A 72089-nucleotide genomic window follows, 5' to 3' on the forward strand; every position below is an offset into this window, starting at 1 on the left:
ATACTCCCTACTAAACTGCCCGTACTCCGCAGGAGTAACACCATAAAGATAAAAAACAGGACTCTCATCACCAAGTGTAGTGTAATAGCTCGGAGTAGTACCAGTATACTGACCTCCCCCAGAAATAGTAGTGGCCTCCATCTGCTCCCATAACCGCCTCTTAGTCAAAGCGGTGTTAATACCTTGGTGAATCCTCACTTCCCTCTCAATAGCTGGATCAAAATGGTAACCATAGTGGGAAGTAGAAGCAACAGAAGGGGCCGAAGGCTGAGGCTAGTAAGAACCAAGCAAGTGGGTGGGAGGTCTACACGGCTGTCTACGGCGCCCTCCAGTAGTAGCTGTAGTGCTAGAGCCATGTAAAGTAACCAAGAGCTCATCAGGAATTAGATAAGTGACGGGTGCAGATCTCCGCCTAGACTCATTCTCCTCTATAGGTGCGATTTCTTGCAATTTAGAGTTAGGCAATAACATGTAATAGTGATCCCTCACCTTCTAATAATGGTCTTTACCACCAAGAATGTCAATATAGGAGATGCCATAACGTAGATAATCATCATCTACCAAAGGCTCAGGGTCCTCTATAGGCTCATAAGGAGCATCTCCCTCAAAATCACATAAAACCCTAACAATCCGAGTAATAATGGCCCCGCAATCTAAATCCGCATACTTCCTAGTCATGCGGTCTAAGGGATGGCAAACAAGGGATGGTGGAGAGAATGACAGGATTCGCCATAGACTAATCGGTAAGGTGATGCTCCAATCAGCATCTTCTATGCAGTACGGTAAGCCCATAAAGTGTCATCAAGCTTCTGACTCCAATCTTTTCTATTCTTGCTCACTACCTTCTCCAAGATTTGTTTAAATTCTCTGTTAGAAACCTCCATTTTTCCACTAGTTTGAGGATGATATGCCAATCCTCTATGGTGTGTAATGCCATATTTTTTCGATAAAGAATTAAGATGACGTTCATTAAAATGCTTTCCTCCATCACTAATCATTGCGCGAGGCACTCCAAATCGTGGAAAGATGATTTTATGAAACAACTTAACAACAGATTTAGCATCACAAGTGGGGGTGGCAATTGTCTCCACCTATTTAGAAACATAATCCACAGCTACTAAAATATATTGATTTCCATGAGAAGTAGGGAGTGGCCCTTGGTAGTCAATACCCCAAACATCAAAAATCTCCACCTCTGAGATTCGAGTTTGAGGCATCTCGTACCTTTGCGAAATATTACATGTTCTTTGACATGCATCACAATAACGGACAAAAGTAGTAGAATTTTTCAAGATAGTTGGCCAAAAAAAATATGATTGCATTACCTTAGCAAAAGTCCTGATGGACCATGATGACCACCATAAGAAGAAGAGTGATAATGAGAGAGAATGGCATGTACCTCACCCTCTGGAATACATCGTCTAAATACCGTCTTCACACTCGCGGAACAAGTATGGATCATCCCAGAAATACCGCGTCACATCATGCGTAAATCTCTTCTTCTGTCGATAAGACAAGTCAAGAGGAAGAATGCCTCCAACCAAGTAATTAGCATAATCTGCAAACCATGGAGTGCTCGCAGCAATAGCTAGAAGATGGTCATCTGGAAAAGAGTCATCAATAGGCAAAATCTCTCTTCCTGCAAATCTCAATCGAGACACATGATCTACAACAACATTCTCAGCACCAGACTTATCACGAATTTCTAAATCAAATTGTTGCAATAATAAAATCCATCTAATAAGTCGTGGTTTAGCTTCTTGTTTAGTTAAAAGATATTTTAATGCTGTATGGTAAGTATGAACAATAACTTTAGAACCAACAAGATAGGCTCTAAATTTGTCTAAAGCATAGACAACTGCAAGAAGCTCCTTCTCTGTAGTAACAAAGTGGATATGCGCATCATCAAGAGTCTTACTTGCATAATAAATAGCATGCAGTACCTTATCTTTTCTTTGCCCCAAAACAACTCCAACTGCGTAGTCACTGGCATCACACATAATCTCAAAACGAAGACTCCAATCCGAAGATCGAATTATAGGAGCTGAGATAAGAGCTTGTTTAATCCTGTCAAAGGACTTAACACACTCATCAATAAACACAAAAGGTGTATCTTTATGAAGCAGCTGTGTTAGAGGTTAAGCAATTTTTGAAAAATCCTTAATAAAGCAGCGATAGAACCCTACATGACCAAGAAAAATTCGCACACTCTTAACATTAACCGGGTACGAGAGTTTCTCAATTACCTCAACCTTATCTTTGTCTATGAGTTTGGTTTGATGGGTGGAGTGAACTTCGGTGATGAAGTTCCTTTTTAGGTGGGTAGATAACATCGCGGTAAAAGTCCTAACAAATTGACAGAGTTCTTCTATATTTCACCTTTGTTTTACTTTCAAGCCCTAAGTTGTCACAAACTTATGTAACATGTACCTTTGAGGTTGTCATCCCATAACTTATTTGGGTTACGATATCAACTTTGCTATTTAATAGACTTGGTGGTTGCGTACAGTAGTAGTATAGTGATTATATGGTTAACAAACCTATGTCAAGAGATGTTTACAACTTAGTGTCATACGCGTCATAGACTTATTTGATGTTCGTCGTCGTGTGAGTGGTAGGTCTTTCCTTAGCTGCCTTGTCTTGTCGATTAGGGAAGTGTGGGATAAAATTCGGGGATGAAGGTCCTTTTAAGAGGGAAGACTATAATACCCGCCCTGTTTAAGGACCCGTCGACTGACCGTTTGACCAAAGGAGACCCGTAGCAAGGGATATGGGAGAGGTTAGGAGACCTATGTTACGGTTTGCTCGACCTAGTTAAGGTCACTCTGCCGAGTAGTGTGAATACTCGGTCGAGCACTACTCGATCGAGTAGGGGTTACTCGGCCGAGTATGACTATACTCGGCGGAGTATCACGTCTGTTAACGCGTTATTATAAAACGCGAGATCGTAAAACTTATTTTATTTTTCGACGGTTCATTTCTCTTTCTAACCCTAATATCTCTCTCCCCCATTTACCTCCCATCACCCTACACTTTCACATAGCCTTGACACTAACCCACGGAGGAGGATGGTTCATGCTTGTAGTCGTCAAGTCGGGTTGTCGCAACTTTCGGCATCGGTCTGTGTCTCACAGTGAGTATATATTTCGTCGTCAGCTTTCATTAGGTTTTGAATAGTCTGGTAATAGGATGTGGTTACTACTTGTAGGATTAATCTCGGAGTCTTGCTTGGCTAATTGTTTGATGCACTTTCATGGAATAGCAAAAAGGTACGGTTTCACTACTCAGTTGATTACGTAATTAATTTAAGATTGATGATTGCGATTATTGCGATTAAATGATAATATTGTTGTTGATTGTATTCTGGACTATTGGAGTTGAGATGGATGGACGATGATTGCGAGGTGTGTCCTCGGCTGAGTGGAGTCACTTGCGGGAGTGGCTTCACGCCCTTGATTTGCCCTTGTGGAACCCACCACAAGAGGGGATGTGCACATTAAGGAATATGGGTTGTGGATCGTTGTGATGAGAGGGGCTTAGGTGGGCAAGGCTGCGATCCCCCACTGGCGGTGTGGATTATCTGTTGCAGCAGTAATCTAGTAGGACTACACACTTAAGTGTGTAGTCAGTTACGCGATGTGTTTAAAAGTTGGGGAGTGCTTGTGGAACAGTTTCTTTTGTCATTGTTGTATTTTTCTTATCTTTATTATTCAGTGAACTGACCCCGTGTGGTGTTTGCAAAACTGTGGTGATCCATTCGGGGATGGTGAGCACTTGGTTTAGCAGGTATAGCTAGCCTTGATGCTTGCAGGACATGGAAGGGAACTGTAATACCCGTCCTTTTAGGGACCCATTGACCGACGTTAACTTACCTTAGACATTGATCTTGACCTTGGGAAACTTTACGAGTGATGACTTGTGACTTAGTGAGTTTTGGTTTGTGTGTTACTCGATCTAACTGAGGCTACTCGATCGAGTAACTTGGGAGCTCGATCTAGTAGAGGTCACTCGATCGAGTAAGTTAATCACTCGATCGAGTAACGGGTTGCTGCGGGGAATTATAAATCGACAATCATGAAACCCCAAATCATTTTCCCACCTTCTTCCTAAACCTAAATGTCGTCACCTCCTTTCTCCTTCACCTTAATCCTTCCCTTGAGGTCTTTGAGGATGCTTATACCATGGGTATGAGGTACTTGAGTCGGGTAGCGGTCTTGAAGCCGGACTTCTATGTATAGGTATGTTATCGTCATTATCATCGCCATCATTGTTTTCAGTTAGGTTGATAGTTATAGTGATAGATGGTTGTACTGTTGGTATAAGTGATTTGCTTGGTTGATTGGTATATTTTGGTAGGACGCGGGATCGATGCGGTTCGCTAAAGGTAGGTTCGCCTACTCAGTACTTTGATTGTCTAGAGAGTTTGTTGATCTTGGTTAGTTGGTTTAGTGTGAGTATTCATGATTGGTTGTGGTAGTTGGTTGGACTTGTGTTGTTTTGGTAATCGTTATTGTGGTACATCTGATTGTGATTATTTGTCAGTGGTCCTCGAGGTACGTCCTCGGCTGAGTGGAGTCACTTGCGGGAGTGGTTTCATGCCCGTAGTTCGCCCTCCGTGGAACCCGCCACGGGAGGGGATGTGCCTATTAATGGACATGGGTTTATCGCTCGGATAGATGAGCGGGGCTTAGGTAGGTACGACTGCGGTCCCCCAATGGCAGGGCTGGTTCAGTGGACAGTCAGCGATGGTGGTTGGTTGGAGGAGATGTGGTGTGTGTTGTTATGCTTGTGTTGTGTCTGTTTTATATGTTTACTCCCTCAGTTGCTGACCTTGTGTGGTTTGTCTAGTTGTTTGTTTCTGTTGTGTCTGCCGTGATCCACTATAGTGAGCAGTCAGTCTTATCAGGTTGTTGTTTGGATGATAGTTGGGTGCTTGGAGGGACGAGTCTATCACGAGTCACGGCAGAAGTAGTTCACGTAGCCGATAGTGGTCTTGAGTTGTGTCTTTTATATCGTTAGTTTTGTTAAATCGCTTGTAATGTAACTTAGACGTTCTTTTATCGACATTTGATTATTACTGTCCTCGGGCAACCGAGATGGTAACGCCCTTATATTCCGAGGAAGGTCTGGTTACGGCTCCTTTGTATATGGGGGTGGAACAAGGTAGTATTAGAGCGACGATTTTGGAACCTGTAACAAATAAACCTAATAATTGTGGAGAGTCTAATAAAATGAACCTGGTGTATGTATGTTGGGAGCCCCAACTGATGCTTGATTTTGAGTGAGTAGGCGCCCTCATTTCAAAATCATGGCCCAATTATGCTTAAGCCAGTCACCGGTTAGGGGGATATCGGGTCGGGAATTATGTGCCTAGTGTGTATAATGGTTATGTTAGGAATGACTGTGATAGTGTCTCTATGAATGTTAGTATGTGTAACTGTGATGAGGAACTGTGTAAGTCCGTGGTTGAGTAGAAGTGTGTATGGAAGTAGTGGAAGCGTGAAGTGTTTATAGTACGTGACAGTGTTGTGTGATGTGGCGATAGTAATGTTTTCTAAATCTTTCTATCCGTGCTAGTTTATAAAGGGATTGCGAGTTTTGAATGTGTGATACTAAGGAGTTGTGAATCTTGGTATGCGTGTAATTACATCATGGGATGGTAAGTTTTGTATTGGATGGTAGAGCTTGTCAAGTGATACTTAGAATTGCAAAAGACGAATTGTTGAGTACTTTTACAGTATGGCATATATAGGTTGGGTAATTTAGTTGATATTTTGTTGTGACATGACCGAATTGTTAGCAAACTCGGATGATAAGGATAGTTTAATGTTAAATGAATGCTTAGATTAATATGAGTATAAGCTATAGTATTGATGTTGCAAACGCATGATTAGAAATGAAATAATGTGTTGAATGTATACATGAATAAGCTAATAGTGTGGTCAATTGTTTTGTGTAATGTCCGTTATAGAATAAAGTAATATGTATCTTGGTTGAATGAAACCGTTGTGTTACGTTTGAGTAGTAATAGTGCGTTGTGAATGGATATAATAATATGTGACGATTTCCAAGTTCATTTTAGAATCGACGCGAGTTGTTGTTTTTGCAAGAACCGTTACTTAAACTCGTAAATTTTAACCTTGTTCTTAATCTTGCTCGATCGAGTAGGAGTTCTTACTCCATCGAGTAGACCTTATTCAATCTAGTTAGGAAGCTATAACATCGAAAAAGTTGGATCTGCTAGCGGAAACTCGGCCGAGTAGCTCTAACTCGATCGAGTAGAGGCCACTCAATTGAGTAAGCCACTTACTCGATTGAGTAAGTGAAAAGTACCGTGGATTTGTGGGATTCTTATACCCTTTCCCATCTTCTTTTCTTCTTATTTCCTATTTCATCCAAACCCTAAATCCTCCATATCTCTCTCTTTTGCTTTCATCCTTGTGTTTGGTTCTTGAATCTTGTATTTTCCTTGCTTAATTCATCCTCTTTCCTTGCTAAACATTCAAGGTAAGAATGTTCATCCTGTTTCTATGTTTTTAATTGATTAGAAGCATGTAGGTTGTTGGTGTTTGTTGAAAATTTGATTTATATGTGTAGAATCTTGCTTATAATTGTTCACATGATTTACTTGCTTTGATTTATTGAGTATTGATGCTAGATAGACAAAAATCGAATCAAATTGGGGGTTTGTATGGACCGAATTTTCTAGGGTTTGGGATTTTACATTGATTTTTGATTGTCTTTTGCATATGAAAATGGGAAAATTGAGTAATATATGTTATGGGTATCATGTTTAGTGTTGATTTTGATGAATTTTGCTCAAAATTTTTCCTTAAAACTCCGTCTTAAAAGTGCCCCAAACGGAAATACGTCCATATTCTTTGTGAAACATGTCTAATTGTGGAACTATTTTTGAAGTTTAATCATTAAAATTTGAAGTTGGGTTGTTAATTGATGTTGTACTTGGCCATAATGTTGTAGCTATGAGACCGTCTAACAATCATTTAAGAGTTTATAATTGCTAATTTATGGACTGTTTAGTGAAAGTGTATACATAGTAATTCTTTTCCATGGCTATACATGAAAGTTCATATGTTTGCAAGTACATGTTGTTTGTGTATCTAAGATGTGTGTTAATAAACAGATGCCGAGACCAACTGTCAGAACCCGTTAAAGTAAGGGGGGGGGGGGCTTCTGAGCCCGAGGTAGGTGAGGGGAGTGGGGGACTTACGGTCCTAGCGGTGCCTGAGTACCCTTTTGTTGTCTTTGCGGACTTTACGCAAAGAGATACTTTTGTTGCTTTGCTGAGACGTCGCATAAGACCCACCCATTGCATCGATACCACCCTCTTGACTGACCTGGGGATCGAGACTGATGAAGGCACATCTTTGAGACAACACTCTTATGCCTTTCTGACTCTAGAGTTCACGAGTTCCTTCAAGTATGATGCGGTGGAACATACCGCCGAGTTATGCCTCATAAACACCAGTTTCTTTTTTACCATGGACATGTTTTCCACCCACCTCGGCCTTGCTAGACCTGTGAAGGGAGCTCTTAGGAACATCCCAACTGAGTGTGGAGCTAGTAGCCTTATGCCTTGCTTTAGCGGTAAACCAGCCCCTACCTCTAGCAACATGTTGATTAATGATGTTCAACATGTCACCCTAAAGATCTTTCTTCGTGCTTTGACATGTTTGTTTTATGAGCGGAGAGATGAGAGTAAGCTTAACTCACACGAGGTGATGTTGCTTGCGGTGTACCTTAACCTCACCCGATCTCAGAGAGTCACCTTCAGTGCCCCGGACATAGTGTGTGCTATCTTGGCCTTGATGGCCTCTTTTGACACCCGTTTCCTAAGCTGTGGTGCTATTGAAACTTGGTTGGCGGAGAGGCTGACTACCTTTCAGACCTCCTCGGCCTATACACCCTTGACCCCGACGGTGCCTACCTTGGACCGAGAGTACTTTCTTGACACCAAGTGGTTGAGGACTTTGGAGGATGGTGGGTTAGCATGGAGAGTTTGGGGAATGAGTTGGATGAGGATACCTGCTCCCGAGCACCTTCCCGTGACCGAGCCTTTACCGACGGCAGTAGTGGCTGCCGATTATGATAATGAGGATGAAGAGGTTCCTGAGAGGCAGCTTTACCTCATTGACCCGGATATCTTGGAGGTGATACCTGAGCCGACGAAGGGGGATTAGTCTAGACCCGAGGATAGGCAGCCTAGGGTGGGGAGAGGACTACGACGGGTGAGGGAGAGGGTGGTTAAGACCCATCCAGAGCAGCATGTGCCTCCACAGTACCAGTTTCCCGGTTACCCTCCCTTCTTCAGCCCTGAGATGAGAGTGAGCGAGCTCACGAAGAGAGTGTCTACTACCTTGACACTCCGGAACCTCCATGAGATAGCGTATGTGCAGGGCATCAGGACCGAGGCAGCTCAGCCGGTGTGGTTGAGAGGCGTTGGGGATGACAGCGGAGTTTTCCATTCCTTTGGCGTGGAGCGGTCTACTTGGGGAGCGCCCCAGAGTTACCCCTACGGTTGCTTAGCCTCATGGCATGCGGGACCGGATTCTGGTGTTGGTGGTGTCGTAGGTGGGGATGCAGCTGGACCAGGCCAAAGTGTGATATTTGATTTGTTAGTCTTGTTTTATATACCCTTTTTCTCTTGGATTTGTCATGTTTCGTACTCGGTTGATGATTTGTGGTTATTGGCACTTGGTTGGTGGTACTTTTCTTTAGACCTTAGTTTGTATTGTGGCCATAAGGCCGTATTTTGTATGTTTTTCAGACTTTGGTGTAGGATTTTGTTGTCAGAAACACGTTTCCAACTCGTGTATTTGTTGCTTTAGACCTTGCAAGTGACGAATTGGGGAGGATATGACCTGTGGCTACTCAATCGAGTTCCCCTCACTCGATCGAGTAACTGCAAGGGTGACATATGGAGAGTATTCTAATCTCAGCCAACTCGATCGAGTAAATGACGAACTCGATCGAGTAAGTCCAGCTCGATCGAGTGCCTTACGAACTCGATCGAGTAACACTGTTACAACTTTATTTCGTTTAAACATTCGTTTGCATTACCATTTCTGTGGTTGTTGTTACAATATTTCTTGTTGTGAGTATATTATGTCGTAGTATTATCTCAACGACGGTTATACAGTGTGCATATTTGTATGATTTATACAATTTTCGATGATATTATGTAAGTTCATATGCTAAATCAAATTTCTTCAGATAACGTAGTGTACAATGATTATAATTCTTATCGTATATTTGGTATGGTCATATAAGGAGATAATTCATGCTATGTCTGATAGTTGATGAGGAAATGTTCAGTTGTGTTATTCACTTTGCTAATAGTTTCATACATATATGTCATATGAGTCATGTTTACGTAATGTCAAGGAAGTGTCGTGGTTGACGTGAGTTAAAATGTGCTTTGTGATTTGTTAAGTAATGTTAGTATGGAATAATGTTCAATCGTCTTGGCCTTTTGTAAAATTGTGTTATGGGTGAACTTCGGGGACGAAGTTCCTTTTAAGAGGGGAAGAGTAATGTCGCGTAGAAAATGACAATTTTATAGCAATTTTATGTTATTTATATGACATTTGGTAGTCTTTTAAATGGTTGTTTGGATAATTTTTGTAGTGGTTATTGTGTAATTGAGTAGCAGTTTATAATTATTGAATAGAGTAGCATGTTGTTATATCTTATTTTCAATTACTTGTTCATTATGTTGTCATGAGAGTTGGATGTTAGTAGCAGTAGTGGAGTTGTTATTAGTGGAATTATGTTGTGTGTTTATTGTAATAAGAGTGGAATGAATAATGTGTTGTTAATAGGACCGTTGTTTTGAGTGGAATTGTTTTGTGTGGTTATAGTAATAAGAGTGGAATTGTTAATAGTTGTTGGGAAGTAATTGTTGAACACATACTCTGATAGTTGTGTTTGTTTACATTTGAGCAGTATCATGTAATGAGTGCAAGTGATAGTCGAGCTAGTTATTCTTGTGGACAATTTGTGTTTGGTGATTCACAAAGGAAGTTAGAGATTCGCTGGGAGTCGTGTTGTGTATTATGTGCTAAGGTAGATGATGACGATGGTTGATCAACATACACGGTGGGATGGTGTTCTTAAACGATAGGGTTGACCTGTGTCGGATAGACGGTGTTGTTTACCTTGGTTCCTTTGTCTTTGGGTTGCGGGAGAGGATGAGTCAAACTTCGGGGACGAAGTTCATTTTAAGGGGGGAAGACTGTAATACCTGTCCATTTAGGGACCCGTTGACCGACGTTGACTGACCTTAGACATTGATCTTAACCTTGGGAAACTTTACGAGTGATTATTTGTGACGTGGTGAGTTTTTGTTTTTGTGGTACTCTAAGGCTACACGATCGAGTAACTTGGGAGCTCGATCGAGTAGAGGTCACTCGATCGAGTAACGGGTTGTAGCGGGGACTTATAAATCGATAATCGTGAAACCCCAAATTATTTCCGCACCTTCTTCCTAAACCTAAATGTCGTCGCCTCCTTTCTCCTTCACCATAATCCTTCCCTTGAGGTCCTTGAGGATGCTTACACCATGGGGATGTACTTGAGTCGGATAGCGGTCTTGGCGTCGGACTTCTATGTATAGGTATGCTATCGTCATCATCATCGTCATCGATGTTTTCAGTTAGGTTGGTAGTAATAGTGATAGATGGTTTTACTGTTGGTATAGGTGATTTGCTTGGTTGATTGGTATCTTTTGGTTGCATGCGGGGTCGCTGCGGTTCGCTAAAGGTAGGTTTGCCTACTTAGTACTGTTGATTGTCTAAAGAGTCTGTTGATGTTGTTTGGTTGGTTTAGTGTCAGTATTCATGATTGGTTGTGGTATTTGGTTGGACTTGTGTTGTTTTGGTAATCGTTGTTGTGGTACAGCTGATTGTGATTGTTTGTCTATGGTTCTCGAGGTGCGCCATCAGCTGAGTAGAGTCACTTGCGGGAGTGGCTTCACGCCCGTAGTTCGCCCTCCGTGGAACCCGCCACGGGATGGGATGTGCACATTAATGGAAATGGGTTTATCGCTCGGATAGATGAGCGGGGCTTAGGTGGGAACGGTTGCGGCCCCCCACTGGCAGGGCCGGTCCAGTGGATAGACAGTGATAGTGGTTGGTTGGAGGAGATGTGGTGTGTGTGTTGTTATGCTTTAGTTATGTCTGTTTTATATGTTTACTCCCTCAGTTGTTGACCTTGTGTTGTTTGTCTTGTTGTTTGTTTCTTTTGTGTCTGCTGTGATCCTCTATGGTGAGCAGTCAGTCTTGGCAGGTTGTTGTTTGGATGATAGCTGGTTGCTTGGAGGGACTAGTTTATCAAGGGTGACGACAGAAGTAGTTCACGTAGCCGATAGTGGTCTTGAGTTGTGTCTTTTATATAGTTAGTTTTCTTAAATCGCTTGTAAAGTAACTTAAATTTTCTTTTATCAACATTTGATTATTACCGTCCTCGGGCAACTAAGATGGTAGCGCCCTTATATACCGGGGAAGGTCTTGTTAAGGATCCTTGGTATACGGGGGTGCTACAAAGTGGTATCAGAGCGACGATTTTGGAACCTGTAACAAATGAACCTAATGAACTTAAAGAGTCTAATAAAATGAACCTGGTGTATGTATGTTGGGAGCCCCAGCTGATGCTTGATTTTGGGTGAGTAGGCGCCGTCATTTCAAAATCACGGCCCCATTATGCTTAAGCCAGTCACCGGTTAGGGGGATATCGGGTCGGGAATTATGTGCCTATTGTGTATAATGGTTATGTTAGGAATGACTGTGATAGAGTCTCTATGAATGTTAGTATGTGTAACTGTGATGAGGAACTGTGTAAGTCTGTGGTTGAGTAGAAGTGTGTATGGATGTAGTGGAAGCGTGAAGTGTTTATAGTACGTGACAGTGTTGTGTGATGTGGCGATAGTAATGTTTTCTAAATCTTTCTAATCGTGCTAGTTTATAAAGGGATTGCGAGTCTTGAAGGTGTGATACTAAGCAGTTGTGAATCTTGGTATGCGTGTAATTACGTCATGGGATGGTAAGTTTTGTATTGGATGGTAGAGCTTATCAAGTGTCAATTATAATTGCAAAAGATGAATTGTTGAGTACTTTTATAGTATGGCATATATAGGTTGGGTAATTTAGTTTATAATTTGTTGTGACATGACCGAATTGTTAGCAAACTCGGATGATAAACGATAGTTTAATGTTAAATGAATGCTTAGAGTAATATGAGTATAAGTTCTAGTATTGAGGTTGCAAACGCATGATTAGAAATGAAATAATGTGTTGAATGTATGCATGAATAAGCTAATAGTGTGGTCAATTGTTTTGCGTAATGTCCGTTATAGAATGAAGTAATATGTATCTTGGTTGAATGAAACCGTTGTGTTACGTTTGAGTAGTAATAGTGCGTTGTTAATGGATGTAATAATCTGTGACGATTTCCAAGTTCATTTTGGAATCGACGCGAGTTGTTGTTTTTTTTTTTTTTTGCAGGAACCGTTACTTAAACTCGTAAATTTTGACCTTGTTCTTAATCTGGCTCGACCGAGTAGGAGTGCTTACTCTATTGAATATACCTTATTTGATCTAGTTAGGAAGCTATAACATCGAAAAAATTCGATTTGCCAGCGGAAACTCGACCGAGTAACTCCAACTCGATCGAGTAGAGGCCACTCGATCGAGTAACCCACTTACTCGATCGAGTAAGTGAACAGTACAGGGGATTTGCTGGATTCTTGTACCCTTTCCCATCTTCTTTTCTTCTTATTTCCTATTTCATCCAAACCCTAAATCCTCCATATCTCTCTCTTTTGCTTTCATCCTTGTGTTTGGTTCTTGAATCTTGTATTTTTCTTGCTTAATTCATCCTCTTTCCTTGCTAAACATTCAAGGTAAGAATGTTCATCCTGTTTCTATGTTTTTAATTGATTAGAAGCATGTAGGTTGTTGGTGTTTGCTGAAAATTCGATTTATATGTGTAGAATCTTGCTTATAGTTGTTGTCACATGATTTACTTACTTTGATTTGTTGAGTATTGATGCTAGATATACAAAAATCTAATCAAATTGGGGGTTTGTATGGACCGAATTATCTAGGGTTTGGGATTTTACATTGATTTTTGATTGTCTTTTGCATATGAAAATGGGAAAATTGAGTAATATATGTTATGGGTATCATGTTTAGTGTTGATTTTGATGAATTTTGCTCAAAAGTTTTCCTTAAAACTCCGTCTTAAAAGTGCCCCAAACGGAAATTCGTCCATATTCTTTGTGAAACATGTCTAATTGTGGAACTATTTTGGAAGTTTAATCATTAAAATTTGTAGTTGGGTTGTTAATTGATGTTGTACTTGGCCATAATGTTGTAGCTATGAGACCGTCTGACAATCATTTAAGAATTTATAATTGCAAATTTCTGGACTGTTTGGTGAAAGTGTTTACATAACAATTCTTTTCCATGGCTATACATGAAAGTTCATATGTTTGCAAGTACATGTTGTTTGTGTATCTAAAATGTGTGTTACAAAACAGATGCCGAGACCAACTGTCGGAACCCATTAAAGTAAGAGGGGGAGGGATTCTGAGCCCAAGGTAGGTGATGGGAGTGGGGAAACTACGGTCCCAGCGGTGCCTGAGTACCCTTTTGTTGTCTTTGCGGATTTACGCAAAGAGATGATTTTGTTGCTTTGCAGAGACGTCGCATGAGACCCACCCATTGCATCGATACCACCCTCTTGACTGACCTGGGGATTAAGACTGATGTGAGGCACATCTTTGAGACCTTAGGTATGACCGGGTTATACCGTCTTCGGAAACACTTTTATGCCTTTCTAACTCTAAAGTTCATGAGTTCTTTTAAGTATGATGCGGTGGAACAGACCGTCGAGTTTCGCCTCATGAACACCAGTTTCTTTCTGACTATGGACATGTTTGCCACCCACCTCGGCCTTGCTAGACCTGTGAAGGGAGCTCTTAGGAAAATCCCGATTGAGTGTGGAGCTAGTATCCTTATGCCTTGCTTTACCGGCAAACCCGCCCCCACCTCTAGCAACATGTTGATTAATGATGTTCAACATGTCACGCTAAAGATCTTTCTTCGTCCTTTGACATGTTTGGTTTATGAGTGGAGAGATGTGAGTAAGCTTAACTCACACGATGTGATGTTGCTTGCGGCGTACCTTAACCCCACCCGATCTCAAAGAGTCAGCATCAGTGCCCCGGACATAGTGTGTGCTAGCGTGGCCTTGATGGCTTCTTCTGACACCCGTTTCCTAAGCTGTGGTGCTATTTCCACTTGGTTAGCGGAGAGGCTGACCACCGTTCAGGCCTCCTCGGCTTATACACCCTTGACCCCGACGGTGCCTACCTTGGACCGAGAGTACGTTCTTGACACCATGTGGTTGAGGACTTTGAAGGATGGTGGGTTAGCATGGAGAGTTTGGGGAATGAGTTGGATGAGGATACCTGCTCCCGAGCACCTTCCCGTGACCGAGCCTTTATCTACGGCAGTAGTGGCTGCCGATTCTGTTGATGAGGATAAGGAGGTTCCTGAGAGGCAGCTTTACCTCATTGACCCAGATATCTTAGAGGTGATGCCTGAGCCGACAAAGGGGGATTAGTCTAGACCCGAGGATTGGCAGCCTAAAGTGGGGAGAGGACCACAACTGGTGAGGGAATGGGTGGCTGAGACCCATCCAGAGCAGCCTGTGCCTCCACAGTACCAGTTTCCCGGTTACTAATACCGTCGTTTAGTATCAAAAATAAAATTTATAAACCTAATTACAACTAACAGAAGTTAGCGGTAAGCAGGGTCGAACCACAGGGAGGCAAATGAGATTCATCTGTTTAATTTAGTCTATAGATTAAGGGGGGTTGAATTGAATTAAAACTAATCTAAATGCAAATAAAATAAATCTAAACTAAATGCAAATAATTTAAAGCAGATAATTTTAAAGAGATGTAAACAATGATAAAAAGAATGCTAAGACGGTCGGTTCACTGCAGCTACAATGATGGGTTCCTAAGTAAGTCTGAATAATCACGATAGGTGGGAAAATAAGAAGTCCTCTCGGTTCATTCTTAACTAGTAGCGCCTCTGAGCCTATGCTACTGGTCTCTAGGTCTCACTAATACGAGCTCTCTCCCTGAAAAGTGATTCCTAATGCCTAAAATTTACCTATCTTTCGATCTTAGTAAAATTTAGTCGTTTCAATTTAGTCAATTTCCCTTCCCTATCTCTCGATTTGTGGGTTGGTCAATTCCTAAGTATTTTACAAGTCTCCTCTCGTTATAAGTATTTTACGTATATTAATTGTAACTACGACTAATAAAGCGATAAAAACGAATAGCGAAGGCATAACTAAACTACTTGAATTATAAACTTGCAACAATTGAATTAAAGGTTTGGGATCTAAACTAACAATCTAACTACTGAATGAGTTGAAATAATACTGAAATAAAAAGCAGAAATACCGAATAAAAGAAAGGCAGGAAGAATCCGATTGCAAAAGGAAGCTTTTATTGAAAACTCTAAACTAATTATAATTGAATCTAAAACGATAAAGTCAAATCAGTAGACGGGATTAACCCCTACTGAATGCGTTCCCAAACTGATGTTCGAGGTCTTATTTATAGAGATGTCACGCAAAAACCTACAAACTAATTACAATTGGGCTTTCTAATTCTCGTTCTTAATTTGCGTCAGAGTCGAGGGGTGGTCGATCGACCACTGTGACCAGTCGATCGACCATCGGCCATGCTGTCGATGAATGCATTCGACGATTCTGCGGCAGCGCACCGATCTTAAAACAGCTGCCATTTCTTCGTTACTTGGTCAAATCAGGCGTTCTACGCGGCGTTGGAAAGCTAAGAAGATAAGCTTTCACCTCCAAGTAGAATCAGTCGATTATATTCTTTATAACTCGAGATATAGCCATCTGAGTAAGGCTGCAATGTTGAGAAGCACTTCTTCCCATGTTTAAGCTTTGCAACTTGTACGCAACCATGCTTTTGCTATCTTTTAGGCCTTGAAACGCGCACCAAGTTCATCTCTCGAGTCACTACTTCATGTCAGGTCCTATGATAAATACTCGGAGACGGATTCGGCTCATTTTCCGCTGAATTCTTCACATTTCTGCAATAATACACAAAAACACGAAAGTAGACGGAAATGGGGAAAATAGTAGCATAAACTACATAACTGAGCTCTGAAATGCGTGTGAAATAGGGTGTAAAACATCATACTTAGGACACGCATAAAACTTCCCCAAACCAAACCCTTGCTTGTCCCCAAGCAAGAACTAGGCTCGATCTTAAAACCTAATTGGAACGAGTTCAATCTTAGAGCGAAATGCAAACTGCAAAGCCTAAACCAGTTTAATGCAACAACTAACAATCAATTAGCAATATGAATCATGCAAACGAGTTATGTAGTCGTAAAAAAACTGCTGAACCGTCAACTATATAGACTTATCATTATGGACTCTCACGGGTCGCTCAAATCACACAATGAATACGGGTGAGTATATGTAAAGATAGAAAGAAGTAATTTTGTAATGACACTCACCTAACTCCGACCGATAAAACGTGCCTGCAATCTAATATGAAAATGATCTCTACAACCGTACATATGCATTCCAACCATTAAAGACCATTGACACATGCCGAGGTAAATTTGGATATGTGAGGCTATGGGTAAGAAGGGGCTAAAATGAATTTGGATAAAGGAGTTAAAGCCAAGCTAGTAACTATTGAAAACTAAACTATAAAATATTCCAACTTCATACTCAAGATTTCAATCGAAACGGTGCTAACAGTAAACACAAATCTCACATTCTCCACAATACATCAATTTCCCAGATGATATTAATCGCAACATGGGAACAAAATCACCATCTAATGAAGATTCAATCATGTGATTTTTCGAATTTTCTTCCGCTATTGCAGCAAGCAGTCGATCGACTGATCCTCTTTTTTCTTTCGAATTCCTTTTTTTTCCTTCAACATTTCACTAACATATTCTCAACACGAGACATAAAAACCAAAATGCAATAAAATATTCCCGAACGACTACCAATACTAGCTCAGCAAGGGTAGGCTAAATATGGAATGTAGCTTATGGGACAAAAAAGGCAAATTTGGCTTTTGTGGGGCTTATTTGTAAAATGAATAAAGGGGAACCTCTACCACATGTGTCAACAAACCACAAACCAAATGCATACATGTATTGAGCAGATTAATTTCATATTTATGCATATTGATATAACATGTCTCATAAGGAGTAACTACTCACAATCCTAGATAAACTGGTCATAGATGTCACCAGTTATAAAACTCTAAAACTCAGAATATAATGTAGTTTGCCAAAAATCTAAGTCAAGTCTCAAGATTCAGCGAATAAATTAACGAAAACACGTAGGTATTGATATGTGATTCTACTAATAACATGTTAATAAGCACGGATTAGGCATAAACAGATGAAAATGCAACGTCATCATTGAACTACTACCGTTCCGACTCGACCTACATGCTAAAATAAACGTGCATTTTTTTGAATTTGTTTTGAAATTTTTTTTTAAATTTTTGGATTTTTGTATATATAAGGGAAAATAAATAACAATGCAAGACATAAAATGCAGTAAACGTGTAACTGAAATGCAATAAAAACAATGCAAATGCGACGTAAGAGCCTTCCCCAAACCAAATCACACAATGTCCCCATTGTGCAAAATCATGTAAAAGAAACAAAAGGGAAATGAGATTTTTGCGATAAATCACTAAATAAGACATGAAAAGGAACTCGGAAACTCACAAGATTTTAAGCGCAAAAGGAAACCTCCCCAAACCAGCGTGAGCTAGGAGGTTTCAGTAGCCAGCAGTGCTACCATAAGGTACCTGAAACGAAACAAAAGTACCGCGCGTAATTCCGAGAAAACAAAGTTGAAGCGGTAAAATTATGTGCAAAGTAAGAAAACAGAAGAAAACATAAATGAATCGGAGAATAAAGTGGAGAAAAGACTCCCTCAACTCCGCAAATCGACCAAACACAGCAGGGGAAAGGTCGTGAACAGGTACAGCAGCAAAGGCGGTCGACCGACCATACCAGCAAGTCGATCGACCAGGATGACAGGAACAGAAACCCCTGGAGTCGCGGCAAAGTCGATCGACTACACAAGAAAGTCGATCGACTGAAATACCTGCTGTAAGTTTCTGATTTCTTCAAATTAGCTTAATAAATGGAGCTAATAGGGTCTATAAACCTGCAAATACACATAATAACGCGCCCAAAATTGTGCAAAACCCAAAGTAACAGTCTAAAGACGGAAAAAAAAACTAAACTAAACAAGAAACACATTCCGGGTTGCCTCCCGGCTAGCGCTGGTTTCAGTCACGTCCCACTCGACCTCTTTTTCAGCCAACTACTCTAATTGAACCCAATCAAAGCAGCTCAAAGCTCGCAGCAACCTGTCAAATAGCTGTGCATGTGCTACACAAAACTGTATGTAGCACCATAATATAGTAATAGCATAGGAAATTGAAATGCAAAATCGTTTAAGCCTAACGAATTTCCTATGACAGCTACCAAAATCATTCACAAAATAATTCTGCCCTCCAGCTATGGGCGGAATATAAAAGCTCAAAGTATCAGCAGGTGGAGAACAAGAGAGCTCAATAGCATTCAACCCAAAAACAATGCGAGTAGAATTTAAATGCTTAGACGGGTAAGAGCTGTGAAGTGAAGGAGTCTGGTCAGCTAAAGGTGAAGGTGGATAATCATCCCAAATGCATGGGGATTTAAAGTCAAATGGGTCAATGGGGTCTCCTAAAATAGGCTCATCATCTATATCATCACAAGTATCCCATTTGACCTCAAGACTGTCTAAATCTACCTCCTCACTCTCTGCATCGCTAGACTCATCAAGATGGAGATTCTCAAAGAGAGCCTCCAAATCATCCTCACTATCTGTGTAAGAATCATAAAGGGGTTGTTGACTATCCTTGTGACACCCTCATTTTTAGCAATAAATAAACACGTAAATTCTACAGAAAAACTGACAGGATATGTTTGTAATTGGTTCAACTAAATAAAACCTGTAATTTTAAAAACTTTTCTAAACCATTCACAAACATTTCCAAATGAATAGTGCCAAAACCTGCAAATACTAACAAACTAATTTACATAACCATGCTAAAGTCGCGAGAGTAAAGTGATACAAACCAAAGTAAAAGAGGGAGACATATGTCCCTCCAAAATATAAACACAACCATATGTTTAAAGGTTTACTACAAAATATAACCAAACTAAGTCCAAGGTTCTTTTGCTCACTAGCTCGTCCGTGTACCCCATTTAATCATCATCAACCTGTCAATCGCATTTTATATAAACACGAAAGCCACAATTCAGTGGGGAGTAACTTCGAGTCCTCCCAGCCACGAAATGTCATATTTAATGTAACATGTAATGTAACATGTAAACAACATCATAAATAAATTAATTATCGAGTATTCTAACATATGAGCACTAAACTGACCAAATTAAACTATCATGTGAAACATATAACAAGCAGTAATCCAAACTTTATCAATTCTAACCGGCTTGCATCTCACCCATTACAATTCATAAAATCACCATACAAGAAAGGGCAATATATCAAAGACAGGCATAAGTTCTTAGCACCGTCAATAGTCACTCTGTAACTCGAGTCTATACCACGAGGCAGGGAAGGTAATCGAACCGGTATCTTGGCTCAGAGGTTCTATCAAAACACGACCAAGACACAACACAACCCTAGTCCTAAAATCTGCGCAGACCTAGACATGCGGATACACACCACCGCACCCAAGACCCACAATTTTTTTAAAAACAAAGTGAGTACCCCAAGGAGTCCACCAAAGGGTTGGCTAGTACTTAAGCTGACCACTTACCCTCAAAATAAGTAACGAGGTCATGCCCCAACTTGGATATAAACCCACCAAGTCAGGAACACAAAGGCTATTAAGCAGTGAACATATACTCGTCAAAGACTATAAAGACCTATCTATGACAAACACAACAACCTGCAAGAAGTATTCAATACCAATTCCATTTCAAGCAATATTAACAATATTAAAGGTTTCAGGGAATCTAAGGCCGTTTCTACAATATAAGAAACCATTCAATTCAACCAACATCACATGTGAACTAAAAACATAATAAATGGCCTAAAACAAGAATAAGGCCAATTATCCATTTTTCACAATAATTTTCATCCAACCGAATTTTTACTCGCAACCCCAGTCCTGCGACAGGTACAGGTTCAATCGCGGCTGACCAATCACACAATTGACTGACATCGATTCAGTCAAAGGGACTAAGGCTCAGTTTTCGGCATAATTATCCAAACATTACAATTATCGCTATAAAATTCATTTTAAGCCTATTCATTACAATTTCATATTATAACCTATCCTAACATGTGCCAACTACCAATATAAACATAACTTTACCATCATCATTATATTTACTACTAACATTATTCATTTCATAAGACTACCCATATGTTACTTATACTAAATATAACATTATTACGCCCGAAACGACGAACAACGCATGAAAAACCGCGAAACAAGCAACGGCCCCACCCGGGCCAACCTGTGGCTGCCGTGGCCTGCCCGGCCTGCCGGCCTCGCTTGGGCCTCATCGCCGCCACCCCCACACCTTCGTTTCTCCGTTTTTGTTCATTTTAACATCGTTTTAAGCATCAATTAATCATTCCCATTTCATTTCCATACTAATATGTGAACTTAAACTTACAAAAGACATGAATTTAACCCATATTATCATGTGAAATAAACCACTCAGATAACATTCACAAAATCATACAAAAAGCAAAGAATGTGACATTTATTCGTCGAGTAACTCGAAATATGTTACCTTTAGCTAAGAAATGAGTATTTAGCACCTTGAACACCAAACCCTAATATACATGCTAGCCACTATCTTAAACTATATACGAGTCTCCAAACTCGTCTTCTAAATCTTCACCTAAATAAACAATAAAAACACAATTATACACACTATAATCAAAACCCTAAAAATGGTGGATAAAATAAATTTAGGGCAAATGAATTTAAAACATACTAGGATGTTGGAAATGAAGAGAGGATTCCAAATATGTAATCCTTATGAAATTTGGAGTAGAAATGAGTAAATTATGGTGAAAATTAACTTAGAAAGCTCAAGTTTTGGTATGAAAATGGTGTTTTAAGTTTAGAAGGCTTTAGAATGTTCAAGGAGAATGAAGTAGGAAGAGAAAAAAAACAAAGGGAAGGAGAAGGAAGGGGTGTGGCGTTCAAAAGGGGAAGAGACGGGATTTTTGGCGGAATTTTATTAGTCGGTTTTGGCCCGTTTCGACGATAATTAGAACCGTTTGTCAAACGCAAATTCCGACAATGCCAAAGTTCTTAAACACGATATTACAAGAAGATTGAGTACTCATATGACCCATTTCCAAAATCGTTTGCCCAATTTTCACAAGAATCGCCATTTTTCCCGATATGCCCTTATTTCGAAATAAAAGATTTTTACATGGTTTAAACTATTTTTAAACATTTCGAAACCATCAAAATAAATACTTTACTTCAAAATATAATAGAATTATATTTCATTGAATTATTATTACTTCAAATACATTAATATTAAATTCAACTTGATTAATAAATTACTTCCGCAATATAATAACGGTCCGAAATTACGGGGTGTTACAATCATCCCTCCTTTTAAGAAGTTTCGTCCTCGAAACTTGCAAGTAGAAAATTAAAATACAATAAGGACGAACTCAATTTTCCAAGGGCGAAAATCAAAACATTCAAAACAAATTGGAATTTCAAAAGATGATCCTTCAAAAGGGGTTAAGAAAACTTTCAAAAGCACAATGTCCATATCAAGGGAATGAGAGAACTCTTGATGCATGCAAGCGCGCTATCATTCCGAATCAAGGACAAATCAAAATACGAAATCATTCGCCGATAAGTGCAGAACTAGTTATCAGACGTCTCCAATAACGAATCCTGACAACGAATCAACGCCAAAACAAAATGAAAGCGAAAGGTCAAATGAAATTGTTATAGAAAAATGGTAAATCATTTTTCAAACTTTACCAGAAGTCAAGTTTTCCAAACATAATACAAATTTTAACAATGAATTGAAAAGTTAACTCACATTGGTCCGAAATTACACAAAACGAGAAATAGCTTAGGTATGAAATCGAACACTAAGGTTGAAAGAAAGTGAGAAATCATTTTCAAATGTTATAGAAAGAGGTCAATTTGTAGATTTAACTCCAAATTTAAAATAATGAACCAAAAGTTTACTCAAACTAGATAGAATCTATACAAGATGGAAAACAACTCGGGAACGAGAAGTACAACTCGCGATAGGGAACTCACACCCAACAGACAAGAAGGAATTAAACTCTTAAAGGTGGAATTTTTGGATGAAATCAATAAAGATGTCAACGAACAAGACGCTTTACTCAAAAGGTCAAATGAGTTCCAAATAGGCGAACTCAACGGAACAAGCCAAAATAGCAAGAATGACAATTGTCGGAGATCGGGAGTAAGAAGATCGGTACATCGAGAAAGGTTCACTCAATTTTCCAACCACAGATTCATCCTACTAGGTCCTCCGAACATCAACAGGGCAACAACCAGAGGCCACACTAATCCAAAGAGCCATCTGAACCACTCATCGACAAGTCTACCTATAAGCTAATCCTTGAGACAGTCATATCCTCTACAATTATAACTTAACAATTTCCCAATCAAAATGTTTTCACCAATATCCTCCACCGAACAAAATCAAAGTCCAAAGTCGAAACCAGTAACAATATTATACCCTTACCAAGATTCAATATTCCCAAACGCATTCATGCTTGAAACCAACCCACAAGCAACAAGTTGCACTATCCAATCCATAATTAGGACTAACTATACGATAAATGGGTTCATCACACAAATCATCTGATCGGTTTACTCAAAATTCACTATCCTACTTCCCAACAATATTCCAATTCCAATAGAAAGATTCCTCAAAGGATTAAATATAAGGTCCAAACTTACAATAACATTCCACAAACTTAGCTATCAATCCCCAATACCGTAACGTAAGGCTCAAATGACAAACGAACAATCCCCGAACGAACAGTGCCCAAAACAAATCCAAAATAACCATAGAAATACTCCACCAAGGTAAACTAATCCCATTAGTCTCATCATCAAATCGAAACCAAAGTGAGTCTTATACCACCAAATCACGCGAACCTCAAATCGCAAGGAGACTACAACATTGCCATCATAAGAATTCCATAAAAAATCTAGCTCTCATATTACATGGTCAAATACAAACACAAACTCCTACACCAATTCCCGACAAAAATCAAAATACAAAAATCCTCAAATCACAACCCACTAACTCTGTAAACATGGTCAACAAGGTACCAACTATACTAAGTAGATAAGGAGTGATAACGGAATAGAGAAGCGGTAAAATATTTTCGAAGAGTGCATGAGCATGACAAGTTAGGAAACTAAGGAGTCGGACCGTAAAGATAACGGTTGACAGAAATAAGAGGTACTCGAGTAAGAAGATATCTCGGGCAAGAAGAAGATACGTAAACTTCGGCATAAAAACAGGGTTCAACGAACGCTAAAGAGAAGGAGAGGAGAACAAAAGCGACATAATGAAAGGGTTACCGCTAAACCAAACACTCCTCAAAGCTTATGATCGCTATGATAAGGTTACATCACTAAGGTGCTCAACAAAGACTCAAAAGTCTACCAAATCATAAGACTAACAAGGACTCCACAATGGTAGGTCTTCCTCAACTCAATCGGTTCCAAGAGCCAAAATCAATTCACCACACAAATTCATTTGTTACCATCCAAGTCCCAAAGTATCTCCTTTACAATTCTCGTCATCGAACTTCACTTGCTATGTCATCCCCAAGTACCATGGCTTGTTTACACTATCATCTCACCACTTCGTACTTCTAGTCTCCGATACCATAAATTAGAATCGCATCTTTGAACTCACGAACTACATCGAACAACTTCCAACCAAAATTCCCAAATTCAGATATGATTAATAAGGTCAACCACGTGTTCTCAAATTTCAAAAGGTCAACAAGGGCTACTCTATACTAGATTTGGTCAACTCAAAAGGTTTAACAAACAAACTAATTCCAAAGTACGATACCAATCCATTAAGCAACGTCAATGTCCTATTGTATTCCTTTCAAGGCCTACAAAGATTGGGGCTAACTATCATTCCTTTAATTCTCCACAAGAAACATCGAGACTCTCAAATGAAGTAGCTTAGGTTCATTCCAACTTATGTGCTAAGGTAGTACCCATGCTCAATCACCTATAACAAACAAGCTCTCAATAGACATAAATCCCAAGGTGTTTCTCAACTCACTAGGCTCTCACGTCAAGCACAACTAACAAGACTAACCAAAGGATCCCAAGTTATCTTCTCATATACAATTCAAACCTTAAACAATCAGTTTCTCAACTCGTTCACGCCCTCCAATGATACATTCACACACCCCAAGGTACGAGGCTCAGACAAAAACATTCTCTCAAAACCGAGTTCTCTTGAACAAGGGGACTATCCCACGGAATAAAAGGAAGGTATCCACAAGGACTCTTATTATAAGAAGAAAACGAACCAAGGATGAATCGGGAGAAAGAATAGAAGAGTAGTTACCAAGGCGAGAGAAGAGGAATTAGAAAGACGAATAGACAACGAGATTGAAAGATTAAGGTAAGGTACACTGAATACGAAAAGAAATATCGAGAAAGTGGAAGCATCCTCCATTTGGCATAACCAATCTTCAACATTCGGCAACGGCCACTCAATCTTGGTCACCAACGAGTAAGATCACGGTCATAGCTTCAACGGCACGAAAATTAATAACTCACAATTAAAAAACCTAGCTTGTAGGATTGCATTATCTACGTTTCTTGGAGGGGCCATCTTGCAAAAGAGAACATTGGTTAGAACCTAACAAATAGCAATCACAAAGAGACTACAACATAAGGTCCTAAGTCTACCCATCCTACCCATCTCTCGATTTTATTATTTGAAGGTCAAGTTATTTATATTGGGGTGCACAAACGTGCGTCGGGAGCAAATATGCTCTGATACCAACTGTGACACCCTCATTTTTAGCAATAAATAAACACGTAAATTCTACAGAAAAACTGACAGGATATGTTTGTAATTGGTTCAACTAAATAAAACCTGTAATTTTAAAAACTTTTCTAAACTATTCACAAACATTTCCAAATGAAGAGTGCCAAAACCTGCAAATACTAACAAACTAATTTACATAACCATGCTAAAGTCGCGAGAGTAAAGTGATACAAACCAAAGTAAAAGAGGGAGACATATGTCCCTCCAAAATATAAACACAACCATATGTTTAATGGTTTACTACAAAATATAACCAAACTAAGTCCAAGGTTCTTTTGCTCACTAGCTCGTCCGTGTACCCCATTTAATCATCATCAACCTGTCAATCGCATTTTATATAAACACGAAAGCCACAATTCAGTGGGGAGTAACTTCGAGTCCTCCCAGCCACGAAATGTCATATTTAATGTAACATGTAATGTAACATGTAAACAACATCACAAATAAATTAATTATCGAGTATTCTAACATATGAGCACTAAACTGACCAAATTAAACTATCATGTGAAACATATAACAAGCAGTAATCCAAACTTTATCAATTGTAACCGGCTTGCATCTCACCCATTACAATTCATAAAATCACCATACAAGAAAGGGCAATATATCAAAGACAGGCATAAGTTCTTAGCACCGTCAATAGTCACTCTGTAACTCGAGTCTATACCACGAGGTAGGGAAGGTAATCGAACCGGTATCTTGGCTCAGAGGTTCTATCAAAACATGGCCAAGACACAACACAACCCTAGTCCTAAAATCTGCGCAGACCTAGACATGCGGATACACACCACCGCACCCAAGACCCACAATTTTTTAAAAAACAAAGTGAGTACCCCAAGGAGTCCACCAAAGGGTTGGCTAGTACTTAAGCTGACCACTTACCCTCAAAATAAGTAACGAGGTCATGCCCCAACTTGTATATAAACCCACCAAGTCAAGAACACAAAGGCTATTAAGCAGTGAACATATACTCGTCAAAGACTATAAAGACCTATCTATGACAAACACAACAACCTGCAAGAAGTATTCAATACCAATTCCATTTCAAGCAATATTAACAATATTAAAGGTTTCAGGGAATCTAAGGCCGTTTCTACAACATAAGAAACCATTCAATTCAACCAACATCATATGTGAACTAAAAACATAATAAATGGCCTAAAACAAGAATAAGGCCAATTATCCATTTTTCACAATAATTTTCATCCAACCGAATTTTTACCCGCAACCCTAGTCCTGCGACAGGTACAGGTTCAATCGCGGTTGACCAATCACACAATTGACAGACATCGATTCAGTCAAAGGGACTAAGGCTCAGTTTTCGGCATAATCATCCAAACATTACAATTATCGCTATAAAATTCATTTTAAGCCTATTCATAACAATTTCATATTATAACCTATCCTAACATGTGCCAACTACCAATATAAACATAACTTTACCATCATCATTATATTTACTACTAACATTATTCATTTCATAAGATTACCCATATGTTACTGTAATACTCCGTATTTATAGTCTTGGGGGTACTCTATCGAGTAGCCCTTACTCTGTCGAGTAAGGGTAAGTTGCGGAATAAAATAGTTTCTGACCTGTTGGGCACTCGATCGAGTAGCTGGGGCACTCGATCGAGTACCTTAGGTACTCGATCGAGTACCTTGGGTACTCGATCGAGTGTCCGGTTTTACGGGGGAGCTTTCTCGGGTTTTGTTAATTACGCGATTAAGGTATTTAAACATATTCGTCATTGTTCTAAATCACTTTTTACAAAACCTAAAACCAGTTTAAGAGAGAAAGCAACTTGTCTTCTTCCTAATCGCGTTCTTGACAATTCCCGGAGTTCAGACGGTCAGTTCGTATCGTAGTTCGTGTCGTTGGATTCCTTGCGTCGAGGGTAAGCTTTTAACATAATTTATATAATGTTTTGTTAAGATTGGTGAAACCCTAATTTAGTAATTGGGGGTTTTTATGAGTAGTATTTGAATAGTAGCATCTATGTGTTGTATGATAGGAGGAGAATTCGTAGAGGAGCCGTTTTGATACAGCTGTAGATACCGTCTGCGTGTTGTGCTTTCCGGTAGGATTTCCTACTCGTATTAGTCCCATAATGGGATATTGGTGATGTCTTTGTAGTTAGTTGTTTGATATGATGATTGTGATTGTGATTGTGATTGTGATTGGTTTCTATGGCTCTCGAGATGCGTTCTCGGCTGAGTGGGGTCACTTGCGGGAGTGATCTCACGCCCTAGTTTCGCCCTTCGTGGAACCCGCCACGAAAGGGGATGTGCACATTAATGGACAGGGTTATCGCTCGTACGATGAGCGGGGCTTAGGTGGGAACGGCTGCGTCCCCCATCGGCAGGGTCGGGTCCAAAGGGACAGTCGGTATTGAGATGATGGGAGTTGGTGGTGTGTGTGTGTGTGTGTGACGGTTCACTTGTCTGTTTGTCTTATTATTGTTATTTATATTGATTGTGTGATTAGTACCGACCCGGTGTTGTTTTGTAAAACCTGCGGTGATCCATTCGGGGATGGTGAGCAGATATTGGACAGGTATAGAGATGAGTACTGGGATAGCTGGGACGGCCCACGACATGACGATAGAGTCTTCCTACTGTAGTTTAGTATTTATTTACATTTCGGTTGAGAACAGATAGTTTGAATAATGTATCGTACTTTTAGTTGGTTTCATGGATTGTAACTATTCGTTAAACTATTTATAATAAATGTTGTTTCTGTTTTGTCTATTTGATTATCATACCTCGGGCGACCGAGATGGTGATGTCTTCATACCTGAGTGGTCCTGGTAAGGCACTTGGAGTATGGGGGTGTTACAAATGGTATCGAGCCGTGTTCCTGAAACCTCGTAACCAATGAACTTAATGAACATAGGGAGTCAATTAAAATGAACCCGGGTAAAAGTTGTAGGAGCTAGTGCAAAGGCTTGGGAGACGTCCTAAAGTCGCGGGGGTCGCCCTACAACTTTGAACCGGTCACATGGGGGAAATGTGTGTTGAGTCATGTGTGTGCTTAGTAACTTGCGTAACAATGTGATGGAATGTGTTGATGGTTGGATGTTCGAATTGGAAGTTGATGAGATGAAAGAAAAGTGATGTTATATATATAGACATTGTTGATGAAATGATAGCATGACGGAATGTTTTACAACGTGGCAATTAATAGCATGAATGTTATGATATAATGTGATTTATAAAGTTAGCATGTTAGTATATGACGTAATATGCAGGTAGCTCTTACGTATTGGTGGTACTTGATCGAGTGAGGCTGACTCGATCGGGTAGGTTTTTGGCGATTTTGAGTCCAGAATCGCGTTTTGGGGCACTCGATCGAGTAACAAGGGGCACTCGATCGAGTAGGGGGTCACTCGATCGAGTAGCCTAGATACTCGATCGAGTGGGTTAGAGATCAGAAGGTCTGTTTGGTTCTGGAGTTTGGGTACTCGATCGAGTACATGGGGGCACTCGATCGAGTAGCCCGTTACTCGATCGAGTGGGTTTGGATACTCGATCGAGTAGGTTCTTCGGGCGCGTTTTCGTGTTTTGAGGTTTAGTACGTGTGTTCATGTTTACCCTTTCTTATATAGCTTCAAGATGCCGCCCAAGAGAAATGCTTTGTATGCGAGAGCTGAGCTTATGACTGCGGACGACATCGTCAAGATGTTAGAGCACCAGGATGCTCTTACTGAGACCTTAAAGAAAGTGAATGAGGACAAGAATAAGGAAAAGGAGAAGGAGGTTGACCATGCTAAAGTCAGCCTCTATATTGCGAGGTTTAACCCGAAGGAGTACAAGGGAGTTGAGGAGCCTAACCTCCTTGATAGTTGGCTGAGGGAGATGGAGAACATACTAGATTTAGTGCACTGTCCTGATGAGATGAGAGTGGATCAGGCTGCGTTCTATCTGAGGGAGGCAGCTGGCAAGTGGTGGGATTCAGTGAAAGTGAGTGCCAAGGAGATATATACCAACCAAGGATTGCCTGCTATACCTTGGGGGGAGTTTCGTAAGGCTGTGAGAAAGGAGTTCGTACCGGAACATGTGAGAAGTAGGTTGAGGGAGGAGTTTGATAAGTTTAAAATGACCGATGAGATGTCTGTAGCCGAGTACTACAGACAGTTCAATGAGAAGTCCAGGTATGCTGAGGATATGGGTTTGAGTGAGGAAAACCTGGAGTTGAGGTTTGAGAGTGGGTTGACTACCAAGATTATGGATAAGTTACCCGTGGGAATCCTTACCGATGTTAAGGAGGCTTATGAGAGGGCTGGAAGAGCGGAGAGGCTGGTGGAGATGGCTCAGGAGAGGTCTGGTGGAGAGAAGAGGAAGTCTGAGAGCGAGGGTGGTTGTAATACCCGCCCTTTTAGGGATCCTTTGACCAGCGTTGACTGTCCTTGGGAGCGGGAGTAACCTAAGGGAAGTGTGCCAAAACCATCGTGGGGTGCGTTTTAAGAGTGGTACTCGATCGAGTAGCTAGGGTACTCGATCGAGTAGGGGGCCACTCGATCGAGTAGGTTGGGTACTCGATCGAGTGCCTGGTTTTCAGCGAGGGTTTTATATCGCATTTTGTTAAATCCGCAAATCACTTCCGCCACTTTCCTCCTATCCTTCAGTCGCCTCTTTCCCTTCCCTTCACCTCAAAACCTCCATGGAAGCTTTTGTGAAGATCCTCGTGCCTTAGAAGAGCGTCTCTCGAGTCGGGTAGCGGTCTTTTGCCTTGTCTCTCCCTATAGGTATGTCACAATCATCATCCGTGTCCTTGTCTCTATAGTTAGGGTTTGATTGTTAGTAATAGATATTTGCATGATGGTAATAGGCATTGCTTGGTTCTTTGGATGTGTTATCGGTCGGCATGGATTGGTTGCGGTCGCTTAAAGGTAGGTTCGCCTACTCGGTTTACGTAGACGATCTAGTGTGTCGGTCGTTATGTTAGTATTGTGATTGTTTGTGAGTAATTGATTGTAATGTGTTTGTGATTGTGATTCTTGGTGGTGGTTCTCGAGATGCGTTCTCGGCTGAGTGGGGTCACTTGCGGGAGTGACTTCACGCCTAGTTTCGCCCTTCGTGGAACCCGCCACGGAAGGGGATGTGCACATTAATGGGACAGGGTCATCGCTCGTGTGATGAGCGGGGCTTAGGTGGAACGGCTGCGGTCCCCCATCGCGGCGGTAGGTCCAAAGGGACGATCGATGAGAGTTGATTGGGTTGTGGTGTCTGTGGTTGGAGTTGGTAATGGCGTTTGCATTGTTGATTGTAGTTGTCGTTGTCTTGTCTTATCTCGATCGACCTTGTGTGGTTGTTTGTTTGTTATGTGTCTGCCGTGATCCCTTATGGTGAGCAATCGGTCTTAGCAGGTGTTGATGTCGTGGATAGGTGGAGTCCCGGGCGGGATGAGTCTTCACGAGATATGACGGTCATAGCGAGTAGTCTTTGAGTTGTACCTCGTATTGTATTTTGGTTTGAATCACTTGTAATATAACTTAATAGTTCTTTTATTGACGTTTGGTAACTGCTTTCCTCGGGCAACCGAGATGGTAACGCCCTTATATGCTAAGGAAGGCCTAGTTAAGGCTCCTCTGAATATGGGGTGTTACAAAGTGGTATCAGAGCGACGATTTTGGAACCCGTAACAAATGAATTTAATGAACGTAGCGAGTCTAATAAAATGAACCTGGTGTATGTGTAATGGGAGCCCCGATGATGCTAGATTTTGGGTGAGTAGGCGCCCTCATTTCAAAATCTTGGCCCCATGACGCTTAAGCCGACACATGGGATGGGAATGTGGAGTCCGTGTGTCTATGTGTGCTATGTATGTTAATTGTGCCGGAGTACCTCCGGTTAAGTTTTGTTAGAATTAATAGCGGTGTGATAGTAATGCTTGGATCGAATATGGTAATTGTTGACGAAGTTATGGAGTTCTTTGAATGATTAGTGAGCCTATATGATAGCTATGTGATGCGTGACGAAATTTCTCGTCATGGAGATGCATGAAAGTGTGAAATCGAATGTGTAATATGAATAGTGAACACGTGGGTAGTTGCCATAGAATTTATGATGACGGGAGTTGTAAGTGAGATTATAGATCCTACCGCGATGATTATAATGATAATTATAGTATAGACGAGTAATAATCCGAACCATGGTATATGGTAAGGTGTATATGCTTTGCTATTTAGTTGAAACTTTTCCGCTGCGTAATATTTGATTTAAGTAAGATAAATTGATTATGATAGAATGTGAAACATGGTAGATTAATTCGTTTGAAAAGTATGCATTTATGTAATACGTGAAAGAATGAACTAATATTAATTTAAATGTTTCAATTTGGTAGTAATACATATAAAGTAAACTTAAACTTATGTAATACTGACGATGTGGTTATGTCTATGGAAGATTCGGTTGCAGGTAAACCGAGTAGAGTAATGAGTGTAGTGTAAGTGGAATAAACTCCATTTGTTTGACAATATGGTAGATTTTGGTAATAATAGTAATACGTGAATGAACTTGATAATGGGTGCGAATTCCCAACTTAGCCGGAATCGACACGCGATGTTGTTTTTTGCAGAATCTTCAAGTTATTTCGTACCTATGATCGAGCACTTAATTATACTTGACCGAGTGCAAGTGCGTATTAGACCAAGTGGACCTCACTCGATCTAGTTAGGAGGCTATAACGTCGGAATGTGGGAAAATTCCTGCAGATACTCGACGATTTAGCTCCTACTCGATCGAGTAGGGTGGTACTCGATCGAGTACCCCAGGCACTCGATCGAGTAGGTTACTGTGCAGTAATTCCTGCGGGTTTTCTTAAAACCCTCCATCTTTCTATTTCTTCTTCTTATTTCTCTATTTTTCGACACACCCACACTTAAACACTCTCAATTCCTTACTTCTCCTCTCAAATCCTCTCTTTCCATCGGGTTGGTAGTGATTCTTGGGGTCAATTTTCCTTGTTTAATTCGTTTCTTTACTTTACTAATCAATCAAGGTATGTTATCCTTCTTAATTTATGTGATTTGTTACTTTGAATGTGATAAAATAGTGAAATAAACTGAAAATTTCGATTCACATGAGTAAGTTGTTGTTTTGATGGTTGGAATACGATTCACATGCCTCCTATTCGTGCTTGTTGGTGACTAATTGCTGTATATTAGATTAGAAACTTACATAGTTGGAATCGAAATTTTTAGGGTTTCCAAATTGAAATCGATTTTTGGTTGTTTTATAATGGTTAGATGGTAGAATTGAACCTTAAGTATTGATTATATCATGTTGAAGGATAGATTTTGATGATTTTACCCTTGAAAAGTTGCCTTAAAACTCCGTCTTAAAAGTGCCTTAAATGGAAATTCGTGATTTATAATTGAAAAAAATTGGTGTTGTAATTAACAGTATAAGCATGAATTGAACTTCAATATGCTAATAGAAACGATGATTGATGAATATATGCCGAAATTCTCACAAACAAAAGACCGTCGAAAATTTTGATTGAGTTGTTTTACATAATAGTGAAGGGTGATATAAATTTGTCATAAATTATTCATTCTCTTGAATTAGTAACATGTAATTAGCAATGTACTAGAACAACCCTTAGAAGCATGATAGGGTATTCAAATTCGCTGAACATATGCGGCCATCATGATAATTACTTTCACCACTATGCCTTATGAGTAGTAATAATATGAACTTGTGTGTTGAAATCGTAGAAACTGCTAATGAACATGTATACTTATTTTCATACTCAAAGTAACAACGTGAAATATGTGCTTCACATGCTGGGAATGGTTGGAAAATTTGTGTGTACCTAGCTGAACAACTACGTTTGGTGACATGATTTATGTGCTTCAAATATGGAACTGGTTGATGAATTAGTAAACTTACTAAGTATATAGAACCCAAATTACATGAAGTATATGCTTGCATGTTTATATAAATTGTTTGAACATATGTCTAAAGCAGATGCCGAGACTAAACCTTGGAACCCGTCGAGTAAACGGGAAGGGTTGATCCACTTGAGAGGGGGAGGCTAGTGGACCGGTAGTACCCGCAGCTTTCGAGTACCCTTCCTTGTTTTTGTTGACTTTAAACAAAGAGAGCGTTTTGTAACTTTACAAAAACGCAAGATGAGACCCACAAAGTGTATAGACATCGGTGTGCTAGAAGAGTTGGAAATAGAGACGGATGTCCGTCATATATTCGAGACCTTGGGTTTTAATGGTTTGTATAGGCTGAGGAAGCACACTTACCCCTTCCTTACCCTAGAATTCATGAGTTCCTTTAACTATGACCCAGGGGTCGATCATTGAGTTTAGATTGATGAATACCGGTTTTACGTGACCATGGATTTGTTTGCCTCTCACCTTGGGTTGGCCAAGCCTCCCAAGGACTCCATCACCGACATTCCAAATGAGTGCGGCGTCGTCCGCCGCCTAATGCCTTGCTTGACCGGGAAGCAAGCTCCCACCTCGAGCAATATGCTTGATTAATGACGTTCAAAGACATCATCACTTGAGAATCTTCCTCCGTTCTCTTTCAAACCTCCTCTATGATAGAAAGGATATCGAAGTTGAACAACCATGAGGTCTTACTTCGATGTCGTACCAACCCGGAGCGGACCAAGAAAGTGGTCTTCAATGCTCCTTCCATAGTTTGTCTTTGCTCTTGCCTTGATGGCTTCTTCTCCTTCTCGATACTTGATTTGTGGTGCTATTGCCACTCGGTTAGCTGAAAAGCTAACCTCTTTTGAGGCCTCTTCGGCATACGTGCCTCTAGTTACCCCCGTGCCTACCATGGATCGTGAATACTATCTCGACCTGAAATGGTTGAGAACCTTGGTTGACGGTAGCCTAGCATGGAGAGTGTATGGCATGAGTTGGATGAAGATTCCAGCTCCCGAGCACCTCCCACCCACGAGCCCTTAGAGCCGGCAGTGGTGACTGTGGATGTGGACGATGAGGAGGAGGAGGAGGAGGAGGATGAGGATACACCCCCCACCGCAGACCTATCTCATTGATGGCACCATCCTCCAGGAGATGCCGGAGCCGACGAAGGGCGAGAATGCGGAAGTCCGGAGGGTGGAGAGACCCCGAGTGGTGAGGGGACCCCGTCGAGTGAGGGAGAGGGCCTCGGGGACTAGGCCACAGCCGGAGGCACCGCAGCAGCAGCAGCAGCAGCCTTTCCCGTACTACCCTTACCTCGACACCCCGGAGACGCGATTCAGTTACCTAGCGGAGAGAGTGTCATCTACCTTGACACTCCGGAACATGCACGAGATGGCGTACGCTCGGGGGATAGGTACGAGGGACCGCATCCGATTTGGTGGAGTGGAGTTGGGGACTACTCGGGGTATTCCATTCCTACGGGGTGGAGCGATCGACGTGGGGACACCTCAGTCCTTCCCTTACGGCGGCTTGACTCCATGGTACGCAGGCCCAGGAGAAGGAGGAGCAGGAGCAGGAGTGGATGCGGGGATTGGGACATCAGGAGCTGGTACTTCGGGTGGTGGTGATGATGAGGTGATGTTGAGCAAAGCAGCAGCAGGAGGAGTGATACTCCTCGTTCTTATATTTGTTGATAGTAGTTGATGTTAGATGGTGATATTGTTGTTAGACTTTGGTAGTTGTTTCCTTTTGTTTTGAGACTTAGTTGGATCTGTATGATTGGCCATAAGGCCGAATTTGATGTTCTAACTGGTTGCAGGATATTGGAAGTCGGGGAGTCGTCCCGACTCGATTTTATATGACAAGTATGCGCATGGGTGTTAACTCGTGACAGTTTTATGAAGAATTGGCTGTAGGGTACTCGACAGAGTACCCCGTACTCTATCGAGTAGCTACAGGATGAGGCGAGGGAAAAGTTTCTAACCTGTAGGCCACTCGATCGAGTAGCCTAGACACTCGATCGAGTAGCATGGCACTCGATCGAGTACCGCTACCTAGTCGATCGAGTAGCACTGTTACAGGAGGTTTTTGAAAATTAAAAATGTTCAATTCTTTTATAATTACGAGTTTAATGTTTAAAGTGGTTGTGAGTACGTAGTAACACCTTTGAACCGTTAATTTTATATGTTACAAGTCATGATTGAAGTTTTATAAGCGTATTTGTCACAATTAGTAAGGCGGTAATAATTTCGTGTTACTTTTATTTTGTATACGCCTCTTTACGATCTATTTATCGGAGTTGTAGCTTCTCGTACATTTGTGCATACCATATTAATATATATGTTATCATCGGTGACTAGTTATTCCGGTGGCGTGTGTATGATTTTAATTTAACGAGGGTACAATTAGTGAGTAATGTCCATAATAATGTGGTTTTCTTTCATGTTTTGATGCCCATAATAAGTAATACGTGTTGATATTTGGGTGATGAACTTCGGGGACGAAGTTCCTTTTTAGGGGGGAAGAGTAATGTCGCGAAATAAAAAGGTCGTTTTCGAATAGTGTTTTGCTTGTTTATAATATTGTTGGTGGTTGTTTATAAGGCGGGTGGGTGTCATGTGTTAAAAAAAAAAAAAAAAATTTGTTGTTGAATTGTAACGACTTATTTTCTTTGGTTCTTTAAAGTGAGTGTGATTGTATCTGAATCATGTTGCCAGGTAACATGGTGGCATTAGTTGTACCACATGAAAGTTGATGTGAGACATGTTCTAGATGGATGGTTGGACAGTAATTAGTGTATGTTGGAAGTTCGTGAGCGGCGATTCGCACGGCGCGTCGGATGTTTTAGGTGTATATAAAATAACGGTTGACTGTGATAAAGTTTGCATGATAGTGACAAGAGTCGATAGGTTTATTTGTGGACGGTGATGATGATAACATGGGGGGGAATGGTGTTTACGAGGGGTGATGACCTGATCGGGAAGATTGGTGAGATTGGGTTGGTTCCGTGCCATGAGCGGGAGAGGTGAGTTGAACTTCGGGGACGAAGTTCTTTTTAAGGGGGGAAGACTGTAATACCCGCCCTTTTAGGGATCCTTTGACCAGCGTTGACTGTCCTTGGGAGCGGGAGTAACCTTAGGGAAGTGTGCCAAAACCATCGTGGGGTGCGTTTTAAGAGTGGTACTCGATAGAGTAGAGGCTACTCGATCGAGTAGCTAGGGTACTCGATCGAGTAGGGGGCCACTCGATCGAGTAGGTTGGGTACTCGATCGAGTGCCCGGTTTTCAAATGAGGGTTTTATATCGCGTTTTATTAAATCCGCAAATCACTTCCGCCACTTTCCTCCTATCCTTCAGTCGCCTCTTTCCCTTCCCTTCACCTCAAAACCTCCATGGAAGCTTTTGTGAAGATCCTCGTGCCTTAGAAGAGCGTCTCTCGAGTCGGGTAGCGGTCTTTTGCCTTGTCTCTCCCTATAGGTATGTCACAATCATCATCCGTGTCCTTGTCTCTATAGTTAGGGTTTGATTGTTAGTAATAGATATTTACATGATGGTAATAGGCGTTGCTTGGTTGCTGGATGTGTTATCTGTCGGCATGGATTGGTTGCGGTCGCTTAAAGGTAGGTTCGCCTACTCAGTTTAGATAGTCTAGTGTGTCGGTCGTTATGTTAGTATTGTGATTGTTTGACAGAGTAATTGATTGTAATGTGTTTGTGATTGTGATTACTGGTGGTGGTTCTCGAGATGCGTTCTCGGCTGAGTGGGGTCACTTGCGGGAGTGACTTCACGCCCTAGTTTCGCCCTTCGTGGAACCCGCCACGGAAGGAGATGTGCACATTAATGGGACAGGGTCATCGCTCGTGTGATGAGCGGGGCTTAGGTGGGAACGGCTGCGGTCCCCCACTCGGCGGCTGGGTCCAAAGGACGATCGGATGAGTTGATTGGGTTGTGGTGTCTGTGGTTGGAGTTGGTAATGGCGTTTGTATTGTTGATTGTAGTTGTCGTTGTCTTGTCTTATCTCAGTACTGACCTTGTGTGGTTGTTTGTTTGTTATGTGTCTGCCGTGATCCCTTATGGTGAGCAGTCGGTCTTAGCAGGTGTTGATGTCGTGGATAGCTGGAGTCCGGGCAGGGATGAGTCTTCACGAGATATGACGGTCATAGCGAGTAGTCTTTGAGTTGTACCTCGTATTGTATTTTGGTTTGAATCACTTGTAATATAACTTAATAGTTCTTTTATTGACGTTTGGTAACTGCTTTCCTCGGGCAACCGAGATGGTAACGCCCTTATATGCTAAGGAAGGCCTAGTTAAGGCTCCTCTGAATATGGGGGTGTTACAGTGGTGGCCAATCTAATTACAAGAAAGGCAACCACAATCAGTCTAAGGGATTTTCTTCTGGGTCTGGGTTTAGTGCTGGGACTTCCTTTGGGCGAGGCCGAGGGAGTGTGAGTAATAGTTGGGGAGTGACCTGCTTTGGTTGTGGTGGCGTAGGCCACAAGAGACATGAGTGCACGAGTGCACCGGATCTTTCGTAGACTGCGCAGAGCTTCATGAGCAACATGACCACTGGATCATGGCCAAACCGGGAGGTCGAGCTATCGAGTGGAGGCAACCGCAACGGCGGTAATTTTATCGAAGACACCGATGAACAACAACAACAATCAAGGGTCGGTGCTAAGCCGACCGCATCGCCTAGATCTTGTCCAGGGAGGTGGGCGAAGACCAAAGGCAAGTTGTTCATGATGGACAAGAAGGCAAACGAGGAGGATGCGCACGTTATCACCGGTACATTCCTTGTTAATGGTATTCCTACGTTTGTTTTGTTTGATTCGGGGGCTTCTCGATCGTTTGTGTCTTGAGTCATGTAAAACAGTTGGGTTTGAGAGTATATGAGTCTGTTAGGAGCAAGTTTTCATACCTTCAGTGAGTCTCAGATCGTGTGGGAGGTTGTTTAGAGATGTATCTTTGATAGTTGGGCAAGTCGACTTTCCTGTAGACTTGCTAGAGTTTCCTTTTAATGGTTTTGAGATGATAGTTGGGATGGATTGGTTAGGAAAGTATAAGGCTAAGATAGACTCGTCATCAAAGAAAGTGTCCCTTAGAGGTCCTAAGGGTGTAAGTGTGTCTTATCGTGGGTTTCTAGTCAAACCCAAGGTTAAGTTGATTGCAAATGTCACTTTGAAGTCGTATCGAGGAAGGGATGTCCTTTGATCCCGTGCCATGTGAGAGATGACCGGATAGAGAGCCCTAGCAGCTTGATGAGATACCAGTGGTGGGAGAGTTTGCAGATGTTTTTCCAGAGGAGATTCCGGGGTTGCCACCGAAGAGGGAGATAGATTTCACCGTTGAGTTGAAGCCAGGGACGGGGCCAATCTCTAAGGCACCGTACCGTATGGGTCCTAAGGAGATGGAGGAACTTAGGAAACAGTTGGATGATTTGATAGAGAAGGGATACATTAGACCAAGTGTATCGCCTTGGGGAGCACGAGTTCTGTTCGTGAAGAAGAAAGATGGGAGTTTGAGGCTGTGCATAGATTACCGGGAGCTGAACCGTGTGACGATAAAGAACAAGTATCCTTTGCCAAGGATAGATGACCTGTTTGATCAGTTGAGTGGTGCAACAGTCTTTTCTAAGATTGATTTGAGGTCGGGGTACCATCAGGTGAAGATTAGAGAGGTGGACATACCGAAGACAGCTTTCACGTCGAGGTATGGCCATTATGAGTATGTGGTGATGCCGTTTGGGTTGTCTAATGCGCCGGCAGTGTTTATGGATTTGATGAATAGGATCTTCAGACAGTTCTTGGACCAGTTCGTGGTGGTGTTTATCGATGATATCTTAGTCTACTCTAAGACTAAGGAGGAGCATGAGGAGCATCTGAGGATCGTGTTGCAGACTTTGAGGGATCATGAGTTGTATGCTAAGCTATCTAAGTGTGAGTTCTGTTAGAGAAAGTTGCTTTTCTGGGCATGTAATCTCTAAAGATGGGGTAGTCAGGATCCAAAGATTGAGGCAGTGACAAAGTGGGAAGCACCGAAGAATGTTGCTGAGGTGAGGAGTTTCTTGGGTTTAGCTGGATACTACAGACGGTTCGTGAAAGATTTCTCCAAGATAGCTAGACCGATGACAGCGTTGATGAGGAAAGAGAACAGGTTTCGTTGGGATGAGAGTTGTGAGACGGCGTTCCAAACATTAAAGGAGCGTTTGACCACAGCTCCTGTCCTAGCATTGCCTGAAGGGAGCGAGAATTTCGAGGTTTATACGGATGCCTCGAAGAATGGGTTGGGGTGTGTGTTGATGCAGAATGGTAAAGTGATTGCCTATGCTTCTAGGCAGTTGAAGCCTTATGAGGAGAACTACCCTACTCATGACCTGGAGTTGGGTGCAGTGGTGTTTGCTCTCAAGATTTGGAGGCATTACCTTTATGGAGCAATCTTTAAGGTATTTTCTGATCACAAGAGTCTCAAGTACATCTTCACGCAGAAGGAGTTGAACATGAGACAGAGGAGGTGGATGGAGCTGATTGGTGATTACGACATGGAAATCATCTACCATGAAGGGAAGGCCAATGTTGTTGCTGATGCTTTGAGTAGAAAGAGTGTACATTCCTTGTGTACAGCTCTATCTTTGATGAGGCTGAGGGATGAGGTAGCGAGCTTTGGGATTCATATGATGCAGAAAGGAGATGCCATGGGTGATATGACGGTACATATGGAGTTTTATGATGACATTCGGGATAAGCAGGCTTTGGATCCTAAGATAGTGGAGTGGAGAGCTGGAGTAGAGAAAGGGACAGCGTCCCGCTTTTCTATTCATACAGATGGTAGCTTGAGGTTTGATGGTAGGTGGTGTGTTCCTAACGATGAGGAGTTGAAAAAGACGATCATGACAGAAGCGCATTGCACACCATATTCAATTGCATCCGGTGGAGACAAGCTATACAAGGATTTGAAGAAAACGTTTTGGTGGCCTGGATGAAGAAAGAGACAAAATGAGTTTGTGTCCCGTTGTTTGACATGCCAGAGAGTTAAAGGGGAACAGAGAAGACCACAAGGTAAGATTCAGTCTTTAGAGGTGCCTGAGTGGAAGTGGGAATCCATTTCCATGGATTTCATTGTGGGTTTGCCTAAGAGTCAACAAGGTAACAACATGATTTGGGTGATAGTGGATCGTCTGACCAAGTCGGCCACTTTGTTCCAATGAAAGATACATGGACTAAGGCACAATTGGCTATGGCCTATCGAAAGAACGTGCTTAAGTTACATGGAGTCCCTAAGGACATAGTGTCCGGCGTAGAGATGCGAGGTTTATATCGAGGTTTTGGAAGGAGTTGCGGAAGCGTTGGGAACAACTTTGACGATGAGTACAAAGATTTCATCCTGCGACGACGGGCAGACGAGAGAACAATCAAGACTCTTGAGGATATGTTGCGAGCTTGTGTGATGGATTTTGGTGGTAGCTGGGAGCAGAGGTTGGACTTGATAGTGTTTTCTTACAACAACAAACTATCACACCAAAGATTGGTATGGCACCGTTTGAGGCTTTGTATGGGAGGAGATGCAGAGTCCAATCTGCTGGGACGATAGTGCTGAGGCAAAGGGTTTTAGGACCAGAGATGGTGCATGAGATGGTGGAACAGATTAAGATGATCGGGGAAAGGATGAGAGCAAACAGATCGACGTAAGAGTTATGCGAGATCTACACCGTCGGGACATAGAGTTTCAAGTTGGGGATAAGGTTCTTCTGAAAGTGTCTCCGATGCGTGGGGTTATGAGATTTGGGAAGAAAGGCAAGCTAAGCCAGAAGTTTATAGGGCCTTATGAGATCTTAGAGCGAGTTGGGGATGTTGCTTACCGTCTGGCTTTACCAGCTGCGTTAGAGAGAGTACATAATGTGTTTCATGTATCGCAGCTGCGGAAGTATGTGAGTGACCCGTCACATGTGTTGGAAGCAGAGAGCTTAGAGCTAGATGAGTCTTTATCATATCTTGAGGTGCCTAAGCAGATCCTAGACCGAAAGGTTAGAAAGACTAGGAGTGGTGAGACAGTTTTGCTTAAGATCCTTTGGTCTAACCATGAGACTGAGGAAACTACATGGGAGGCGGAGGATATCATGAAAGAGCGTTACCCTTTCCTTTTTGATCAGGTATGTATGGTTACGGGGATGTAACCTTGTTTCTTTTAGGGGGGTAGGAGATGATCGCGAGAGTTTTTAAGAGTTTTTACACCCCTTTTATATGTTGTGTCGGTATGTTTGTCGAGATAAGTTGGGTTAGTATCATGCTTTACGTTGTGTTTTGTTTGACCTTCGAGTCGGGAGGCTTATGGGAGTACCTTTGTTTGGTAGTGGTTTGAACTTCGGGGACGAAGTTCCTTTTAAGGAGGGAAGACTGTAATACTCCGTATTTATAGTCTTGGGGGTACTCTATCGAGTAGCCCTTACTCTGTCGAGTAAGGGTAAGTTGCGGAATAAAATAGTTTATGACCTGTTGGGCACTCGATCGAGTAGCTGGGGCACTCGATCGAGTAGGGGGGTACTCGATCGAGTACCTTGGTTACTCGATCGAGTGTCCGGTTTTACGGGGGAGCTTTCTCGGGTTTTGTTAATTACGCGATTAAGGTATTTAAACATATTCGTCATTGTTCTAAATCACTTTTTACAAAACTTAAAACCTGTTTAAGAGAGAAAGCAACTTGTCTTCTTCCTAATCGCGTTCTTGACAATTCCCGGAGTTCAGACGGTCAGTTCGTATCGTAGTTCGTGTCGTTGGATTCCTTGCGTCGAGGGTAAGCTTTTAACATAATTTATATAATGTTTTGTTAAGATTGGTGAAACCCTAATTTAGGAATTGGGGGTTTTTATGAGTAGTATTTGAATAGTAGCATCTATGTGTTGTATGATAGGAGGAGAATTCGTAGAGGAGCCGTTTTGATACAGCTGTAGATACCGTCTGCGTGTTGTGCTTTCCAGGTAGGATTTCCTACTCAGTATTAGTCCCATAATGGGATATTGGTGATGTGCTGTAGTTAGTTGTTTGATATGATGATTGTGATTGTGATTGTGATTGTGATTGGTTTCTATGGCTCTCGAGATGCGTTCTCGGCTGAGTGGGGTCACTTGCGGGAGTGATCTCACGCCCTAGTTTCGCCCTTCGTGGAACCCGCCACGAAAGGGGATGTGCACATTAATGGACAGGGTTATCGCTCGTACGATGAGCGGGGCTTAGGTGGGAACGGCTGCGGTCCCCCACTGGCGTGGTAGGGTCCAAAGTGGACAACGAGATTGCGATGATGGGAGGTTGTGGTGTGTGTGTGTGTGTGACAGTTCAGCTGTCTGTTTGTCTTATTGTTTTTATCTATATTGATTGTGTGATTAGTACTGACCCCGGTGTTGTTTTGTAAAACCTGCGGTGATCCATTCGGGGATGGTGAGCAGATATTGGACAGGTATAGAGATGAGTACTGGGATAGCTGGGACGGCCACGACATGACGATAGAGTCTTCCGCTGTAGTTTAGTATTTATTTACATTTCGGTTGAGAACAGATAGTTTGAATAATGTATCGTACTTTTAGTTGGTTTCATGGATTGTAACTATTCGTTAAACTATTTATAATAAATGTTGTTTCTGTTTTGTCTATTTGATTATCATACCTCGGGCGACCGAGATGGTGATGTCTTCATACCTGAGTGGTCCTGGTAAGGCACTTGGAGTATGGGGGTGTTACAGTTACTTATACTAAATATAACATTATTACGCCCGAAACGACGAACAACGCATGAAAAACCGCGAAACAAGCAACGGGCCGACCCGGGCAAACCCAGAGCTGCCGTGGGCCTGCCTGGACCTGCCGGGCCTGCTGGCCGCCACCCCCACACCTCCGTTTCTCCGTTTTTGTTCATTTTAACATCGTTTTAAGCATCAATTAATCATTCCCATTTTATTTCCATACTAATATGTGAACTTAAACTTACAAAAGACATGAATTTAACCCATATTATCATGTGAAATAAACCACTCAGATAACATTCACAAAATCATACAAAAAGCAAAGAATGTGACATTTATTCGTCGAGTAACTCGAAATATGTTACCTTTAGCTAAGAAATGAGTATTTAGCACCTTGAACACCAAACCCTAATATACATGCTAGCCACTATCTTCAACTATATACGAGTCTCCAAACTCGTCTTCTAAATCTTCACCTAAATAAACAATAAAAACACAATTATAAACACTATAATCAAAACCCTAAAAATGGTGGATAAAATAAATTTAGGGCAAATGAATTTAAAACATACTAGGATGTTGGAAATGAAGAGAGGATTTCAAATATGTAATCCTTATGAAATTTGGAGTAGAAATGAGTAAATTATGGTGAAAATTAGCTTAGAAAGTTTAAGTTTTGGTATGAAAATGGTGTTTTAAGTTTAGAAGGCTTTAGAATGTTCAAGGAGAATGAAGTAGGAAGAGAAAAAAAACAAAGGGAAGGAGAAGGAAGGGGTGTGGCGTTCAAAAGGGGAAGAGACGGGATTTTTGGCGGAATTTTATTAGTCGGTTTTGGCCCGTTTCGACGATAATTAGAACCGTTTGTCAAATGCAAATTCCGACAATGCCAAAGTTCTTAAACACGAGATTACAAGAAGATTGAGTACTCATATGACCCATTTCCAAAATCGTTTGCCCAATTTTCACAAGAATCGCCATTTTTCCCGATATGCCCTTATTTCGAAATAAAAGATTTTTACATGGTTTAAACTATTTTTAAACATTTCGAAACCATCAAAATAAATACTTTACTTCAAAATATAATAGAATTATATTTCATTGAATTATTATTACTTCAAATACATTAATATTAAATTCAACTTGATTAATAAATTACTTCCGCAATATAATAACGGTCCGAAATTACGGGGTGTTACAATCCTCATAAAAAGGATTGTCAACCACGCTAGTGGTCTCCTCTATGTCTCCGTCAGCATTTCATAGATTGGTTTCTAAGGTCTCACCGACCCCCTCATATGAGTCAACATGAAGAGAAAAGTTGGGTTTAAAAGATTCAGCAGCAAACCAATCAAAAAATTCTAATACCTCATTCACGGGGACTCCTTCAAAATCCCACTGACCAATACATTCAAGGTATGCTCGCGTAGGGCCATTCACTCCATGGATGATAGTCCAGCATATTTGGAGTTCAGAAAATCCATCTCGTCTGGGCTCGAGCCACTCCAAATACCTGGCTAAATAAGCACCAAAAATCTCGTCTTCTCCCTGCGAAAATCTCAGAAGGAACGACATGAGAACGGTCTCAAGGAACCGAAGCTCCTTGAGACAAGAAATAAACTAAATAAAAATAGATAAAACTACGCTGCCTCCCCGGCAACGGCGCCAAAATTTGATACCGTCGTTTAGTATCAAAAATAAAATTTATAAACCTAATTACTACTAACAGAAGTTAGCGGTAAGCAGGGTCGAACTACAAGGAGGCAAATGAGATTCATCTGTTTAATTTAGTCTATAGAGTAATGGGGGGTTGAATTGAATTAAAACTAATCTAAATGCAAATAAAATAAATCCAAACTAAAAGCAAATAATTTAAAGCAGGTAATTTTAAAGAGATGTAAACAATGATAAAAACAATGCTAAGACGGTCGGTTCACTGCAGCTACGACGATGGGTTCCTAAGTAAGTTTAATAATCACGATAGGTAGGAAAATAAGAAGTCCTCTCGGTCCTTTCTTAACTAGTAGCGCCTTTCAGCCTATGCTACTGGTCTCTAGGTCTCATTAATACGAGCTCTCGCCCTGAAAAGTGATTCCTAATGCCTAAACATTACCTATCTTTCGATCTTAGTAAAATTTAGTCGTTTCAATTTAGTCAATTTCCCTTCCCTATCTCTCAATCTGTGGGTTGGTCAATTCCTAAGTATTTAACAAGTCTCCTCTCGGTCTCGTTGTCAAATTTTGCAATTAAAACATTGAAACGAAAGCTAAACTATCGCGCGTCAGTCGATCGACCAGCTATGCTAGTCGATCGACTGACTAACCCAGTCGATCGACCAAAGGCCGACATCAGGTCACTTATTCTGCGTCGTCTTCGCCGCAGGTCCCCTCACATTTTAGCACGGGATTTCTAGCTACGCATATTATTTGTAACTACGACTAATAAAGCGATAAAAACGAATGGCGAAGGCATAACTAAAGTACTTGAATTATAAACTTGCAACAATTGAATTAAAGGTTTGGGTTCTAAACTAACAATCTAACTACTGAATGAATTGAAATAATACTGAAATAAAAAGCAGAAATACCAAATAAAAGAAAGGCAGGAAGAATCCGATTGCAAAAGGAAGCTTTTATTGAAAACTCTAAACTAATTATAATTGAATCTAAAACGATAAAGTCAAATCACTAGATGGGATTAACCCCTACTGAATGTGTTCCCAAACATGATGTTCGAGGTCCTATTTATAGAGATGTCACGCAAAAACCTAAAAACTAATTACAATTGGGCTTTCTAATTCTCATTCTTAATTTGCGTCAAAGTCGAGGGGTGGTCGATCGACCACTGGGATCAGTCGATCGACCACCGGCTCTTTAGAGTAATGCATTTTGACGATTCCTGCAGCGCACACCAATCTTAAAACAGCTACCATTTCTTCGTTACTTGGTCAAATCAGGCGTTCTACACGGCGTTGAAAAGCTAAGAGGATAAGCTTTCACCTCCAAGTGGAATCTATCGATTATCTGCTTTATAAATCGAGATATAGTCATCTGAATAAGGATGCAATGTCGAGAAGCACTTCTTCGCTTGTTTAAGCTTTGCAACTTGTACACAACCATGCTTTTGATATCTTTTAGGGCTTGAAATGTGCACCAAGTTCATCTCTCGAGTCACTACTTCATGTCAGGTCCTATGATAAATACTCAGAGAGTGTCTGCTACCTTGACACTCCGGAACCTCCATCAGACGGCGTATGTGCAGGGCATCGGGACCGAGGCAGCTTAGCCGGTGTGGTGGAGAGGCGTTGGGGATGATAGCAGAGTCTTCCATTCCTTTGGCATGAAGCGGTCTACTTGGGGAGCGCCTCAGAGTTACCCCTACGGTTATTTGGCCCCATGGCGTGTGGGAGCATATTCCGGTGTTAGTGGTGTCGTAGGTGGCGATGAAACTGGAGCAGGCACGTTCGGAGGCGGTGGTGATAATGAGAAGATGGAGGAGCAGACCAGAGAGTGATGTTTGATTTGTTGGTCTTGTTTTATATACACTTTTTCTTATGGATTTGTCATATTTCGTACTCGGTTGATGATTTGTGGTTGTTGGCACTTGGTTGGTGGTACTTTTCTTTAAACCTTGGTTTGTATTGTGGACATAAGGCCATATTTTGTATGTTTTTTAGACTTTGGTGCAGGATTTTGTTGTCGGAAACACGTTTCCGACTCGTGTATTTGTTGCTTTGGACCTTGCAAGTGACGAATTGGGGAGGATATGAACTGTGGCTACTCAATTGAGTGCCCCTCACTCGATCCAGTAACTGTAGGGGTGACATCTCGGGAGTATTCTGATCTCAGCCAACTCGATCGAGTAACTGATGAACTCGATCGAGTAAGTCCAGCTCGATCGAGTGCCTTACGAACTCGATTGAGTAACACTGTTACAGCTTTATTTCGTTTCAAAATTCGTTTGCATTACCATTTCGGTGGTTGTTGTTACATATTTCTTGCTGTGTGTATATTATATCGTAGTATTATCTCAACGGCGGTAATACAATGTACATATTTGTATGATTTATACAATTTTCGATGATATTATGTAAGTTCATATGCTAAATCAAATTGCTTCAAATAACGTAGTGTACAATGATGATAATTCTTGTCGCATATTTGGTATGGTCGTATAAGGAGATAATTCATGTTATGTCTGATAGTTGATAAGGAAATGTTCAGTTGTGTTATTCACTATGCTAATAGTTTCATACATATATATCATATGAGTCATGTTTACGTAATGTCAAGGAAGTGTCGTGGTTGACGTGAGTTAAAATGTTCTTTGTGATTTGTTAAGTAATGTCAGTATGGAATGATGTTCAATCGTCTTGGCCTTTTTTAAAATTGTGTTGTGAATGAACTTCGGGGACGAAGTTCCTTTTAAGAGGGGAAGAGTAATGTCGCGTAGAAAATGGTGTATTTATAGCAATTTTATGGTATTTATATGACATTTGGTAGTATTTTAAATGGTTGCTTGGATAATTTTTGTAGTTGTTATTGTGTAATTGAGTAGCAGTTTATAATTGTTGAATAGAATAGCATGTTGTTATGTCTTATTTTCAATTAGTTGCTCATTATGTTGTCATGAGAGTTGGATGTTAGTAGCAGTAGTGGAGTTGTTATTAGTGGAATTGTGTTGTGTGTTTATTGTAATAAGAGTGTAATGAATAATGTGTTGTTAATAGGACCGTTGTTTTGAGTGGAATTGTATTGTGTGGGTATTGTAATAAGAGTGGAATTGTTAATAGTTATTGGCAAGTAATTGCTGAAGGCATACTCTGATAGTTGTGTTGGTTTACATTTGAGCAGTATCATGTAATGAGTGCAAGTGATAGTCGAGCTAGTTGTTCTTGTGGACAATGTGTGTTTGGTCATTCACAAAGGAAGTTAGAGATTCGCTGGGAGTCGTGTAGTGTATTATGTGCTAAGGTAGATGATGACTTTGGTTGATGAACATACACAGTGGGATGGTATTCTTAAACAATAGGGTTGACCTGTGTCGGATAGACGGTGTTGTTTACCTTGGTTCCTTTGTTTTTGGGTTGCGGGAGAGGTTAAGTCGAACTTCGGGGACGAGGTTCTTTTTAAGGGGGGAAGACAATAATACCCGTCCTTTTAGGGACCCCTTGACCGACGTTGACTGACCTTAGACATTGATCTTGACCTTGGGAAACTTTACGAGTGATGACTTGTGACTTGGTGAGTTTTGGTTTGTGTGGTACTCGATCTAGTTGAGGCTATTCGATTGAGTAACTTAGGAGCTCGATCGAGTAACGGGTTGCAGCGGGGAATTATAAATCGATAATCGTGATACCCCAAATCATTTTTGCACCTTCTTCCTAAACCTAAATGTCATCGCCTCCTTTCGCCTTCACAATAATCCTTCCCTTGAGGTCCTTGAGGATGCTTACACCATGGGCATGAGGTACTTGAGTCGGGTAGTGGTCTTGACGCCGGACTTCTATGTATAGGTATGTTATCGTCATCATCATCATCATCATCGTTGTTTTCAGTTAGGTTGGTAGTAATAGTGATAGATTGTTTTACTGTTGGTATAGGTGATTTGCTTGGTTGATCGGTATCTTCTGGTTGAATGCGGGATCGCTGCGGTTCGCTAAAGGTAGGTTTGCCTACTCAGTACTGTTGATTGTCAAAAGAGTCTGTTGTTGTTGTTTGGTTGGTTTAGTGTCAGTATTCATGATTGGGTGTGGTATTTGGTTGGACTTGTGTTGGTTTGGTAATCGTTATTGTGGTACAGCTAATTGTGATTGTTTGTCTGTGGTGTTCGAGGTGCGCCCTCGGCTGAGTGGAGTCACTTGCGGGAGTGGCTTTACGCCCGTAGTTCACCCTCCGTGGAACCCGCCACGGGAGGGGATGTGCACATTAATGGACATGGGTTTATCGCTCGGATATATGAGCGGGGCTTTGGTGGGAACGGTTGAGGTCCCCCACTGGCAGGGCTGGTCTATTGGACAGTCAGTGATGGTGGTTGGTTGGAGGAGATGGGGTGTGTGTGTGTTATTATGCTTGTGTTGTGTCTGTTTTATATGTTTACTCCCTCAGTTGCTGACCTTGTGTGGTTTGTTTTATTGTTTGTTTCTGTTGTATCTACCATGATCCACTATGGTGAGCAGTCAGTCTTAGGAGGTTGTTGTTTGGATGATAGCTGGGTGCTTGGAGGGACGAGTCTATCACGAGTCACGACAGATGTAGTTCACGTAGCCGATAGTGGTCTTGAGTTGTGTCTTTTATATCGTTAGTTTTGTTAATCGCTTGTAATGTAACTTAAACGTTCTTTTATCGACATTTGATTATTACTGTCCTCGGGCAACCGAGATGGTAACGCCCTGATACGCTGGGGAAGGTCTTGTTAAGGCTCCTTGGTATATGGGGGTGTTACAGGAAGAGTCATCACGCTATTGAAATAGATATCGCTGTCACTCATGTCTAGTAGTTCTTCAGTTGTATTTGTCTTATCTTTCTTATGTTTGTTATAATATAAAGTATAAAGTCATTTAATAAACGTTCTATTATTGTTTATTTGATTTGATCTACTTACCTCGGGCAACCAAGATGGTAGCACGTTTATAGACTAGGGTGGTCCTTGGTAAGGCACCTTGGTGTATGGGGGTGTTACAACCCATCTATAGCTTTTGGGAGTGAGAAGCACCAGGATAGGTTTGAGGTGTTGGCCACTAGGAGGATGGCTCCGACCAAGTGCACATCGGTAAGTACCTTGGAGGCCTTAGGGATAGAGAAGGAGGTGCATAACATCTTTACGGTTCTCGGATTGGAGGGTTTATAAAACTTAAAGGAGATAAGCTACCATTACCTCACCCTTGAGCATTTGAGCTCCTTCACCTATGACAAGGAGACCCATGATGTTAGTTTTAGGCTCAAGAATACCACTTTCTACCTAGGTTGTAATGCATTTGCCGACCATCTAGGAGGGGGTAAGCGAGTCGTGGGTCATCATGATAAGGTTGAGAAAGACATGAAAGCGTCAAAGTATTTTCATCTTTACACAGGTAAGGAAAAGGTTAGTGTGAGTACAATGAAGACTAGTGACATCAAGCACCCTGTCCTAAAGATTTTCTTGCGCTCCTTGACCAACCTCCTCTATGGAAGGAAAGACCCGAGCAAGCTCAACTTCACGGAGGTGTTGCTCTTGAGCTTCTACCTTAACCCCGGCCGTGAAAACTGTTTCCACTTCAATGCCGTGTCTATGGTGTGTCTAGACCTTTGGAGAATGGCCGAGTCAGACCAATGCTCCTTAGATTGTGGGGCCTTGGTGACTCGGTTGGCCAAGAACTTGCTAGCTTACGAACCGGGGACGGTGGATGCACCCATGTCCAAGAGAGTTGTTTATTTTGATCCTTATTGGTTGAGGGCTTAGTCTTGGGTTGTGGATGAAGAAGAGGAAAACACCTACTCTTGGAGGGTCCATGAACAGTGGCATATGAAACTCCCAGCCGGTGAAGGACTACCCCCAACTTCCCCTTTAGAGAGGGAGGGATCACCCTGCCCCGTGGCCCAACGGTACATCATCCCTAGTAACCTTACTTTTGACCTTGATGATAGCATCGAGGAACGGGAGATCTCTCCATTGTCTTCCTCACCTCGTGCTCCCGTAGAGCAAGCTCCCACCTCGTTTCCCCACTCTATGCCCACAATGATAATGCCCCCACCTTATGTCGGGAATTTCGGCCATGTCCAACCCACCATTGACTCCAACTATCTGTGGACATGGCCACCTACACGCCAGGCCAATCTGTGGACGTATAGCAATCTTTTGAAAGCCGCGCTCGGCGGTGTCAGAATGCTTTCGACCGGATCATTTTAGATCGGTCGGTTTCATCTCGGCAAGGGTCTCGAAACAATGCAAGAGATGTTCGGAGTCGCCACCAAGCATTTAAGGGATGCTTGGAACCCGTTCGAATCCATTTTATACCTCGGTCAAACGAAGCACAAAGCAGGGTTTGACATAGGTACTAAAGATAAGGAATCGTCCCTCTTTAGCATCCTATCTCTAGAATGACTCTTGTACGCCCTGGATAAGTTCGTCCCCTATCCAAAGTTTCTGAGTAAGAGGTGAAGGTACGTATTTGGAAGGCCTTTAATCAGACACCCAATCCCGCCCGCGGTAGCAGCCTCAACTGATCGATCTTGGTTGGTTAAATACAAAAATTGATAAAACGGTTTAAATGCATGAATGCGCATCCAAAAGTTTAACCTAACATGTGAGCTTTCTATGTCGGTTTGTTTAATCCAAGTATCAAGTATAAGATGTCAAGTTAGATTTAATGTTGATTGCATGCAGGACGGAAATTAAACATCCATTTACCGGATTAGGTTTATGGTGCATAACGTGATCCATTTGTCTTAGTAAGGCGTTTTGCAAATATGATGTTGAATGGGCAGATTCGTCGCCTAATCCGTCTTGCGTTCGGTTTAACTGAAGTCGGGATCGTCCTGGACAAATGCTAGAAGGGGAACAGACCCTGCGTCAGACAGCCAGAAGAGGCGCGAGCCTGTTGGCGATGCGAGTGGGTCTGCCCTGGTCTGCATCAGACCAGCATAAGAGGCGCGAGCCAGTTGGCGATGCAAACGGGTATGCTCTGGTTTGAAAATAGAAAAGTGAGCGGCCTGTTTAGGCGCGGGTCAACAGACGATGGAAAACGTCTTCTGAGCATTGAAAAAGTTTGAAAAATGGATTGAAAAATGTATTGAAAAATGGGTATTTGAATCCGTCTTGGTTTGAAAAGACCGTTTAGGCCGCTTTTGTGTTGATTTGAAGAACGAGACTTGAATAATCATCATTATTTTGACAATATTCGATGTCGGGTTTGGTTTTGCAAGCTTGACATGAATAGTATTGAAAATAATTATGAACGAATTATTTTAAGTTCATTTATTTGTAATTAGTCAATATTCATCATCATACTTGGGTTAAAATCCGACATGGTATGTAGAACCAAGGATGACTTTGTGTTGATGACTAATACATTTGTTTTGAAAATGTAAAGAAATGAGAAGGGCTTTAAAATACCCTTCAAAATGTAAATAAATGAAATAAAAGGCTTTAAAATACCTTTTGAAATTTAATTAACCAAATATTATCACCGAAACACGGATTAAACCATCATGGTATTAAGAACCTAGGGTGAAAAATGTTTTATGGTTAAAAACTTGTCATAAAAATGACTCGAAAACACTTGAAATGGTAAAAACCGATTACAAATAGGAATTAAAAATGAAGGAGATGAAGAGACCAAACACGGTTTAGATTTAAGGTTAGGCAGGCTGCTTTAGGAGCGAGCCTGGTTGCTACGTAAGTAGCCTCCGCCTCAACCAAAAAATCCGGTTTTGGCTCATTCTTCCCATGTTTTGGACCATGTTATGCATGATTTAGCATGTTATAGTCATGAAAGATATGAAGACATGATAAAAGAAGTTTTTTACACCCTCATACTTACATGCTGGGCTTGTGGCGAGAAACCGACGAAAGTGTATCAACTTGTTTGGCCGGAAAACTTGGTTTAAAAACCGTATTAGTAAGTAAAAGAGGGTTTTGTTAAGTTTAGTGATGGTGTAATGGCCGAGATGGTCGGTCAAGTGATTTAATGCACCATGATGGTACCAAACAATGTGTAAGGCTTGTGTTTACGATCCGTAGGTCGTAAACACGTGTCAGATTGTGACTTGAGAAGTCGAGTCTAGAATTTTAAGGGAGAAATGAGGGGGCGGACACTCGCGTAACTCTCAAACGGTGGTATTTGAGGGGTATTTATAGGAAAATGAGTGGTTGTGTGTGTTTTGAGCAACGTGGCCGCATGGGCTGCTCAAAGAGGCAGACTAATGTCGCACGTCTTCGAGGTGTCTTGTCGCTATCACACAAGTGTAATCATGATTTGTTCAATCCTAGGATTGGGAATAACTTGATTTTTACTTGACCATGTATGATTCTGGGAAATCTTAACATGGAAGCATTTGAATGGCTGGTTTTTGTGTTTGACTCGGTTTGACTCGTTGTTGGAGTCGAGATTTGAAGTTTGAGTCGGTTTTTGGTCCGGTGTCGGTTTTGACTCTAGTTACGGTCATTGCGACCCCGTCGTCATGCATTAAACACTCCAGGTACTTTTGAAAAGTTTTGAAATATTTTATTTTCGAAATCGTTTTAATTTTTCCGATGTATAGTTGTACACAAACTGTCGATAAAACGCGGCAATTCCTAAGCATGTTATAGTCTGATAATCATCGAGTGTTTGTTGGAGACTCGACAGATACTGGGTATCTACAAAGCCTCCACTTTGACTGAGGCTTGGACAGGGCGAAAGTCAAAGTAGATTCCCGAGGTCAATCGAAGATTACAACCTGGAGACCGAAGCAACGTCAAGGCGGCTCGTAAGGATTCGGGCTAAGGACCTGCCATTGGGAAGGGCGACGCCAAGGTGACTTGAGGGTATGAGCCAAGAACCTATCGTCGGGAACAGTTTAGAGTGTGTCGACTATCCGTGCAGGTCGCTTAAAGTCCGTTAGACTACGTACAAAGGCTCTCCAGCCATAACAAGGAGTCATACCTGAGGCATCTTCGCGATATGTCCTTGAATCGTATCTTATTTGCGGACAAATGCTCGCCCGCTGTGTTGCAGATATGAAGGGGCTCGCCAGCCTTGGTGCATATATGAAGGGGCTCGCCACCCGCGGCGCGCATATTTAGGGGCTCGCCAGCCGCGATGCGTATATGAAGGGGCTCGCCAGCCGCGGTGTGTATATGAAATGGCTACCCAGCCGCGATGCGTATATGAAAGGGGCTCGCCAGCCGCGGTGCGTCGTAAGGCTTTCCAACCATGTGTGTTTAAGGCTCGCCAGCCATGTGCGTAATGAGGCTCGCCAGCCATAATGCGTTGTAAGGCTCGCCAGCCATGTGCATAATGAGGCTCGCCAGCCATGTGCGTAATGAGGCTCGCCAGCCATGATGCGTTGTAAGGCTCGCCAGCCATGTGCGTAATGAGGCTCGCCAGCCATGTTGAAGGGTCGATTGATCGACCATGGAAATAGCCACGTTCGATGGGCTTGTTTCGGGAAGTTTGTTTGAATTAGCGGGCTTCGTGAGGAAGCCTCCGATATCCTGTTGGGGAATCTCGGTGTTTATTTGTGGTGCCGAAAGGGATAGGTTCGTGAGCCTAGCCTCCAAGGTCGACAGCGATTTTTGAATCTCGAGGAGAGATAGTGGTTTTTGTTACCGTTGGTTTTGTAGGAAAGAGACAGATGCGTGCTCTGTCGTTTGATGTGTGTTTGGGGAGGACGATTTCAATTTCGTCTTTCCACAATTTGAGATTTGATGAATTTTTGTTGAAAATTTGTGAGAATAGCGGGTTTGAATCCCGCTATATTGTTTTGTTTTTGACGGATGGGGGTTTTTAATGCCGCTATGCAAATTTGAAGAAAGCAGCGATTCTGAGTTTCACTTTTGTGTTTGGACCGACGGTTTTTATTGCCGTCGTTTGAAATTTGAAGAAATAGTGAATTTTGAATTTCACTATTATTGTTTTTAAAATGACGGTTTTTATTGTCGTCGTTGAAATTTGAAGAAATAGTGAATTTTGAATTTCACTATTATTGTTTATGAAATGACGGTTTTTATTACCGTCGTTAAACATTGAAGATATAGTGAATTTTGAATTTCACTATTATTTGTTTTTGAAGTGACGGCTTTTATTGTCGTCGTTGAAATTTGAAAAAATAGTGAATTTTGAATTTCACTATCATTGTTTTTGAAGTGACGGTTTTTATTGCCGTCGTTGAAATTTGACGAAATAGTGAATATTGAATTTCACTATTATTGTTTTTGAAGTGACGGTTTTTATTGTCGTCGTTGAAATTTGAAGAAATAGTGAATTTTGAATTTCACTATTATTGTTTTTGAAATGACGGTTTTTATTACCGTCGTTAAACATTGAAGATATAGTGAATTTTGAATTTCACTATTATTGGTTTTTGAAGTGACGACTTTTATTGCCGTCGTTGAAATTTGAAAAAATAGTGAATTTTGAATTTCACTATTATTGTTTTTGAAGTGACGGTTTTTATTGCCGTCGTTGAAATTTGACGAAATAGTGAATATTGAATTTCACTATTATTGTTTTTGAAGTGACGGTTTTTATTGTCGTCGTTGAAATTTGAAGAAATAGTGAATTTTGAATTTCACTATTATTGTTTTTGAAATGACGGTTTTTATTACCGCCGTTAAACTTTTTAGAAAATAGCGAATTTTGAATTTTACCATTATTTTTTGAAATGAAGGTTTTTATTACCGTCGATGAAATTTGATAATTTATGTGGGTAATTGGGCCAAAGCCCAGAATTTCGCTGACCAAAGCAGGGGGAGCACCCATTGAGGCGCGAGCCTACCTGCGAAGGAAGGGGGCTTCCCTATTTTTGTAGAAAAGTCGCGAGATGAGGCTGCTCGTGATTCATCACTTCGTCTCCCTCACAAACATGCGACAAACCAGAAAAATCGCCATTGTTGGGTCTCTCGTTTGCTTGAGTTCGCGCCATTGTCAACATGTCATCTCAAGGTATGTAAATCCTCTTGAATCCATTTGTTTTTGTTTGTCTTTTTGTTGATTGAATTAGGGCGAAATTTTATACCCTCAAAATCGATTTGGGCTTTTTCGATTGAACCAATTTCGAGTGAAATTGATGATTGCATCAGGTTAGAAACCTGTTTAGGAGTATATGGATGCTTTTAGTTTGCATTTTGGTCCCCGTTCCCGCTCCCTATGCTTGAAAAACGTGAATGAGGTGAGGAAACCATCTCATTTCACAATGTCAAGTTTATTTGCTTGAGTTGTGTGCCCCACAAGGTTGTATTGTAGTTGGGGAAGACCGTGTTTGACACTTTGAACCTTTGTCGGGGTATTGTGAGGAAAATCGGAATTTTTGCCTTTTGCGACGGTCTTATGTCTGACCAAATAAGCGTATGTTTGAGCTCAAATTGAGTCAGATTGCTTTGAAAAGGACCTTATTAGTTGTTTAGGTCGCTTTGAGACGTGATAAAATCACGTTGCTTTGTTGTGGTCGTATTTTGAAAGTTTGACCTGTTTGTGCTCGAATTGGGGCAAAACTGCCTTTTTTTAGCCGTGGGAGATACCCCGTTGTGTTGGGAGTAGTTTTTGGTTGTTGGCGGACCTTGTGTGGGTCTCGAGGTTCCGTTTTGTTGTTGTTGTTCTTCGGGGTGCGGACCTTACGTGGGTCTCTGGGTACTCTATCAAATAGGCCTTACTCTGTCGAGTAAGGGTGAGTTGCAGTTTAAAATAGTTTCTAACCTGTTGGGTACTCGATCGAGTAACGTAGATACTCGATCGAGTAAGGGGGCACTCGATCGAGTACCTCAGCAACTCGATCGAGAAACCGGTTTACGGGGGATGATTTGTCGGGTTTTGCTAATAATGCGATTAAGTATATAATAACTTCCGTCACTTTTCTTTAAACACTTTTAAAACCTAATTACTTTCAAAGAGAGAAATCAAACTACGTTCTTCACATCAATCGCATTGTTGGCAAATCCCGGAGCTTGGAAGGTCGGATTTTACCTTCCTTTATACCGTTGTAATCCTTGCGTCGAGGGTAAGATCTATGTACCATTTTTATAGTATTTCATTAAAGTTGGTTAAACCCTAGTGTTGGGATTTGGGGGTTTTGTTGTATTTTATGATTGGTAGTGATTATATGTTTGTATGTTAGGAGGAGGATTCGTAGAGGAAGCGTTTTGATATCAGCTGTGAGATCGTCTGATTGTGTTGTGCTTTCCAGGTAGGGTTTCCCTACTAAGTATTAGTCCCATAATGTGTTGTGGTGTTTTGTGGTTGTTGAATATTATCATACTCGTATTGTGATGATTGCTGGATTTGGTTGCTGATAGTGGTTGTGATTGATTGTATCTGTCTGTGTTCTTCGGGGGTGCGCCCCTGGCTGAGTGGAGTCCCTTGCGGGAGTGGCTTCACGCCCATGATTCGCCTTCTGTGGAACCCGCCACAGAAGGGATGTGCACATTAATGGATTTGGGTATATCGCTCGATGGAGATGAGCGGGGCTTAGGTGGGAACGGTTACGGTCCCCCACTGGCGGCGAGGAGTGACCTGTTGCGATGGGCACTCTGGCAGGGCTACACACTTTAGTGTGTAGTCAGGATTGTGGAGTTGGGTTTGGAGTTCGGAGAATATCTGTGATGATTGAGCTGTTTGTTTTACCGTATTGTTGGTTTATATAAATAGTGTGATTAGTACTGACCCCGTTTAATGTTTTAAAAACTGTGGTGATCCATTCGGGTATGGTGAGCAGTTATTGAGCAGGTATGAGTCGAGTTACTGGGATAGCTGGGATGTGCCACCGTCTGATGATAGAAGTCTTCCGTTGTAACTTAGTAGTTTAATAAACATTTCAGTTAACTCAGTAGACAGTTGGTTTTGAGAACTTGTATTCATATTTCGTATTTTGGTTTTGGTTTCGGATTGTAACCTTTCGCTAAAGTATTCCTATTTAAATGTTGCTTCGTTATTGTCTATTTGATTATCATTGCCTCAGGTAACCGAGATGGTAGCATCCTTATACCTGAGTGGTCCTGGTAAGGCACTTGGAGTATGGGGGTGTTACAAAATGGTATCAGAGCGACGATCCTGAAACCTGTAACTAATGAATCCAATGAATATAGGGTGTCAATTAAAATGAACCAGGGGAAAAGGTTGTAGGAGCTAATGCAAAGGCTTGGGAGACGTCCTAAAGTCGCGAACTCGCCCTACAATTTTGAACCGGTCACATGGGTGGTATATGTCAAGGTCGTATGTGATGTTTGTTTGTTTGTATGTGAATGTGGTGATGTATGCTGTAATTGTTGGATGTTTGGAGTAGAAGGTTGAGTTTGTGCATGAAAGGTTGAAGTATATAGAACTGTTGTTTGAACAAGAAGCATGTTGATTGTTTACTATGTGGCGTTTGATAACATGATATAATTCTTTTGTTGATCATATGAAAATCTTGGTAGAAACGCATGCTTAACTATAATATAATGTTGAGTTTATAAAGTTGTGTAGTATGCTGGGATATGATATAGCATACGGGTAGCATATTCGAGTTAGCATGACTCGATCGAGTGGGTCTGACTCGATCGAGTGGGTATTTGACGATTTTGCAACCAGAATCGTGTTTTTGAGCACTCGATCGAGTACCTCGGGCACTCGATCGAGTAGGGGGTCACTTGATCGAGTAGCCTGGCTAATCGGTCGAGTATGTTAGAGATCAGAAGGTCTGTTTGGGGTCTGATGTCGAGGCACTCGATCGAGTATGGGAGGGGCACTCGATCGAGTAGCCTCTTACTCGATCGAGTAGGTTTAGGCACTCGATCGAGTGTGTTCTGGGCAGTCCGCTTTCGTGTTTTGAGGTTTTAGTGCGTATGTTTATGTCTACCCTTTATTATATAGTTTCGAGATGCCGCCCAAGAGAAACACTTTTTATTCGAGAGCTGAGACCATGAACATAGATGATATCGTTAAGATGTTGGAGCATCAGGATGCTCTTACGGAGGCCTTAAAGAAAGTGGGAAAAGATAAGGATAAGGAGATTGATCACTCTAAGATCAGTCTCTATATAGCGAGGTTTAACCCAAAAGAGTACAAGGGGACCGGGGAACCTAACCTTCTTGACAACTGGCATCGTGAGATGGAGAACATACTAGACCTGGTTCACTGTCCGGATGAGATGAGAGTAGAACAAGTTGCTTTCTACCTGAGGGAAGCAGCTGGCGAGTGGTGGGATAAGGTGAAGGTGAGAGCTAGGGAGATGTATGCGAACCAGGGCTTACCTGTTATACCTTGGGAAGAGTTTCGGAGGGCTATGAGGAAAGAGTTTGTACCGGAACATGTGAGGAGTAAGCTGAGAGAGGAGTTTGATGGGTTTAAGATGACATCTGATATGTCAGTTGCTGAGTACTACAAGCAGTTTAATGAGAAGTCTAGGTATGCTAAGGATATGGGTTTGAGTGAGGAGAACCTGGCGCTGAGTTTGAGAGGGGGTTGACCCCTAAGATCATGGATAAGCTACCTATGGGAGTCCTTACTGATGTTAAGGAAGCTTATGAGAGGGCTGGGAGAGCTGAGAGGTTGGTGGAGATGGCTCAGGAGAGAGTGGGTGTTGAGAAAAGAAAGGCTGAGAGTGAGGGTGGTGGCCAATCTACTCACAAGAAAGGCAACCACAATCAAGCTAGAGGGTTTTCTGCTAGGTCAGGGTTCAGTGCTGGGGCTTCCTTTGGGCGTTGCCGTGTGAGTAGTAGTGGTAGTTGGGGGATGACTTGCTTTGGCTGTGGCGGTGTTGGCCACAAGAGACATGAGTGCACGAGTGCACCGGGAGCTTTTCAGGGATCGGCTCGGGGGAGCTATTCTCAGGGACCTGCATAGAGTTATGCGGGCAATAGACCGTCTGGGTCATGGTCTAACCGGGGAAGTCAGAGCTATCAGGGTGGAGGTAACCGCAATGGCGGTAATTCTAATCAGAAACCAGCTACGAACAACAACAACAATCAGGGGTCGGGTGCTAAGCCGGCCACATCAGCCAGTACTGTCCAGGGAGGTGGACAGAAGACCAGTGGAAAGCTGTTCATGATGGACAAGAAAGCAGCTGAGGATGATGCACATGTTATCACTAGTACTTTTCTTGTTAACGGTATTCATACCTTTGTTTTGTTTGATTCGGGGGTGTCTCACTCGTCTGTATCTTTGAGTTATGTTAAACGGTTGGGTTTGAGGGTATATGAGTCTGTAAGTGAGAAGGTTTTTATACCTTCGGGTGAGTCTGTATCATGTGGGAGGTTGTTTAGAGATGTGTCTATGATAGTTGGGCAAGTTGACCTACCTGTAGATTTGCTAGAGTTTCCTTTTGACGGTTTTAAGATGATAGTCGGGATGGATTGGTTGGGAAAGTATAAAGCTAAGATAGACTGTCATCAAAAGAAAGTGTCGTTGAGAGGGCCTAAGGGTGTTAGTGTGTCTTATCGTGGGTTTCTAGTCAAACCCAAAGTTAAGTTGATTACAGCTGTCACCTTGAAGTCTTATCTGAGGAAGGGATGCCCTTTGATCTTGTGTCATGTGAGAGATGACCGGATAGAGAGTCCGACAGTTGATCAGATACCAGTGGTGGGAGAGTTTGCAGATGTTTTTCCAGAGGAGATTCCGGGGTTGCCACCGAAGAGGGAGATAGATTTCACAGTTGAGTTGAAACCGGGGACGGGGCCAATCTCTAAGGCACCGTACCGGATGGGTCCTAAAGAGATGGAGGAGCTCAGGAAACAGTTAGATGATCTTATAGAGAAGGGATACATTAGACCTAGTGTATCGCCGTGGGGAGCACCAGTTCTTTTCGTGAAGATGAAAGATGGGAGTTTGAGGTTGTGCATAGACTACAGGGAGCTGAACCGAGTGACGGTGAAGAACAAGTATCCTTTGTCAAGGATAGATGACTTGTTTAATCAGTTGAGCGGTGCATCATTATTTTCTAAGATTGATTTGAGGTCGGGGTACCATCAGGTGAAGATTAGAGAGGTGGACATACCAAAGACAGCTTTCACGTCGAGGTATGGCCATTATGAGTATGTGGTGATGCCGTTTGGGTTATCTAATGCACTGGCTGTGTTTATGGATTTGATGTACAGAATCTTCAGACAGTTTTTGGACAAGTTTGTGGTGGTTTTTATCGATGACATCTTAGTCTACTCTAAGACTAAGGAGGAGCATGAGGAGCATCTGAGAATTGTGTTGCAGACCTTGAGGGAGCATGAGTTGTATGCTAAGCTATCCAAGTGTGAGTTCTGGTTAGAGAAAGTTGCTTTTCTGGGGCATGTGATCTCTAAGGAGGGAGTAGTTGTGGATCCGGCAAAGATTGAGGTAGTGACAAAGTGGGAAGCACCAAAGAATGCTGCTGAGATCAGGAGTTTCTTGTGTTTAGCTGGATACTACAGACGGTTCGTGAAAGATTTCTCCAAGATAGCTAGACCTATGACAGCTTTGATGAGGAAAGAGAACAGGTTTCGTTGAGATGAGAGTTGTGAGACGGTGTTCCAAACATTAAAGGAGCGTTTGACCACAGCTCATATCTTAGCATTGCCTGAAGAGATCGAGAACTTTGAGGTTTATACAGATGCCTCAAAGAATGGGTTGGGATGTGTGTTGATGCAGAACGGTAAGGTGATTGCCTATGCTTCTAGGCAACTGAAGCCGTATGAGGAGAACTACACTACACATGATCTAGAGTTGGGTGCAGTGGTGTTTGCTCTCAAGATTTCGAGACATTACCTTTATGGGGCGACCTTTAAGGTATTTATGGATCACAAGAGTCTCAAGTACATCTTCACTCAAAAGGAGTTGAACATGAGACAGAGGAGGTGGATGGACCTGATTGGCGATTATGACATGGATATTATCTACCATGAAGGGAAAGCCAATGTTGTTGCAGATGCTTTGAGTAGGAAGAATGTACATTCCCTGTGTACAGCTCTATCTTTGATGAGGTTGAGAGATGAGGTGGGGAAGTTTGGGATACATATGATGCAGAGAGGGGATGTTGTGGGAGATTTGACAGTTCAGCCTGATCTTTATGATGATATTCGAGGTAAACAGGCTTTAGATCCTAAGATGGTTGAGTGGAGAGATGGTGTAGAGAAAGGGAAAGTGTCTCGATTTTCTATTCATACAGATGGTAGTTTGAGGTTCGATGGTAGGTGGTGTGTCCCTAATGATGAGGAGCTGAAAAAGACTATCATGACATAGGCACATTGTACACCATATTCAGTACATCAGGTGGTGACAAACTGTACAAGGACTTGAAGAACACGTTTTGGTGGCCTGGGATGAAGAACGAAACAGTTGAGTTTGTGGCCCGTTGTTTGACATGCCAGAGAGTTAAAGGGGAACAGCGACGACCACAAGGTAAGATTCTGTCTTTAGAGGTACCTGAGTGGAAGTGGGAATCCATTTCTATGGATTTTATCATGGGTTTGCCAAAGAGTCAACAGGGTAACAACATGATATTGGTAATAGTAGATCGACTGACCAAGTCAGCTCACTTTGTGCCAATGAAAGATACATGGACTAAAGCACAATTAGCTATGGCTTATCGAATGAATGTGCTTAAGTTACATGGAGTCCCTAAGGACATAGTGTCTGACAGAGATGCGAGGTTTATATCAAGGTTTTGGAAAGAGTTGCAGGAATCTTTGGGAAAAACTTTAAAGATGAGTACAGCATTTCATCCTGCGACAGACGGTCAGACTGAGACAACAATCAAAACTCTTGAGGATATGTTACGAGCTTGTGTGATGGACTTTGGTGGTAGCTGGGAACAGAGATTGGATTTGATAGAGTTTTCTTACAACAACAGCTACCACACTAGCATTGGCATGGCACCGTTTGAGGCTTTATATGGGAGGAGATGCATGAGTCCAATTTGTTGGGACGACAGTGCTGAGGCAGTGGTTCTAGGACCATAGATGGTACATTAGATGGTTGAACAGATTAAGATGATCAGGGAACGGATGAGAGCAGCTCAGGATAGGCAAAAGAGTTTTGCAGATCTACATCGCCGGGATATAGAATTTCAGGTTGGGGATAAGGTTCTTCTGAAAGTGTCTCCTATGCGTGGGGTTATGAGATTTGGGAAGAAGGGCAAGCTAAGTCAGAAGTTCGTCGGGCCTTATGAGATCTTAGAGCGGGTTGGAGAGGTTGCATATCGTCTGGCTTTACCAGCTGCGTTAGAGAGAGTGCATAATGTGTTTCATGTATCGCAGCTGCGGAAGTATGTGAGGGACCCGTCACATGTGTTAGAGGCAGAGAGCTTAGAGATAGATGAGTCCTTATCATATCTTGAGGTACCTAAGCAGATTATTGACCGGAAGGTTAGGAAGACTAGGAGTGGTTAGACAGTTTTGCTTAAGATCCTTTGGTCTAACCACGAGACTTAGGAAGCTACATGGGAGGCAGAGGAGGCCATGAGAGAGCGTTACCCTTTCCTTTTTTATCAGGTATGTATGGTTACGTGGACGTAACCTTGTTTCGTTTCGGGGGTAGGAGATGATCGTAAAGAGTTTTTAAGAGTTTTTAAGAGTTTTTATACCCTTTTTATGTTGTGTCGGTATGGTTGTTGTCGTTGAGTCGGGTTGAGTTTGGGTTAGTAACATGTTTTATGTTGAGTTTGTTTTGGTTGTTGAGTCGGGAGTCTTCTAGTGTGAGTCTTTGTTTTGTTGTGGTTTGAACTTCGGGGACGAAGTTCTTTTTAAGGAGGGAAGACTGTAATACTACGGATTTATAAGTCTCTGGGTACTCTATCGAGTAGGCCTTACTCTGTCGAGTAAGGGTGAGTTGCAGTTTAAAATAGTTTCTGACCTGTTGGATACTCGATCGAGTAACGTAGATACTCGATCGAGTAAGGGGCCACTCGATCGAGTACCTCAGCTACTCGATCGAGTAGCCGGTTTACGGGGGATAATTTGTCGAGTTTTGTTAAAAATGCGATTAAGTATATAATAACTTCCGTCAGTTTTCTTTAAACACTTTTAAAACCTAATTACTTTCAAAGAGAGAAATCAAACTACGGTCTTCGCATCAATCGCATTGTTGGCAAATCCCGGAGCTTGGATGGTCGGATTTTTTCTTTCTTTATACCGTTTTAATACTTGCGTCGAGGGTAAGATCTATGTACCGTTTTTATAGTATTTCATTAAAGTTGGTTAAACCGTAGTGTTGAGATTTTGGGGTTTTGTTGTATTTTATGATTGGTAGTGATTATATGTTTGTATGTTAGGAGGAGGATTCGTAAAGGAAGCGTTTTGATATCAGCTGTGAGATCGTCTGATTGTGTTGTGCTTTCCAGGTAGGGTTTCCCTACTCAGTATTAGTCCCATAATGTGTTGTGGTGTTTTGTGGTTGTTGAATATTATCATACTCGTATTGTGACGATTGCTGGATTTGGTTGTTGATAGTGGTTGTGATTGATTGTATCTGTCTGTGTTCTTCGGGGTGCGTCCCTGACTGAGTGGAGTCACTTTTGGGAGTGGCTTCACGCCCATGATTCGCCTTCTGTGGAAGCCGCCACAGAAGGGATGTGCACATTAATAGATTTGGGTTTATCGCTCGATGGAGATGAGCGGGGCTAGGTGGGACCGGCTGCGGTCCCCCACTGGCGGCAAGGAGTGACCTGTTGTGATGGGCACTCTGGCAGGGCTACACACTTTAGTGTGTAGTCAGGATTGCGGAGTTGGGTTTGGAGTTCGGAGAATATCTGTGATGATTGAGCTGTTTGTTTTACCATATTGTTGGTTTATATAAATTGTGTGATTAGTACTGACCCCGTTTAATGTTTTAAAAACTGTGATGATCCATTCGGGGATGGTGAGCAGTTATTGAGCAGGTGTGAGTCGAGTTACTGGGATAGCTGGGATGTGCCAACGTCTGATGGTAGAAGTCTTCCGTCGTAGCTTAGTAGTTTAATAAACATTTCAGTTAACTCAGTAGACAGTTGGTTTTGAGAACTTGTATTCATATTTCGTATTTTGGTTTTGGTTTCGGATTGTAACCTTTCGCTGAAGTATTCCTATTTAAATGTTGTTTCGTTATTGTCTATTTGATTATCATTGCCTCGGGTAACCGAGATGGTAGCATCCTTATACCTGAGTGGTCCTTGTAAGGCACTTGGAGTATGGGGGTGTTACAATTTTGACTCGTCTTTTGCTTGAAGAGAAGGGCCAGTCAATTTTTTTTTTGCGATTTTTCTGGATTGTCTTGTTTGGTTTGGTTCGGGCGGGATTGCCCTTGTTTTGTTTTGCAGTTTTTTTTTTTGGATTTATCCGTTTTGTGCCGTCATAATGCCGAAATTTTGGCTGACGTTGTTTGATAACAGGGGAGTGTTCGGGACCTGCTGGGTCCATTGCTGAGACTTCGGAGGGCGAGGATGATCCCGGAGGAGGAGACGACTATTTTTTGTTACAGGCTTGGTTGTGTTTCTGTGGACATGGCCCACCTGCAGGTCCGGTTCGATCTGCGGACATACAGCGGTCTTTTTGAAAGCCACGCTCGGCGGCGTAAAGGTGCTATCGACCAGATCGTTTTAGATCGGTCGGTTTCGTCTCGCCAAGGGTCTCGAAACGATTAGAGATGTTCGGAGTCGCCACCAAGCATTTGTGGGATGCCTGGAACCCGTTCGAATTCCACTTTATACCTCGGTCAAATCGAAGCACAAAGCAGCGTTTGACATAGGTACTAAAGATAAGGAAATCGTCCCTCTTTAGCATCCTATCTCTAGAATGACTCGCGTACGCCCTGGATAAGGTCGTCCACTATCTAACGTTTCTGAGTAAGTGGTGAAGGTACGTATTGGGAAGCCCTTTAATCAGACACCCAATCCCGCCCACGTTTAGCGGCCTCTACTGATCGATCTTGGTTGGTTGAATGCAAAAGTTGATAAAACGGTTTAAATGCATGAATGCGCATCCAATAATTTAAACCAGACGGCTATATGAGGCGCGAGCCAGCCGGCGGTGTAAAGGGCCTCCCTCTGGTTTTTAAAATCAGAAATGGAGAGCCTGTTTAGGCGTGGGTTAGCCCACGGTTTATGTGCCGTGTTCTGACCTTTTAGAAAACGTTATAAAACGTGTTGAAAATGGGTATTTCAACCCGGTTTGATTTGAAAGGGTCGTTTAGACCGCATTTGTTGATTTGAAGAACTAGACTCGAATAATCATCATTATTTGATAATATTCGGTGTCGGGTTCCATTTGATAAACTTGTCATGAATAGTTTTGAAAAATGATTATGGACTAATTGTTTTATGTCCATTTGAATGTAATTAGTCGATACTCGTCATCGTAGCCGGGTTAAAATCCGGCATGGTATGTAGAACCAAGGATGATTTTGTGTTGGTGACTAACATGTTTGTTTGGAAATGTAAAGAAATGAAATAAAAGGCTTTAAAATACCTTCTAAATGTCATTAACCAAATATTATCACCGAAACACGGATTTAACCGTCATGGTATGAGGAACCAAGGGTGAAAAATACTATATGGTTAAAACATGTGAAATGAAACAAAAAGGTTTTGAAAATACTTGAAATGGTAAAAATCGATTACAAATATGAAAAATGGATTAAGGGAAATGACGAGAACAAACACGGTTGATTTCTGGTCTGAATACCCCATTTAGGCGCGGGCCAGTTGGTGACCTAAGGGGCTTTTGCCTCAGACCAAAAATCAGTTTTGGCTCATTTATTCCATGTTTTGGTTCATGTTATGCATGTTTTAGCATGTTAGAGTCATGAAACAAATGAAAACATAATGAAAGAGGATTTTTACACCCTCATACTTACATGTTTGGTTATGGCGAGTGGCCGACGTAAGTGTAATAACTCGTTTGATCGGAAAAAACCCGGTTTAAAACCGTTTTGGTAAGTAAAAGAGTGTTTTAAAAGTTTAGTGATGGTGTAGTGGTCGAAGTGGTCGGTCAAGTGGTTTAATGCACGGTGACGGTACCAAACAATGTGTAAGGCTCGTGTTTACGATCGGTAGGTCGTAAATACGCGTCGGATTGTGACTTTAGAAGTCGAGTCGAGAATTTTAAGGGAGAAAAGAGGGGGAGGACACTCGCGTAAGTCTCAAATGGGTGGCATTTGAGGGGTATTTATAGGAGAATGAGTGGTTGTGTGAGTTTTGAGCGACGTGGCCACCTGGGCTTCTCAAAGAGGCGCGAGCCACGTCGCGGGTCTTCGAGCTGTGTTGTCACTTTCACAACAAACGCAATCATGATTTGTTCTATCCTAGGTTTTGTAGTCACATGTTTGGTACTTGACCATTCATGAATCCGGGAAAACTTAAGGTAGAAGGTTTGAAATGTTTGTTTTTTGTGGTTGACTCGGTTTGACTCGTTGTTGGAGTCGGGATTTGAATTTTTGAGTCGGTTTTTGGTCCGGTGTTGGTTTTGACTCTAGTTAGTGTCATTGTGACCACGTCGCCGTGCATTAAACACTCCAGGTATTTTTGAAATGTTTTATTTTCGAAATCGTTTTAAGTTTTCCGATGTAAAGTTGTACACAAACTGTCGATCAAATGCCGCGATTCCAAAACATGTTGTAGTTCGATAATCATCGGGTGTTTGTTGGTGTCTCAGCAGATACCGGGTATCTACAGAGCCCCCACTTTGACTGAGGCATGGACAGGGCAAAAGTCAAAGTAGAGCCCCAGGTGAATCGAAGATTACAACTTGGAGACCCAAGCGACGTCGAGGCGGCTCGAGAGGATTCGGGCCAAGGACCTGCCGTCGGGAAGGGCGACGCCAAGGCGACTCGAGGGTACGAGTCAAGGACCTACCGTCGGGAACAGTTTAGAGTCTGTCGACTGTCCGTGCAGGTCGTTTAAAGTCCGTTAGACTACGTACAAAGGCTCGCCAGCCATAGGAAGGAGTCATACCTGAGGCATCTTCGGATACGTCCTTGGTTGTTTGTGGACAAAGGCTCGCCAGCCAAGATAAGGAAATGAACCCGAGGCATCTTCGGGATGTGTCCTTGAATGTTTGCGGACAAAGGCTCGCCAGCTAATGATAAGGAAATGTACCCGAGGCATCTTCGGGATCTGTCCTTGGATGTTTGCGAACAAAGGCTCGCCAGCCAATGATAAGGAAATATACCCGAGGCATCTTCGGGATTTGTCCTTGGATGTTTGTGGACAAAGGCTCCCCAGCCAAGATAAGGAAATGTACCCGAGCCATCTTCGGGATTTGTGCCTGGATGGTTGCGGACAAAGACTCGCCAGCCAAGATAAGGAAATGTACCTGAGGCATCTTCGGGATGTGTCCTTGAATGCTTGCGGACAAAGGCTCGCCAGCCATGATAAGGAAATGTACCCGAGGCATCTTCGGGATCTGTCCCTGGAAGGTTGCGGACAAAGGCTCGCCAGCCAAGATAAGGAAATGTACCCGAGCCATCTTCGGGATCTGTCCCTGGAGGATTGCGGAGAAAGGCTCGCAAGCCATGATAAGGAAATGTACCCGAGGCATCTTCGGGATGTGTCCTTGAAAGGCTGCGGACAAAGGCTCGCCAGCCATGGTAAGGAAATGTACCCGAGGCATCTTCGGGATTTGTCCCTGGAAGGTTGCGGACAAAGGCTCGCCAGCCAATGGTACAGTCGGTTAATGGACCATGGGAGTAGCCGCGTCGAATGGGCTTGTTTTGAAAGTAGCGAACTCGTGATGTCGCTGGGGAAATAGTGAGTACGGATTCTCACTATCACTGTTTTTGGAATGAGCGGGTTCCGCGAGGAAGCCCCCTGCTGGTTTTTGAAAGAATAGTGAATTTGGCATCTTCACCATTCGTCGCTCTTCTTTGCGCTTGAAGTGGCGGTTTTGAACGCCGTTTGTTTTAATTTTGAAGGAAAATAGCAAATTTTGAGTTTGCTATTGCGTTTGAAGTGACGGTTTATATGCCGTCGTTGACATTTAATGGAAATAGTGAATTTAGAATCTTCACTATTAATTGAAGTGACGGTTTATGTGCCGTCGTTGACATTTGATGGAAATAGTGAATTTGGAATCTTCACTATTAATTGAAGTGACGGTTTATGTGCCGCCGTTGACATTTGATGGAAATAGTGGAATTCAAATTCCAACTATTATTTTGAAAATGACGGTTTTAATTGCCGTCGTCTAAAATTTGGAGAAACAGCGATTTTTGAATTTTCGCTATTATTCTTGAAATTTTGAAGGAAAATGGTGAATTTTGATTTCACCATTATTTTTGAAATTGGCGGTTTTGATCTCCGTTTGCTTGAAAATTCTCGAAAATAGTGAATTTAAATTTTCACTATTCGATTGGAGGGACGGTTTATGTGCCGTCGCTTAAATCTTCTGAAAATAGTGAATTTGATTTTTCACTATTTGTTTTTTGAGAAAAATGACGACCTTTAATATCGTCAAATGGAAATTCGAAGTTTGTTATGTGGAAATTAGGCTAAAGCCCAAATTTCGCTGAAAAAGCAAGGGACGCCTGATTGAGGCGCGAGCCACCTGGCGAACCAAAGGGGCTTCCCTATTTTCTGTAAAAGACGCGAGGTCAGGCCGCATATCATTCATAACCTCGTCTTCTTTATTTCGACAAAACAAAGAGAAAAATCGCCATTGAAGGACCTTCTTGCTTGTTCGAGTTCTTGCCTTTATCAACAATGTCATCTCAAGGTAAGTATTTCCTCTTGAATCCATTCAAATTCGTTGATTTTTAGCTTGATTGAATTAGGGCGAATTTTGCCCTAAAAATCGAATTGGGCGTTTTTTATTGAGCCCATTTTGAGTGAAATTGATGCTTGCATTATGTTAGAAACCTGTTTAGGAGTATAGGGGTGCTTTTAGTTTGCATTTTGCTCCCCGTTCCCGCTCCCTAGGCTCGAAAAACGTAAGTGAGGCGAGAAACCGTCTCATTTTACAATGCCAAGTTTATTTTCTTGGGTACTGGGTCCCACTAGGTTGCATTGTAGTTGGGAAAACCTGTATTTGCCATTTAAGGACCTTCGTTGGATGCTTGTGGGCAAAATGGGTTTTTTGCCTTTTGCGACGGTCTTACGTCTGACCTTATTGGTATTTTAGGTCACCTTGAGGCGTGATAAAATCACGTTTGCCTTTTTGCGGTCGTTTTTGAATTTTTGACCGGTTTGGGCTCAAATTTGCGTATGAATTGCCTTTTTGAGCCGTAGAAAAATCCCCATTGTCGGGAATGTATTTTGGGTTGTTGGCGGACCTTGTATGGGTCTTGAAATGCCGTTTTTGTGATTTTGACTCGTCTTTTGCTTGAAAAGAGGGGTGAGTCGTTTTTGTGTTTTTTTGTGAATGGTTTTGTTTGGTTGGATTTTGGGCGGGATCGCCCTTGCTTTTGCATTGCAGGTTGTGTTTTTTTGTTTTTCGATTTATCCATTTCATGCCGTCGTAATGCTGAAATTCCGGCTGACGTTTTTTGTTTGTTGTTTTGATCGCAGGGTATCGTCTGGGACCTATGGGGTCCGTCGTTGAGGCTTTGGAGGAGGAAGTCGATCCTGGAGGGGCGGTGGTGGAGGATGCTTCCGTAAAGGAGGAGAGGCGGCTGATATGGCCGGCTTGTCCTTTTCGTTGTGGATCATAGACAGGGTGGCTGATGAGTGGGGTTCAGTATCGGAATTGTGCATCGCATCATGGTTCTTGGTCTTCTCATCATCCAAAGTCTGCAAGGCACTGTCTTTTTTTTTTGTCGTGGAGCAGGAACGGGGTATTACCATAATGGTAATCACCTCTGCTTCCGTTGTTGCTCCTTTGTTCCCTATGTTGGTCTCTTTCTTTTCCGTTTGATAGGATAGAGAGTGCTTAGTTCGGTAGGTAGCGGATAGCCCCCAGTTCGTTGTCTTAGGCTGGTGTCTGTATGATAGATGTTTGTTTTAGGCCAGCGTCTGTATGATAAACGTTTGTTTTAGGCCAGTGTCTGTATGATAAACGTTTGTTTTAGGCCAGTGTCTATATGATAGACATTTGTTTTAGGCCAGCGTCTGTATGATAGACGTTTGTTGAAGTATTTTGCGTAAGGCGGTTTGTATATATGTGTTTTTGGATTGTGGTTTATTTTGTGATTTTGGCTTTTTTGTGTTGTGTTTCGGAGGAGCGTTGTCGGCTGTTTGATTCTCCTTTTGCTTTTCACCAGTTCCTGCATCGTTAGTGTAGAAAACAGGCAACAGATAGCACATATACATAAACGTAAACACGTATAAGCATTTGATTGAAAACAAGAAAAGCATTTGTTCGAAAATCAAAATTAACCAAGATGACTTGAAGTTAAAATTTGAAATTTTGAAATGAATTTGAAAGTTCCATGACAAATCGTCTCGTTCGGAATTCAGAGGAAATGATTTGAAAATTTGAGGAACTAACTCGTGTCGTGAATTGCGTCGAAATTATTGAAATTGACTCGAAAAATTCAAACTCAAACCGTCAGGAAATAATTTTTAGAAAAGGATTTTTGCGAGTGTATTTGATTTTTGAGGTCAAGACTCGAATTTGTGAGCGCTTAAATTTTGGAGGAAAATTGATGTCGTGTTATCAATCTTCGGTTTTGATTTTTGAATTGCGAAAAAGCAAAAAAATTTCGGAATTTCGACTGACATGGAAACGATCCATCGCGGATCGGGGCTACTAGCCCTTCCCTCCTTAAAAAAAGAAAGAAAAATCCGTATGTTTAAAGTTGCGTCATGGAAACCGTGTCGGATTTCGTAAAACGCGAAAACAAGGAAATGTGAGTGTGAGGAAACACAAAATGTTCCGGATCATCCCGAAGAGGCGCGAGGTTCCTGGCGGGAGGTTTGAGGTGTCAGGAGAAAACACATGTTGAAAGAGACAAGTCAACATCGGGAATCCCGGAGATGGTCCAAAGAGGCACGAGCAGCCTGGCGATGGAAGCCGGCTCTCCCTTTTGTCGGAAAAATGCGCTGATCATTTTGTATAAATAGGGATGTTTGCGCTTCGTTGTTTCATCATCCGAAACACAAAATCATCTCTACAAAACCTCTTCTTCTTTAAAAATATTTCATGGATGCTTTCGAGAACGCCTTGCGACAATGGTGCCGGGATTTGTCGCCTCCCGAAAAGCATCAACTCGATTGCATGGGAGTTGGTCAATTGTTGGTGCTTCGCCAAGTTAAGGTGCAACCTTCGTTTCTGGAAGCATGTTCTCGGTTTTGGGATTCGAAACATCATGTTTTCGTTTTCCCGAAAGGTGAGCTTTGTCCTCTTGCCGAAGAAGTTGGAGCCATTGGTGGGTGGCTGATACGTGCATTTTATATAGTCTTTTTAGCCTATTTTATGCGCGTATCTTTATGCATTTATCGTGGTTTTATGCTACGAAATGCCCCGAATACGCTACTTTGGGTTATTTTGTCTTATTTGCAGAAATGAACCAGGAAGTAGTGAAATCGAGCCTTTTACCGTCCTTTTAGCATGCATTTGGAGGAAGAGTGAATTTAGAGTGGAAATGAAGCTATTTTGAGATGCGCATTGGAGTAAGGAAGTTAGGCGAGCCAAGAGAGTGCGTCAATTTGCTAGTTCCTGCTTGTAAGAGCCATATCTC

The sequence above is a fragment of the Silene latifolia genome, chromosome X, assembly GCF_048544455.1.
Source record: "Silene latifolia isolate original U9 population chromosome X, ASM4854445v1, whole genome shotgun sequence".
In the NCBI taxonomy this organism is placed as follows: Eukaryota; Viridiplantae; Streptophyta; class Magnoliopsida; order Caryophyllales; family Caryophyllaceae; genus Silene; species Silene latifolia.